This window comes from Rhipicephalus sanguineus, unplaced genomic scaffold, assembly GCF_013339695.2.
Source record: "Rhipicephalus sanguineus isolate Rsan-2018 unplaced genomic scaffold, BIME_Rsan_1.4 Seq630, whole genome shotgun sequence".
Taxonomy (NCBI): domain Eukaryota; kingdom Metazoa; phylum Arthropoda; class Arachnida; order Ixodida; family Ixodidae; genus Rhipicephalus; species Rhipicephalus sanguineus.
In genome coordinates, this window is record NW_023615657.1 from 59054 (window position 1) to 120001 (window position 60948).

General features: G+C 45.7%; 3 protein-coding genes and 1 non-coding gene across 4 annotated transcripts; 1 reads left to right on the top strand and 3 right to left on the bottom strand.

Annotated features, from left to right (window-relative positions):
• Positions 1-8964: 8964 nt before the first annotated feature.
• On the bottom strand, positions 8965-9588 carry LOC119377951 (molybdopterin synthase catalytic subunit). The gene has a single exon (XM_037647229.2). The coding sequence runs from the start codon at positions 9489-9491 to the stop codon at positions 9051-9053; it is 441 nt and encodes a 146-aa protein (XP_037503157.1). The 5' UTR covers positions 9492-9588; the 3' UTR covers positions 8965-9050.
• A 21208-nt stretch (positions 9589-30796) lies between these two features.
• On the bottom strand, positions 30797-53729 carry LOC119377952 (E3 ubiquitin-protein ligase RNF123). The gene is made up of 20 exons (XM_037647231.2): positions 53448-53729; positions 53156-53240; positions 52850-52904; positions 51973-52052; positions 51795-51883; positions 51274-51328; positions 49987-50072; positions 49811-49897; positions 49240-49307; positions 45987-46230; positions 44654-44767; positions 44472-44588; positions 41091-41257; positions 40117-40219; positions 38302-38358; positions 37785-37874; positions 36263-36334; positions 34637-34760; positions 33159-33311; positions 30797-31008 (listed from the first exon to the last, which is right to left on the bottom strand). The coding sequence occupies exons 2-20, from the start codon at positions 53208-53210 to the stop codon at positions 30797-30799; spliced, it is 2028 nt and encodes a 675-aa protein (XP_037503159.2). The 5' UTR covers positions 53211-53240; positions 53448-53729.
• Positions 46577-46648, bottom strand: Trnam-cau (transfer RNA methionine (anticodon CAU)). Its single transcript has one exon. It is a non-coding gene; the product is annotated as a tRNA-Met (tRNA).
• A 407-nt stretch (positions 53730-54136) lies between the features above and the next one.
• Positions 54137-59909, top strand: LOC119377953 (uncharacterized; the record flags this gene model as incomplete). The annotated part of the gene is made up of 7 exons (XM_049411679.1): positions 54137-54171; positions 54334-54434; positions 54522-54601; positions 55564-55801; positions 56549-56805; positions 59107-59169; positions 59736-59909. Coding segments are annotated over exons 4-7 (616 nt in total), but the record flags the coding sequence as incomplete, so codon positions are not given.
• Positions 59910-60948: the final 1039 nt, after the last annotated feature.

Sequence of the window (60948 nt, forward strand, 5' to 3'; positions counted from 1 at the left end):
TTGAAGTGAGGGAAGCGCAGAGCAAAATGAGATTCGAAGAGAGGCTGAGGAAAATGAAGAAGAGTAGATGGGCAGAGAAGGTTTTCAGGTATTTGTATAGAAAAAGCGTTGACACGCAGTGGAGAAAAAGAACTAGGAGGCTCACCACTAAATATACGGCTGGCAGTGCGGGCGATATGGCAACAAGGAGCATTAAGCGGAAGGTCAGAGAGGCGGAGAAGACTTATTGGATGACAGCGATGGAAAAGAAGCCGGCTCTGAGTAACTACCGAAAAGGAAAAAACGAAATAAGGAGGGAAAGGTTTTATGATAATTCAAGGGGAAGCGCTTTACTGTTTGAAGCAAGGTCGGGCTGCCTGAGAACGCGTAGTTATAAAGCGAGATTCAGTAACGAAGAAGAACTATGTACATGCTGCGGGGGAACTAAGGAAACGATGGAACATGTACTGATAGAATGTGGCGATATTCACCCAGGTATACGTGTGGGCACGAGTCTACATGAAGCCTTGGGTTTTAGGGACAACAATGGAAAGCTGAACACGCCCGCGATAGAAATAAGTAAGAGACGGTTAGAGTATTGGTGGCAGAAAAGTAGAGATAAAGTACAAAAATAAATAATTTGGGGAAAAAAGGTTATTCTGCCTTAAGAGGCAGAGAGATGGACTGTGAATTTATATTTTTTTGTTATAATAACATAGATTTAATCAATGTAGATAAGGCATTAGGACAACATGAAACAAGGAAGTTTTTTTTTCTTTTTTTTTTCTTTTTTTATCCTTCGAGCCTGGTGGCAGACATGTCACCGCCCCGTTATAAAGGGGACGCTCATAGCATCCATCCTCCGCCGCTCCGTGCAGCGCGCGCAACGCCGGCACATGAGTTCAGGCGCGCTTCTTCACTCACCGCGCGTTGAAAAACAAGTTGCCTAATCGTTGAAGACGCACAAATGGTTTATTCTGACTTCTTATATGCGCAATGTGCATCGAGCTTAAGCTTATCGAAAAAACGTATAAATGCAAGAGCCGGGAGTACAGCGCTCCACCATCAAACGTGCAGACATTCTGAGGTCTGGAAATAAATATTCATTGCTCGTAAGCACTCGCAAATAGTTGAACGCTTTCAAGTGAAAACTTTGCCGGACTTCACAAATGTCTCGTTCACAACCTAAAATGCTTCCTAGTCGGCTTGTGTGCGTAGGTGGAAGGCTTGTCGTTCGCGTCAGTCAGTTGGTTTGTGTGATTGACGAGGAGAATTCTTAGGAATTTTTCGGCTATGAGATCTGCGGATCGTCGGGATTGGATGTCGTCAACGCCTTCAGGGCAACTTAAGATGGGAGCGCGTTGCAAGTAGGGCTGGACTGCTGTTTCCAAAACTCCTAGCACATTCCTGCGTGGCAGGTGTTCAGAGGCTTTATCGAAAAAGACCACTATCCTGTCCAAAAGAGCTAGAAACTCAGGCCTCGGGTTGTGTAGTTCGTTCCTGTCTTGTGCTCCCAGTAGCTTGTACAGCTGATGCTGCCTGTTGTTGGTCGTCAGTAGCGCAGTGCAAGAGTCAAATCCGAGGTCTGTAATAATAATAAGCGACGAGGAGAGTCTGAAAAGTGCGAGAGATTTGAGCGGTTGTGCGTTTGAGCGGTGCGATTAGAGCGGTTGTGCGTTGTTAGCAGTGCGATTTGAGCGAATATGCGTATGCGACTTTGTGTTATGAGTTTGGCGTTGTAACCAAGTTGTTGATAATTAAATGTAAACTTCTTTTTCCCTTTTAACTGTGTGTCGTGCGTTACGTTTTCTATTGTGTCTTATTTTACGGCCCAGCCATCCTGACGCTAACAAAAGGAACGCAAAAGAGCTCGGAGTCCCTGGAATCAGGGACGTAGCCAAGGGGGGGGGGGGGGTTCAACCCCCCCCCCCCCGAAATGTTTCAGTTTTGCTTGCGTATATAGGCACGCACACATACAAACGCACGCACGAACATACATAGAGTATGGCTGAACCCCCCCCCCCCCCGAAAAAAATTTCTGGCTACGCCCCTGCCTGGAATTAATGTTTCCAGGTGGTGTTAACACCAGGTACCACTCTCGGGGCGTGCCGTCCGAAGGGGTTATTCAGCAGCAAGAGTCCTCTCTTGTTTTTTTTTTTACTTTCTTTCTCCCTATACGCAGTTATTTTCAACCATTAGATATACAACTCACGTACGTGTTTCAAAGAGCTGTCAAGCTGCAGACCGCAGCATTTAGCCCTGAAAACCACTCCAAATATATTTGGAAAAATAAAGAAATAGAAAATAGCTAGCAAGGGGAAGGCGTGCTCGTCATTTATGTAAGCGACCTCTCTTAATTGCGGCCTCGTTGTCCAACGAGAGCAAGGGCCAAAGGTATTTGGTGCTCTCTGCTTGCAGAACAGGTGCAGCGTTGTTTATCTCTCTCTCTGATCGTTGCCAGTGCTTCATGCCTCCTGCATTATGCCTCATGATGGTTAGCGCAAACGCAACACGGACGAAAAGAAGAAAAAACGACGACACAAGCGCTATCTAACAACTGAATGTTTATTGGAAAAATCTCAAATATATATGTCTAAGAAAGATAACTGCGTGAGCTGCCCTTCTATCGCTTTGATTGATGAGGAAGTGTCTTTCCTGGAAAGGGCGTAGTTTTGTTAGCATACACGTTTTTATCTGTCAATTATCCTTGGCGCATGTGTGGGTTTGTTGTTTTTTCTCTTTCTTATACATATATATTTGTGATTTTTCCAATAAACATTGAGTTGTTAGATAGCGCTTGTGTCGTCGTTTTTTCTTCTTTTCGTCCGTGTTGCGTTTGCGCTAACCATCGTGAGCAATTTCCAACTCGTCCAATTCGCTACCCTCCTGCATTATCCCTCGTTAGCCGATTCTTCCGCAGTTTTACTGAGTTTAAGCTTGTATTATCCACGAGCACATGCATACCGACATTATGCGGAGAGCCGTCTGATAACATTAGTTTTTTTTAAACGAGACGATCCTCCCTCTACCCCTGACTTCTTGAATAATCCCCCTCCCCTTTCTCCGTCGAGAACCCCCCTTCCGCGGTTTCACATCGAGCAACACTCTTGTGCCGTGTGCGCGGCGCAGCAGATGCACGGTCAGGGTCGCAGCGCCCCTACCGCCGACGGGCGGCGAAACATACTGAGAAACTCTCCCATTGCTTTCGCGACGGGTGAGAAGGCCGTAAGGAAAGGAGCGCGCGTGCGGTCTAGCCCGGCCGTGATTACGGCTGCGTTTCGAAAAATTCCCACGACTACGTGTTCGTTGTAGACTCGTGCACGACGGTCACACCACAACTAAATTTCGATCTCTGGATGGTTTAGGGGCCATTTAAAGGGGTCATGAAGCACCCCTTGGGCTGATTGAAAAAACACATCCTGCGGAAAGCTGACACGGCTATGAACTGCTCTGCCAAATATTACAGTCGTGCGCGCTGCGTAATGGCCACAAGCGGAGCGCGAAGTTGCCGTTTCCCCAGGCACCCTCTTTTCAAACAGAGGCCGGTTCTCACTCTCGTCGGTGGGCGGGGCGTCTGTCCGCTGTACGTCGCAAAGACATAGCATGCTTATTGGCCGATAGCCGACGTAAATCGAGAGCGGCGTTCGGATCAGATGCGCTTCTTGCCGCGGAATGCCGCCACTTGCCGGCGCCGCACTCGCGCAAGCGAATCACAGCGGGAGAGCGATCGCGTTTCATGACGCGCGCTGGCGTAACTTCTTTCCCCCATGCCATCCCTCCCTGTCTAGCTTCCAGTGCGCTCGTCGGCACGAGAAAAGAGAGAAAGCGCTGGGAGCGTGCGCCAAACCCCCGTAACTCCGCTGATTCTTGACGGATTCGAGAAATTTTTGCGGCAATCGATTCGGGAGGCAGTACACTCCGATACTGAGGCCATTAGATCATTACTTGGAAAAGTGGTTCATGAGCCCTTTAAGGCGTAACACTTTGTGTATATGTGTGCATCAGATGTGTGCTGTAAGACATGCGTTGTGCATGAATTGAAGTACTGTCTTGTGGAATCAGTTATCATGTATTCAGTAGTCATAGCTGGTCGTAACACTGTAGCGAAGGCCTGCTTGCAAAAGGAGAGGGGAGCGTTCTGACTGTAACCGTTGACATGCCCATATGAAATGGTGTGGACCTGCTTCCGTCACTGAACATGACGGGTATCGCACGATAACCAAGAGCATTTCGCGTGTACTTACCTTCTCCACCGCTGCTATATATGCCACTGGTCACAATACTACGCGCCGCTGCTGCTTCGACGTTTAGCATGCAGCACACACAGCGCACCCAGAGTTGCAGCAGGAGTTCATCTTGGCAATGAAAGCAACACGTTTTCACAGTCGAGCAGGATCAGAACCGAACCGCTCTCATGAAAGTAAGTTTTAGCTCGGATGATGCGCACACATTGGTTTACATTTATGATATTCCTTCGATAAGCATGAGATCCCGGGTTCGATGCATGTGGCCGCGGATGCCTCATTCCGATGTGAACAGAATGAAATAATGCTGTATATTTAGACATAGTTGCACGTTAGAGAACCCCAAGTCATCAGAACTAGCCCGGAGATCTCTCAGAACAATCGATTTCCTACGTTACATTGCACCCGTCGTTACATATACTAAAATGTAATTTGAAAATGATACTCTCAATCAATCGATAACCGGACAATACTAATAAGTGGCATATCTAGAGAGTCTTTTTGTTTTTATTGGATCAACAGTTTTATACAACCTCGTTAATTGCAACGAAATAAGAATGAATATAAACGGAGATATATAAGCAAATAACAACACTTTTCAGATGGCATAATTACCTTCAGCAATGATGGCAACAAGTTGCAAAAAAAAAAAAAAAAAAAAACATTGAAGACCGTAAGAATAGGGATGAGCTGTAGCGCGTACAGCAGGCACTCCCAAATCATCAAAGGCAGTCTGCAGCCGTCCCTAAACCGAAAAGTGTACACTCGTTGCATAATGTCAATTATAACATATGGAACTGAAACTTGGAAAATAACAAGTAAATTCGAGAAAAAAAAAATAAAAACCATGCAGCGCGCTAAGAAACGGAAAATGATAAGCGTTCTCTGACAGGGTCGTGCAACACTTTTTCAGCATGGTCAGAAAACGCTGCCGATCGGTAGTCGAGCCTTCTGAGAACGTGCGAGCCAAACATTATAGCGCAGCACGCGGCCAGGAATTTACAACTAATTTTCAAAGTCAGCTAAAAATCGTTGCCTCTTCTTTCTACAAATGATGCCATATACCCAAGTGACCGCACCGTATACCCAAATTCACGGCCATTGGCTGAATTGAGCATCGTGAATGCATAGTTACTGAGGCCGCCACATGCGCGCGCTCGCTCGCTATCTCATTGAACGTAAGCCGCACGTTCGAAGAAAAAAAAATGTGCTCAACTGCGCGCGTGACGTAACTTCTTTCCCCCGTGCCATCCCTCCCTGCTTGGCTTCCAGCGCGCTCGTCGGGACGAGAGAAGAGAGAAAGCAATGACAGCGCGCGACACATCTCTGTAACTCCACTCGTACTTCACGGATTGTAAATATTTTTGGCGCTGTCGATTCGTGAGGCAATAAACTCCTTTAATGAAGCCATTCGACGGTTACTTGGAAAGGTTTTGCAGGACCCCATTAAGAGAAAGACGGTAGAATGGGTCAGAGAACAAAGAGGGTAGCCTATATTCTGTAGTTCACATTGCGGAAAGAAACAGACCTGCACCGGCCACGTAATGCGTAGCACAGGCAACCGGCGCTCAGTTAGAATAACCGAATGGATATCAAGCGACGAGAAGTACAGCCGAGCACGGTAGCGACCGAGTTGGAGCAAAGAAATTAAGAAGTTCGCAGGGATAAAGTGGAATCAGCTGGTACAAGGTAAGGTAAATTGGAGATATTTGGAAGATGCGATTGTCCTGCAGTGGGCATCAAATATGCTCAGTATAATGACGTCATGATGACGACGATGATGATTGCCAACATGGACGCACAATTTTCAGGTCCTTTCTCTGCTGCTGCGTTTCAAGGAAGAGACGTTCACCTTCAACGCCTGCGGCTTCTTCAATGTTGAATCACCAATATTCATACCGGTATGACGCAAAATATCTTAAATGCGTTTGAAATAACCGATAAACTCGCCTTCACGCGCACGAGTTTGCAAGTGTTAACGTGCGTGTTTGTGACATGAGATGGCTCGGTCTCGCAATCAATTTAAATTGGGGCACCCACTAAGGTTCACTTAGAAGTACTTGTTGCTGGGCTAGTTGTTTTCGTCAACCAATGAAAACGGATATCGAACTCGATGTTGATGTTCCCAGACAAATTTTGTATAATGTAGCAGTTACATGTATCAGAGTTAATATGATTTCTTTGTCCACATGGCGAAATTTATACAGTGCCAAGGCACGACCTATTATAGAGCCGCTTACACGGAGTTAAATTACAGGCGGATCCTTCCACACCAAATGTCCCTGCCATTTTGGCAACCACCCGAAACATATTCAAAAGAAATCGTGCTGATATGCTTCACTGAAAGCAGTAAATTGCTAGAATATGTCGGAGAGAAGGAATTTTTTGTTCACATGTGAGCCTAGCGAATATTGCAGAATGTCGTCTGTGTGATGTTTGTCAGAACATTTGCTCTGAGAGTATCCGTTCTCGCTTCAATACCCCGTTTGGTTACACATTAAGCAAATGCATTTGTGTGAGGCGTTCGATGCTCAATAATATTACTGCATTTTTTCTATCCTGTACACCTCCAGATATTTTGTCAAAATTATGTATGTTTGCATTTTTCCTTTGTAATATTAGGCTACGTAAGAATAGCTGAGGAATAATTACTTACTATGCGGAACGTACATTCTGTGTCTAAAATTTGTCCCGACCACGCAAGCTTATAGGTTTTACGAGAATAAATCGCATTATTAAGAAAATCTTCATTTTGGTCCATATTGAGACGCGGGTAGCACGGTGCTCCAATAAAAAATCGGATGTAGAACTGAATAGAAAACAAGTAAATAACTCTTTCTATTTGGCACGTTTTACAACTGCACTGTTTGTTTTGAGCAAGAAAATAATTTTTGAAGTTCCCCATTGGCGGGTATAGGGAACTTCAATTAGGATGTTGGCGTATGTACAAATGGGAAGATGAACGTTCGGGCGTCGTTTTTTCCGCACTGTCCTGTTTGATGTTCGCGTTTCTTGAGGAATCTAAGGCTTTCGCCTTAATGAATCCGTGTGGTACACCGCTTCGCTGGTCATCGGCTTTCACGGAGTGGATTGACTGATGAATTTTTTTCTACTATCACTTTTTTTTTGCGTGATTTTTTATGGATTACTAAACCTTTAGGGCAAAGCTTCGTTCTCGTTTGAATTAACACGCATTGCGCTAGAATAGCGGTATGATGCGATTTCCTTCTTCATGCAAATACAGATTTTCCTCTTGCAGATGGTCGGCGTCGTGGTCACTTACACACTCGTGCTCTACCAGACAAAGTTAGCGGCCCTGTCGTGGTCGCCGCCGCCGTGCTCCGTGGACATCAACACTTCATCGGCACCGATTCACCAGACTTTGCATTCGTAGCACCGCGTGCTGGGCACTCACACGAAACAGCGTAAATGAGGTCTTGCAAACTTGAGTCGTCCTGGAGTGGTGTCTTCATAATCAACCTATTCGCCTCGTGCGCCACCGATGGCAGCGCTGCGAACGGCACACCGGTGACGCAGACGGGGGGATTCGGCTTGCTAGGCTCTGGATAGAACAGCATCATCTTCGTAACAGTTCGCTCGCGTCGCACGGCGCTCCTCGACTACTACAGAGCGTTTGCTACAGAGCTTTTACTACTACAGGCTTTTACAGAGCGAGTATAAATATAGATAGTGAAAAAAGGGGCGAGGAACTAATAAGTTATGATAAATCTCCTTACTGCAAAAATATTTAGAAACTACTTACTCCATAAAAATAAGCAAGGAGTCGTGACGAAAACGCCGTGGAAAAAATACGCATGCACGACATATCTATGTATACTAAAAAGACCGGTTTTTTTACCGCACCATTTGGCAGGTATGAAAATAATACAGAAAATATTTACAGAGCTTCAGGAATCGCGCTAAATACCAAAGTGTTAGAGTAATGAAAAATGTAGTAACACGCAACGATGTAGCTTCAGTAGACACTCAGCTCGTGTTCGTGTGGCCAGAACCTGTATGGGGCAGCAAAACACAAGGATAAAGTGAACACTCTTGCTTCGCTTTTATATCAACATTCTTTATTGACGTTATGCGTAGCAGTACTTTCTCTACTCAATAATATCTGAAAACGAAAGTTCTTTCCTGTTGAAAACATATGCGAAAAACTGGAATGAAGGGCATGCACAGTAATATTCATCAAATAACTACGCGTCATAGACACCCCCGTCCAAAGCACCGTACGTTTGACTCGTGAGTATAGGCTTCCAAAGAAAACATACAAAAGGCAAACGTCCGCGTACATTTAAGAACCAGCACTCAATTTATCTGATCCCTCCACCCTTAACTAAAGAACATGACACCCGTGAATCATTGCAACGGTAGCATTCAGTAATTATAACATCGAAACGGCTCAACGAGATCAACAGAACGGGTGAGAATCGAACGAAACACTGGGCGTCTCTTATGGAACCTTCAAACAGCTTACCAGAGACAAGAGGAACGCAGTTGAAATATGAAGTCTGTTAAAACTAAGTCTCAAGAGCACTCAATGAAGACACAGCAAAAGCAGGAATCCTGACATTTTTTAAATGTAGCCTATCGTGGGTTATTTATGCAACATATACGAATAGAAAACAGGCAAGACTAGCTCTAACCAGCTAGGTTAAACAGTGTCATGAAAACACAAACTGTGGCTTAACTAAACTAAACTGTCAGTCCTTCCTTACTAACGCTGCTCGTGCTCTCAAAGGCATGACCCAATAAGACATTCGCCCTTTTATAAAACCCACCTCAGACGCATAACAACAGCTAGAAAAACTTCAAAGTTCAGCGTCCTTCGGTCCAGAAGCACTCCTTGTTCGCTTTCCACTGTTCGTGATCGTCATTGTAGTGCTCCTTCTTCCAAATCGGCACACGTCGCTTGAGCTCGTCGATGGCGTACTTCGACGCGTCCATCGCCTCCTGGCGGTGTTCGGAGGAGACGGCAATGAGCACGCTGGACTCGCCCAGCGGCACGTCTCCCAGCCGGTGAACGATGGCGATGTTCTTCACGGCCCACCGTTCACGAATGGCTTCGCAGATGCGCAGCATTTCGCGCTTCGCCATGGGCGCGTACGCTTCGTAACTCACCCTGTAAACTGGCTTTCCATCGCAGTGATTGCGCGTGGTTCCCAAGAAGACCGATGTTGCGCCGCAGTCATGAGATCCAACCTGTGCGAGAACGGCTCCGACGTCCAGTGCGTCCTCCGATAGCTCTACGTGATTCATGTTGCTTTGATCAATATTGATATGCCTCTAAGTCCCACAGATGGCACGGCCGGGAAGAAAGTGATCCTCTTTGAGGCACTTTCAAGTGAGAAACTCGTATAGGTCTTCTTTGTCGGCTACGATTTGCACAGATATGTTGATTCCTTGATAACCTATAGCTGGATTAAAGGTACGCTTGCTTCAGTGTTTCTTGGCACTACACTGCTGTATAAGTAATTCTCAAAGGTCCCTTCGCTGGATCATTAAATGACCTCACTTTGTTTCTTGTATACAGAAGACTTGCAGGTCACCCACCGCTGATTGCTGGAATGAAGGCGACCTCGTCTCCCTGCCTGAGTGTTACTTCGACGCCAGGCTCAATGTATGACTCGTTTACGGCGATGACTGCACTGTGTTCTAGCGTTGCGAGCTTCGGATGCGCTGCGAAGATAATCTGCTTCAGTTCGTCGACGTCTCGAAGCACGGCAGGTACTATAAGCGAAGCCTCTGAAGTGCCGGCGAGTTCACGGGCGTTGGCGAAGAGTAACAGGCGCACGGAGAGCCACCCAGGCATGATCTACGCGCACATGAACAGCTGCGTTGTGGCGGCGCGATAAAGTGCGCCGGTGTATGGCTGGGACTCGAAGCGTAAATAGACGAGGCACGCATGTCTGTCCTGCATACTTCCGTTCCTATCATGTGCTTTTCTAGTTCAAATGCGATCAGTGTATGCACTGCTGTCTGGGTGCACGCAGCTGGACTGGACACATGTCGTGTAGAGGTACATCTACGGGGTTTCAGTGCGATGCTGCACTGCGCCGAGCTTGGCGAAGCTAAATGAGCCCAAGCAGCTGTTGGCACGAAAGGCAGGCACTGGCTCTCAGCACTGGCGTACACCGCAGTGTTCACGTTAATACGAAAATACGGGGGTTTAAGGCTCCTTAATGCGGCACAAACCTGAAACGCTCTAAGCTATTGCAAAATATGGTAGTTAATCTTGTTTGCTTCGAGTGGTGAAGAAATCCCTGGAGCGTTGGTCCATGGAGTTGATGGTCCATAGTATCGGCTTTTAGTGTACAATATACGATGACAATGCACGCATAGGCATGAAAGGCGCAAGCGTTTGTGCTTGATAGGCCTTGCTTATATTCATCTAATCAACGTTGGTACATATGAATATAAGAGTCCATTTAGGGTAATATTAAATGAGGGCGAATGATATACCGGCAAATTTTTAAAGATAATAGTAACGAAAATAGCGTACCGTAGCTGTTGTTAGCGATATTTTAACCTGCTTTCCAAACAATTATAAACGAATACCAAGTAGCTGGACCCTGACAACTGATATATGCTCAACCGCGGAACCGTATAAAACACGGGATCAGAGAAAACGTTAAATTTGAGACGCAACCGCGCATGACCTTGCAGTGAGAAAGTCTCCCAAAAGAGGACTTATGTCCTTGTTGAGGGAAAGAAGGTATGATGTGTAGTCTCCTTGAATTCAGTTTCAGATAGCGTGATCGTATGCTCCTAATATGTTCTTATTTCAGGTTTTTCAGTAAGATTTCCGATTCAGCAAACGCCAGCTGTTAGCGCTTCACTCACTCAGTCTCGCTTGTATGTGGTTTGTATATATCACTGTCCTTGTCTCCATCTTCTACGCAGCGAGAATCGTGCAACCGCACAAGTCGATTTCAAGGGCTGTTCATTGCAGCTGGAGTTACGTGGAATTTTCGTGTAAAGCTTATTTACGCTTTACTTTGTTCGTGAATGACCGTTTGCTGCAAAACGTCCACCATTCTTAGGCTCTCATTATGCAAAATTCGCATATTTTTGGTGAAAAAGTTAGGCCGCAAAAACAGTACCACTGCCACTCACACGTGTGGCAAGGAGAATCAATTTCCACAACAACTCAGGTTATTGGCTCTTTAGTGCGATTGCATAGTTTTTGTTGCTGTTGTCTTTTTAAACCCTGGCTGACATGTGTGGGGGATCGACATCTAACTTTCACAAGCGCAAGATGTGCCGTGCTGTCTGAAAAAACTTTTGAAGCAAGAATTGTTCCTGTGCCACGCTATGACACACCGCGGTCACTGAAGTTTTCACAGGCTTCGAAGAGCTTCGTTCCCGAAACAGCGAGCCGATATCGACGCTTCGCGACAGGCCTAGAAGCGTCGGCATGGAAGAACTACTTTAAGACCTTCAAGTTCTTTTTTTTTAGACTTTGCTTCCTAAAGGTCACCGTCATTGCATACCTCGTGCTCCAACGCTGAAATTCATTCTTAACCCTTCCTCCATGCTCTTCACATATTTCATCCGGGTTCATGCTAGCTCTTGGAAACTTTTCTGCATTTACTTGCTCACCTTTGGAGCCCTATTTAGACATACGTTCATTCTCATATACGCACCGCCGTGCTCTTTCATCAAAACGTTCTATGACTCAAACATATTTTTTTGTTTTTCTTGAGAGACACAATCTCGTAATTTCTGGCACAATGCGTTCTCCCATGCAATAGGAGGTGCACAAAGGCCGTCCGGAGTCGCAGCGTTAACGCCTTTCGCTCTTGTTGCCCACTTCTCCCAGTTGTCTCTCTCTCGTTCTCTTCCTCACTTCAGTTCCACTTTTCTTTCTACTCTCTTTCCGCCATAAGCAACCCGAAAGAGACACAGCGCCTGACAAGTGCACGCCTGACCTCTCAGCTATGGATCATGTCTTTGCCTTGAAGCGATGCGTCGCGAGACCCAAGAAGACGAAGCGGCGCTATAAAGGATACGAATGAATAAATAATACAAAAAAAGGTAATACTTAAAGTAATCAGTAGCTACGCGATGCGCGAATCGCCGGCGTGCCACTCCGTCGTCGCATGTCGTTCCTCTCGTTTCGTTTTCTTTTCTTTTCTTCTTTATTTTCTTTCCGGCATCTTCCTTTACTATGACGACGCTGTCATTAATTTTATTTTTTTGGCCTGCCTGTGCTTGGCTATTTTTCATGTCGTTGCCAGCTTTCTTATCCTACGTAATACTCGATCGATCACCGGCGGACAACCCAGATACTTCGTCTATAAACGCGGACGTGGACGGATGGAGCGCGAAGCAGACATGCCAAGTCGAGACGATCCGAAGTGCGCGTGTGAGCTCACGGGCATGATAGCGGACGGGAAATAACCGTGAGAGCTTCCGTGTGGCGATACAATTTGTCGAATATTCGTAGGCTGATGGAATACGATGTGGAATCACATTTGCGAACGCTGCAGTAGCGATAGCGACGTCCAAGCCGTAACGTTGTATTTTGCTGTAGTATTCAGTTATCGTCATCAGGTAAGTTAACATCATGACTTGAGCAGTCAGGTTTATGGGCCGGTATGATCTACAGATTACTTTTACTACCCGATCTTATCTCTTTCCCACCATCACCAGCTCATGGGTGTCTGATTCTAGTGATAACGTATATCTGAACGCCAGACAGGTCCACTGATTAGCATTACTACTTGGCAAGTTGGTTCATACTTTTTGCGGTGGAAACGGCGCCAAAACAAGTAAAAAGAGATTAAACAAGAAAGAATGTCGCTCACAACCAACTTTATTCAAAGGAAAGGTAGGCTTTTTCGGCAAATTGCTACCAAGTGCAAATACATTCGCCCAACGATAACAGACTAAATAGGGATAGACCGACATGTGGAAACGTATGCTTATTCTGCACAGGGCCACTGTCGATCAAGGCGTTGATACAAATGTCCTACTTCATTCCGATATAACACGCCTCCAAGAACTTCCTTGTAAAGGCGTTTTTGCAGTTGCTGGCCACGCGAATGTCGGAAAGGCTTTGCTCACACCGGAAGGAACCATTGTATACAAGCAAGCATGCAGAGATGTTGTGCTTTTGCTTTTTTGCAATGAGATAAACTGCCATCTCCTTGCGACAGGTTGTCTAAATTTCTATATTTGCGGATTTCTCTGGGATTTGTTGAACACGAAAAATACAATTCACTCAAAACAGGTTGTGCACAGAGATACGTAATCTCATCTTACCTTGCCTCACCGCATTCACTGACAGGATTTCGATTTCTCTGGCCGGCTACGTTCGACATCGCTGCATCGCGAGAATTCAGCGGTGACTAACGACCCGTGAATGGATTGTGCTTGTCTTCACTGACTCGCTTTGCTCGTCGTTTCGCAGCGACTCGTAACGTGACGCAGCGAGGTTCGTATTTGCGAACGCATTCCGTTCTAAGATTTCAGCCTACTATACTGATGACACTCCCGGAATCAGCGCGAAGATCCCGGAGCACTTCCTGCGAATAGAATACGCACCGGTGCACACATGGCACGACGAGGAACTTGTATTCTTTTCTTTTTGCAAAATTAGGGCGGACAATGAGAGAATGTGGGAAAGAAAGTAAAACACGTCTACCTCTAAGGGTTGAAATGGACGCAGTATATATAGCGGTAGGCACAACTGACCTGCTTTGGAAAACGCGCTCGCCCAATCTCCTGTAGGTTCAATCGCCCGAGCGCTTGTGAGTGTGAGGCTTGAAACAGGTGCTGCTTCTGTGTGCAGGAGCACATGAAACACTGCTAGTAAGGAGAGCTTAAAATATTTAGGAGGAATGTAAAAGTGCTCTCCATAAATGCGCCATCAAGGTAGTCTGACGACGAAGACAATTATGAATCACGATGATGAGCATACTAACGAAGATAGCACCAATGAAAAGCTTTTCGAAATTGGCTACGCGAGTTCACAAAGCATTTCCATTGTAAGTACTTTTTGCCATTGGCTGGCCTCCTTTGTTAGTACTAAGTATGTCATACAATTGGCTTTAATTTGCTTTTGTGACAGAATCTAACACAAGTACTCCTATTCGAGTAAGGGTCGATGGCTGTAGGCGCGGTCAAGCCGCTCGAAGTACAGGTTTGGTGTACCGGGGAATGCTGCAGTATGTTGCAGTCTTATGAGACAAATGGTCCCAATTTCAAAAACGCAGGTTCAGGCCCTTTCTTAAAAGCTGCTCTCCGTAAGCATCAATAAAATAATCTTTTTATTGGAACAACAGAACCATCGTGACGTATCGCAAAATGCAACGATGTAAATACATGACTATATATTCACTTTCGCTACTTAGCAGTCAATTAAGACGTTAGTACGTACCAAGATAACGAAAAGAAAAACACCAACAAAAATATGCGTACGTATGCTTGCGGACGCCTGCGCGCATAATGCGATGAACTGGATAAATTTGAAAGCTTGAAATCAAGCTAACCAAATATTACCATCGTATTAGCGCTGACTTGTAGCGAGCCATACGAAACAGCTGGTCCTGTTGTGGGGCGTGAATTAGGAAAAATAATTTGAGGATATGGATCGAGTTGATGAAACGTTTTTCTTCATAGGCGCTCCTTTGCTTTTCATAGTTGACCTTCACTGATATGTCTGACGTCATGACTGGCTGGAACTAGTTCTGGCGAATAATACTAACCTAAATACTTTCTTTGAATACGTGTATAGGAGAGGCAGTTTAACAGATGGTTTCACGGAGCTTGGAGCTATTTCTTCATAAACTCAAATGTTCTGAATTTTCGTGTTTTTTTTTTTGCCACGTTACAGTATAAACTATAAGTAAAGCGAAACAGATAATGATTACTATTCTCGCGATTCATCTCGATGGTGTGACGCGGCGTGCTATACACTGAATATTGAGAAACCTTCCACACGATGTTCAACGTATCTTCGCAAAGGATACCTGTAACATATGCAGTGAATAAAAGTAGTGATAGGAACTGAGCTTTAAACTTGCTCTAAACATAAGTATCTAGGGGTCATTCTGTCACATGACCTACGATGGGACGCTCATATTCACTACATCACATCATCTGCGCTAAAAAGACTGTTATTTATAAAAAGGCGATTACAGCAAGCACCACCACACACAAAGTTACTGGCGTATAATACACTTATTCGACCCATCCTGGAGTACGGAAAACGCTGCCTGGTTCCCGTACACAAAAAAACTAACCAGCAAGCTCGAAGGTGTCCAACGAAAAGCGCTTAGGGTTATTTTTAACAAATTTAATCGAACAGATTCGCCTACAGAACTGCTTAAGAAGGCTGGACTACTAACCATAAAAAACCGGGCGACATTGGCACGCTTAAAGCTAATGTACCAACTGTTACACAGTCAGCTAAACATAGACAAGTCCCGCTACATCAAGCTATCCGCAGCTAGAACTACCCGCCACAAATACTCTCATACCCTTGCCCCTTACAATATCACACAGATGCTTTCAAATTCTCGTTCTTCCCGCTTGCGATCAGAGAATGGAATAGCCTGTCCCCTTCCATTACCAGTAGCACATCCTTAGCCACTTTCTCAAAACTAGTAGAAGGCGACTTGATAGCCTCGCAAACTTAATATGGTGTTACGTGAACTTTTTTGTTCTTGTTTAAGTAAAGTGCCAATGTGTTTGTACTTTGAAAAAATGTTCTTGTATGTTTTTTTTTGTTTTTTTTAATTTCTTATTATTATTTTTACTTTTATTTTTTTATTGACTGTACTAAATCACTGTCTTTGATTATTCACCTGTTATAATCCCTCTGGGATTGACAGTATGTATAAATAAAATAAATAAATAAATAAACTGCTGCTGCTACCAAAGGGAAGCCTCTCACAAAGACGGCGTTGACTGTTTGGAAAATTAGATGCATATAAACGCGCGAACGAGAAGAACACAAACTACAGCCCTTAACACGGCGACGTCTAAGCCAACCTAACGTTTAAGCCATGAATATTTACCAACTCAGTTTGTTGCTGTACACCTGAAGCTTAACAAAAACAGGCGGTGGCTACAGAGACTATATATATGCGTGACAATACCATCGCCAGTGACCAGAACAGATACATGGTGAATTACGACGACGCTCGCTTTAGTTAATCGCTTAAGGTGAGGCGAATTCACTAGGTACATTATATATAATAGAGCTCTGTTTTAGGACTTTTCAGATTCACTGCCGACTAACGTACTAAACCACTTCCAGACAGTGTGCCTCGTTGAGCACAATCGAATTCCGTCTGGACCACTAATTTTGATCATGCGGCCATTGTTCCATGACAGCCTATGGCCGTAACACGAAGCAAGACGCGCGTATATGCACGGAACGTTACGCGCACCCTTATTCATATACACGGTGCGAAAGCGCCCCCCCCCCCCCCTCACCCTCCCAACAACCTAGTACATTTGCAGCAGTAAACTCCCCACGTGCTTAGAGAAGTCTGCCCATCTTGAATTGCTTGTTGCACTATACAGAAGCGCATTGTTTGCCAAGAGCTCTTCCAACGCCTCTTTTATAAAACAGGCTCTTGCGAGCGCCACTTTAAAAAATCTGTGCCGCATTCTCTAAAGGACAAGCTGAGGGGCAATAAAACACTCGTATTAGTGGTAGCTAAACAGCGTTCTATTCTCTCTAAGGATCAGCTGCAGACAAATAGGCGGCACACTTTCAACGCAAGGAAATCTGATCTTCAGAACCTACCAACAGAGCACAGACCGGTTTAATGTAGAACAACAAACAGAGCACAGGTTTAATGTAGAAGGAAAATGGAGGACATCAGAGGAGTTGACTTTCGGAGCGCAACAGGCCGGGGCATCGCACATAAAGACGGCGCCGCTTTATGTTTTGTATACGCCGGCTACAGTACAATGCCCTGTCTGTTGCAGCGCGGTGTAGATTCGACAGTATGAAAGGCGTCGCCGAAGCGTTGCCGGTTATCTAGACTCCAATGGCGTGCAACTGAAAGGGAGGCTTTCGTTGCACGGCGCCCCGATAGGCGCTATTTAAAGCCGCGCAAACGCACAATGACCCTTTCTGCATTGCCCGGCACTGATGCAAGTTTCACGAAGCTCCATCAGATAGCGGCGGGCATGCCTCTTCAAGTGCTGCAGCTTGATGATGATTATCTGCCTAAGCGTTTGTAACAGATGTGTGTATTGACACCCTATAGCACATAAAATGCTAAATGAAAAATAAAGCACATCGAGAACTGAAAACAACATAGCAAAAACAAAAAGCCGGCAGATCCCACGCATTGTGGGAATCGATGTAATGCGAAGCAGCCAGCAAAGAGCTGCATACATCGTCTTGTATGTCATTGGGGAAAATGCGTGACATGGTTTTCATGTTAACTCCTATTATTTATGTTCGTCACACAGTAACGTCGCGCAATACCAACTTCGGGGTTGATCAAGCTAGAGAAACGGCCGCCAGCGCCCCATGAGCGTGGCACGTAAGTCATGCTGTACATGACATGCGTGTCATGATTTTCAAGTTAACTCGTGTTATTTATGTTCGTCACACAGTCACGTCACAAGATACCAATTTTGGTGTATATCAAGCTAGCGAAACTGGCCAGCGCCCCATGAGCGTGCCACATGTCATGCTGTACATGACATGCGTGTCATGATTTTCATGTTATCTCGTGTTATTTATGTTCGTTACACGGTCACGTCGCAAGATACCAATTTTGGTGTATATAAAGCTAGCGAAACGGCCGCCAGCGCACCATGAGCGTGGCACGTAAGTCATGCTGTGCATAACATGCGTGTCATGATTTTCAAGTTAACTCGTGTTATTTATGTTCGTCACACAGTCACGTCGCAAGATACCAATTTTGGTGTATATCAAACTAGCGAAACGGTTGCCAGCGCACCATCAGCGTAGCATGTAAATCATGCTGTACATGGCATGCGTGTCATGATTTTCATGTTATGACTTGTCATTTATGTTCGTCATACAGTCATGTTACGCCATACCAATTTTGGTGAACATTCGATGAACCAAGCGACCTTGAGAGCACAAAGTCGAAGGCGGCTAGATAGATAGATAGATAGATAGATAGATAGATAGATAGATAGATAGATAGATAGATAGATAGATAGACAGATAGATAGATAGATAGATAGATAGATAGATAGATAGATAGATAGATAGATAGATAGATAGATAGATAGATAGATAGATAGATAGATAGATACGCTCAAAGTCGCAGAAGTTCGCTAAGAAATGCTTCGCATTTAAAAAACAATGCGCATACGAGCACGTACGATAGTTTAGTCAGCAGGCCGTAAGTGGGACAGGATAGGAACAGCGTGTGCATTTTTCTTTCACTGAGCCATGATGCGCTGAGCTTTACTAGAGCCCCATCTCGCAGCGAAGGTTTTCTTGAGTGCAGTTCTAGTGGCTTCTGATGAGCTCACATGTGCATGGGCATGCCAATGCGCCCGCCGCTTCCCGCGTTCTTATTTTAGAGGCCAAAGTGTGCCCACAAAGAGCACCCGTGTATACTCACACGACACGTTTTCTTCGTACCGTATAGTAAAATCATTCTAGATAATAGCTTCTCGATGTAATCTCGCGCTAGCATTAACGCTTCTCACTGAAGACAGAAGCACTGCCAAAGCCACAACTTTAATATAATACTAGCCTCACAGTCCCCCCTTTTTCTTGTGTGCGGCTGAAATCATTAAATCAATGCCTACGAGTGAAAAACAGCGCTAAAAAGACGGGACAAGAAAGGACACGAGACCACGGCGCTGTGGTCTCGTGTCCTTTCTTGTCCCGTCTTTTTAGCGCTGTTTTTCACTCGTAATGATGAACCAACCAGCCCAAAAGCGTACCTTACTACATCAATGATGTTTTAAACTATGCTTTCAGTCATATCTTTAGTTTCTGATATTAAAATCTGCTAATTTTCCCGTCGCGTTGCTAAAGGACACGAGCTTGCATGAAGCGACAGCGTCGGCAAGGGACCACTTCGCGTGGCTCGAACTGAGTGATGAACGATGCGTCAACGGTGGTTTATGAGCTCAGCGCGAGCGACCACGACTTGGCCGAGTCGGAAGACGCTTCAGAGTCTCCATTCTCTCGCACTTTCCTTCTCGTCTTAAAGAATAATCCTGGTTGCTCAAATTAAGAACGTAGGACGAACGCTCCCTGTTGTTCTTCATTGATATCGTCACTAACGACCAATGGTGAAGAGAGGCAAACGTGCCAATGCGTCAATTTAATCAACAGCAATCTTGACAAATGGCTAGCTTCTATCATCACCAGTTTTTGGGAGCCGATACCGAACAGCGCAGAGTCCGTGGCGCGGCTAAATTATGATGCGTCTGAGTGGACGGGGCAGCAGTCATAATTCACAGGAGATGAATGGCAACCAGCAGTCTTACATCCGCGCACTCGGAATTATGTCAGGTTCATGCTGTGTCATTATTGCGAATGTGTGTCATTATTTCGTGGCTCGCTTTATTTTGGGCTCATGAAGTTGTACTTCAAGATGAATAAGAATGAAATAAGCATTTGTATACATTGAGGAACAGACCCATGGCGTGCAGAAGGCCTGGTTTTTTAAAATTTACTTTCTACTGCACTTCAGCCGCCTATCATCTTTTTCTTTAAGACCTTGCTTTTAGGCATAATACAATAGGGTGTCAAAGGCACATTAATAACTTTGATTTGTGCACAAAGTCTAGAAGCGAACGATGAAATGGCGCATGAACCCAACGACAAAGGTCAGATGGCTGCCTTGGCCTGAGGACTGTTGCTCGAAGGTAGTGATGATGGCTTAAATGTCAGACCCATCAACTAACAATAACTCAGTCATTGTTGGTTCACGGGTCTAACAATTTATGCCTAAAATCCAATCCGGCACCGAATCTGCAAAACTTTTCTTCCATAAGGGCTCTTTAAGAGGCCATAGGCGTGCGAACGGGGCGGCGCCTCCCCCCTCCCCTAGTCACCTAAGAAGACGGGGGCGCAAAGTCTGCCCCATACATTGAATTAATAGGGAGGGTGGGGGCGCCGCGATGAACCTTCGCCCCCATCCCCACCCTTGAAGGGGAGCCCTGCGCTCGCCTATGAAAGGGGCCCTGCAACACTTTTTCAGCATGGTCAGAAAACGCTGCCGATCGGTAGTCAAAGCTCCTGACAACACGCGAGCCAAACATTGTGGAGCACGCGGCCTGGCATTTACAACTGACTCTCAAAGTCAGCTAGAAGTCGTTCCCTCTTTTCTCGACAAATGATGCCATAAACCCAAATGACCGCGCAATAAACACGAAGTCCACGGCAAGTGGCTGATTTGAGCATCGTTAGCTGCATAGTTACCTTGGCCGCCGAGGGATGCCGCCACATGCCCACGCGCGCGCTCGCGGCCACATTGAAAGCAAGCCGCGCGTTCGCCGAAAAAAGAAAGTGAATTTATACGGCTCTCTAAGCCTGAGAGAGCAATTAGCCTCTCAAGCGCTCAGCGTTACTGTTATGCTGCAGCTAATTATGCTGGACGGCAGGTCTCATGCACTTGGAGACACTGGTTGTGCTGGCGTCCGGCTAATTGCCTCATTAGCTGTGCACACATGGAGTTACCCTGGAAGTTAGGGCGTGACGTCAGATACGTTGATCCCTCACTAATCGCGCTAATTGAGTCATGCGTACATGGCGCATTTATAGTGATGTGCCCTTTTTTCTCCTTGTTTTTACCCTGAGTGGTTACGTACATGCGTAAAAAATATGTAGGTTACGACAAGTGCATTGCAAATGAACAGGCTTCGAATTCAGCGCGTAAGTTTTTATTCTGCAGCAATGTGCTTGACTAGGCTGGTTGGGGCATTATGAAGGGAAAAATAAACAGCGCTTAGGACAGGTCGAAGTGAAGACGACAGACACGGCACCGCGTTTGTCTTCTTCCCTTCGTCCTTACCAAAGCGCTGTTTATTTTCTTTTTCATATTTTTTTATTCGTAAGAGTCCTTTGCCATTGGTCGATCGGGTTTGCTAATTATAGGTCAAGCATTAGAAGTGGCTGTATTTTCTTAAGCAACTTTTCTAGCGTAAGATTTTTGATGAGTATGGGCCCATTTGCTGAAGGTAGGAAGGGGACCTCAGGCAAGAGTGATTCGTGATATAGATGAGCGCCACCGTAGTCACAATGACGGCAATAGCGCCTGCTTAGTGCAGTAGCATCACCATTGACTAAGCAAATGTAAAGCAGCTCTCCTAACTTTGCTCGGATTGGCTACTCGATCTGCAGCTTGCACATAGCTGCACTGCGAGGAAGAACAGCCAGACGTAAGTAGCACTGGAAGCTGCAATGGGCACGTCCTCAATGACCGTGCTGTTTCTCTCTGAAATGATGCTCACTGCTATGAAAAACGAAAGTAGATAACACCCAGTCAAAGATGCTAGCAATTGTAGGATATGAAGAAACAAAGCTGTAGCGGCGAGAAGACATTGCTGCGATAACGTAGAACACTGCCGTGGCATGCAGAGCACGTCGGCATTGCATCCACACTATTCTGCCGGTTTCAGCGGTGTGCGGGGACGTTCTCGACACGGCGTAAAGAAAGGGCGCGAGCGGGAGAAGAGACGGCATTCGGAGCACGGCCATGGCTTCCTTGAAATCTCCGTCGGTCATTTGAAAGACTTACGGAACTGACGTTGAGAGTGCCCGAGGGAAGGCGAAGAAGAAGACCTGATGTGTCCTGCTCAAACCAACACAGTGTTGCCAAATTACCGACGTGAGGACCCACAACGGAGTGCCGCAATAAGGCTGCGTCGTATTGCTGCTGGCGGAACATCGAAAATGAAATCAACACAAAGTGCAAGATAAGGCCCGCTACGAGCGCCGTTAAAGTGAGGTATACAGTCTTGCTGTGTGACTGCTTCGTGAAAGCAAGTTTTTGAACATTCATGTTCGTGTGCTTTAAGATATGGCGAGCACCGGACAAAGCCAAGAAATGTGGTTTATCGCCGGAAGAGCGATTTCCAAATGCTGCTGATGTGGCAGATCGAAAATAATCAGAAAACAGGGGCCAGTGTGTTTTTCCTTTCCTTAATTTATATCTGTTTTTTCGTTAATTCATTATCTTTTGTTGCTGTTTAACGTTTAGTCAGCATAGACCCAGACTCAATTAATACCTTCGACAGAAAAAAATATCTATTACTACGATGGTTGTGAAGAAAGCCAGAATAAGCAAAAGGTGAAGCGCAGTGAGGTTACGCAGGATAGAACCCGGCTGGCTAGTCTACACTAAAGTTATGGTTAACGGTCAAAGGCACATACGTTCGTACTAGGATTCCAAGGCTTGACCGCCTTCCGGCAAGGCTAGGACACCTGTAGCCAGCTATGCGCTGTCTGCGCACGCGCCCAAGTCTGACCACCGCCGCGAGCCGCCCTCGGTGGTACCTGCGTCAACCGCCAAAGAAACGGAATAAGGAGGTTGAGAAGATCAGTCTTGCTTTTTCTCACGCAAATCTCTAGCAACCCGTTTCACCATGCCTCCATGTCTAGGTAATTTCGGTGGACGGAGTTCATCCGCTGATTAGGGACATCGGTACAGAGTTCCCGCTTTCGTGCTAACTTATTGCTTGCTGTTTTGCTCAGTAGCTTAGGTTTGAAGATAGAATCTAGGATCTTCCAATCTTACGATCCCGTTAGACGGTATTGGAGTGCGCATACCGCGTCTTCTGCGACTTCAAGAGGTTTTAAACTATATGTGGGTTGTCCAGAACGTCGTAGGCCCTGTCTTTCGCAGACACATAGTCATTCATCGATGCATGAATTGTTTCGCACATGTAGTACAACGATGACAAATCTTAAAGAGAAGGCGATTAATACTCTCACACTGTTTCGTTCATTTTGAGCAGAAAAGTTAACGAGGCACACAAATAGCCGGCAGAAATCTATTATAGCCAGTACTATTTGATTCGTTGTAATGCTTGCAGTGCAGGCTAAAACACGCGATATAAACATAGTGCTCAGCATATTCTCTTAATGACGTGCCAAAAATGTAGACGCATCCTTACGCATCTTCTCGTGAAAGTTTCAATACTAATGAATTATGTTTCATTTCGTAGTATTTCACCACTACTCGGCAGTCGTTCATTCTACTTTAACACTAATTAAAGCGTAGTACGTTGCATTAGTTAGCAGGACAGCTAATTATGAGAAGCTTAACTTAATGTACTCTCCTATTCTCTCGTGGCTCCAACGCCATTCAGGAGCGTTAAATTGAACTGGAAGCCATATTTAAGCTGGCCGAACATAAGCTGGTGCGTGCAACTGGCTTCAATAGGATAGCTAACTGCGCCTTCGGTTAACGTTCGCTCGGCCCGGGAATGAGCGTCCGTAAATAATTCATAATCCGATTTCATCATCTCAGCAACGAATAACTTAATAATCGAGACTTCAGATGCGTTACCCAAGGATCCAAGAGCGCGAGCTATGCACAGTGCGCCGACCCAAATTTGCTCGCGGCAGCACGACGGAATTAGCGATGGTCAACCCATCAGAGTCGTCGACGCTGACCCCTTCGGCGTTGTGCGCACGGCCCTCTGGCAAGCTAAGCTCGCCAGCGGCGGAGTACATAGTGAGCGGCGAATATTGGCCAGCCAGCAGACTCATCTCCGCTGCCTTTCATTCATACCGCCGCCGCCGCCGGCGGCGGCAGGTTAAAGGGACCGAGTTAAAGCCGCCGCATGAGCCGGGGGTTTCTCCATTCTTTCCCGCTCGAATGACGACGAATTACGCGGCGGCTGTGCTGCGACGGGGGAGCGTGCGTCTCCCTAAGTGCTTCCTAATTTTCTCGGCGAACGAGCGCTGCCGCAGGGAAGCGGTATTAATCAGAAGACCGATCGGCAAAAGTAGTTGGCTCACGAAAAAAGAAAAAAGAAACGAAAAAAAACGACGGGCAGGTTAAGTATACGCCACGAAATAAAGAAGCTTTAAACTCAGCCTGCTCTAAGGTACACGTTTCGGGGTTCTATCGGAGACGCAGCGAATGTTTCTGACAACTTTTCGATCACCTAAACATTCTTTTTTCTAAGGTACCTGCATGTGTAGTAATAGACACGGGCTTTAGAGCGATCATGGTACCAGTTCTCGTAACTCCGCGAATTTCGACAGAGTTTTTCAAAAACAAACGTTTTCCGCTCTGTTTACAACCTCGCCATGTTCACTGCTTCGCTGTTTACTGCTCAAACGCGCGTGCCTGATTTAAAAAAAAAAAAACGACAAGGAAGATGACTTTTTAGGTAAATGTGTTTAGGGAAGGGTTGATGCCTATGCTCTATCTTTACAAGGTAGTAAAGTTGACTCAATTATCCCCGCTCTCCTCGCGACCCGGCGGGTGGTATCAACAAAAACTTGGTAAGCTAAGATGGTATCAAAAAGACGCCCCCAGCAGTCATTGAAGTCTTGCGCACTTAAGCCATGGCGTGTCGAGTCATTCACACGTAATTTGGAACATTGAAGCCTGTCAACCGCAGCGCTAAACAATAAACGATCAGAAAGATAATAAACGAAGACAGATTTTTACGCTGTCGCCTTGTAAAGTCACAGGGGCCACTGTAAGTCAGTCCCAAACGGCTGTGTTTGCAGCAATCGGTAAGGATTAACCCAACCTATCTATGATACAACCACAAAAGGAAGAAAAGGAAGGTGAAGGTGCCAAATAAGTACAGTAAATTCTACACTTAAACTTTATCGCACAAGGTCAATATGCTCTGCGTTTTCACGCACGCAGACGCAGAAACTAAAGGTCGCCACGTTAAACTTTCAGAGCAAGTAACGAATTTTCTAGTGTATATTTATTAAGATCATCTATTTTTAAGAGGTGTGGTGAGGATAGTCGTTCTCTTCATGGGCTTAAATTAAGAACGCAAGAGCTTATACCTTGATGTTGGTTTTGATGAAATGTCGGCCGGTTAAGGTTTGTGCGCTGTAAATCAGGTAGCCATTGTACCGCAGCCATCGGCATTTAAAAATTTAAACGAACTTGTGCGGGGGTCATTATCAGTCATGTATTTCCCGTCATTTCCAGGACAGTCCCTTTAATTTTGCCAAAAAAAAAGCCACACTGCATATGATATGCTGCTTTCAAAATGGCGTAATGTAAAAAAAAGAGATGGAAACCCTGCTTTTATAAAGAGTACTAAAAGTGATTTACTACGTGCAGCTGATGCGTCGCAGTGTCTTAACTTCACATTATTGTACAGAGTCGTCCACAATTAAGCTGAACACCTCATTAGTATTCAAGACCTCATTGAAGCTGTTGTTTAATACATAATTCGGGAAATCATTACTGTGTTTGTCGACACCATGATTAGACGTTCTATAACGTGCGTTGCACTCGTGAAGTATAAGAAACGTTCTAGTTTTACCGGTTTGAATACTAATGAGGTGTTCAGATTAGATGTAGTCGACCCTGCACATTGAAAAAAGCATAAAAAGATGATATGGTTTTACGTGTACTGACAGTATTATAATTTCGAACTAGGTTTCAAAAAAAAAAAAAAACTCTGAACAAAAGGCGTATTGAAACTGGTAATTTTAACGCACAAAGCGCGAGCACGGACACACTATTTCCCGCTACACGTGAAGTTCGCAGATAATCAATCAGGCCAAGCGTTTCCCTTTATCATTGACAGTGCGATGCAAAAATGCTAAGGCGAATGGCGCGGAGTATTGGCTTTTGGACAAATCGAACCGTATTCGTCCCACAGCTGTCCAGCTTTCCGTGAACGACAAAAGGGGAATTACGAAGAACGGGGCAGTAGTTGGCTGTTGGCCTAGTGGTCGGAGAACGCCATTCAAAGCCAAAATAAAGGCTATAAAAGAGCGAGTGTTTGCTTCACATGGTACGTGGTAGTACGCACACCATTAAAAAAAAAAGGGAGTAACGCTGAATGATCTTTATCGCATTGAAAGTGCCAATTTCTCGCTTGAGAGGCTGTGTGACAGGATGTCGGTAATCACAAAGCGTTTTTATTTATTTACAGTTTAATCTTTGATTTTTATTCATAAAATAGTTATCTTGATGTGGCGACATCGACGACGGGCAGAGGTGATAACAACTGTCTTTATAGGAAAGCATCGGGCCTTAAGAACTTTTAGGTGTACTTCTTTTCCCGCGCATATATAAAGAGAAAAGATGCCGAAAAGGCATAGTCTTTGTACGAGTAGAGCGTCAGAGAAAAAAGGGAATTCAACACATTTTTGGATTATTTCTTGGACTATATTTGATACGCATGGAATTAACGATAATGTTCTGTATAGAGCTTAGCGGGAACATTTTATGCAGCAGATAAATTATTACACTGGAATACGAAGGTGTTATGTTACAGACAACCAGCAGTTTATAGAGCTTTTCACAAGAGGAGAGAATGGTTGCATTCAGATAAAACACAAACAGGTAATCAGGCTTCTAGAACTTCTTCTAAACCGGAAACGCTTGCCCAGAAAATAAACATAATGTGTTCAACTAAAGCGGGCTTCTGTCACAACTACAAAAAATAAGTACAGTGCCATGAAAATATTTACCTTCAACAAAGAGAACGAAGGACATATGTCAACCAAATGTGAAATACTGACGTGCATCGGCTCAAAACAAAAATCCTCCAGCACCATCTGTCGTGGCACGAGGCGGAGGAAATAACGTTTGTTGCAATATATATATATATATATATATATATATATATATATATATATATATATATATATATATATATATATATATATATTATATATATATATATATATATAATAATCTCGCGCGCACGGCGTCTTATCCTCGTATTGAGTCTATCCGAACTTGCACAGCCACGTTCTCGAACGAGAGGTGCCCCGGGCGCAAGTTCAGGCACTTGCGAGAACCGAGAATGCGTCGTGGAACATGTCTGTTTTCTCGCCAGGTTTTATATGCTTTGAACACTATTTACATGTTTTTTAAACGTTAGCGCCCCCCTACAACATAGCGCCGTACGCTTTCGAACCAGCCGTCAGTCTATATATATACGGCGTGTACACAAACATACAAAAGCGTGCGCAATATAGTCGCTTCCAAAACTTTCAACGCACCTATATTCCTGCTTATGTGTGTACACGTGCGAGAGACGGGAGAGGGTTTCGCAGCGCGCACGAACTCCCATCTTCAGCAAGTTTCCTTAGCGCTTGTTTTTCGAGCGGCTTTCAACAACCAAGCCAGGGCAGTCTCTCGCCGTGAATAAAATTCTCCAAGAAACTCGGTGCTATGGAGAAGGTGCGCTACGCCACATGGATCTTCCTTCGGGACGAGGGCGCTTGGCTGGGCTGCGCGCAATCTCCCTGTCCGCGTACAGGCTTGCGTATATTGGCGCTGCGTACTATACAGCGCGACAGCGATGTACGATGTCGAGACACTGAAGGAACTAAATCTTGAATGCTCTAGCGAAGGCGAAGTTTAGGAGAGAGAGAGAGAGAGAAAACATTTGCAACAACTCGAGACGCTAGTGGTTGTACTTCCAATTCCGGAAGACCATTGGCTCTTGCCGCCGTCCAGGCTCGGTCGACCAGGGCTTGTTGCTGCTGCACTGGGTCAGAGCTGGACAGTGTCGCCTCCCACTCGACTGTTGTAGGATTATGGTTGACCGATAAATTGGGATTGTCTTGCCACTCCCATGGACAATATGGAATAAGGTGGCCTTCTGGGCGCAGAATTTACATTGCGGTTTGTACGCCGAAGGATCTATATTGGACAAGACAGAATAATTTGGAAAGGATAATGATTGTAATCGTCGCCATGTGACCTGCGTTGCCTTATCTAATTTAGGATCAGGTGGGGGTAGAGTGCGTCTACTCAGCCTAATGTGTTGCGGGATATCGGTATGGGAGACCAGCGCTGGATAGGTGGCGCGCCGAAAAAGGGCGCCTGGCGGCGAGTCGCGACATAACTCAGCCGCTCGCATGGCCTCCGCGCCGCCGGCTAATCTCGAAGGCCATGCCGCTCGCACTCAAACGACCGGCCGCACTGCACCGCGGTGAGCGCACGCGCGTGTGCCGTTCCCGTGCTTCATTTTGGCGCGAACAGCTCAAGCAGCCATTGCGCCAGTAATACTGCTCTATGGTTTAGAAAAAAATAACTTTGTCTGAAGGCTACTTTCTCAGGAAAGCATTCGAAAACGGAGAGAAGTCCTACAAAGCAGACTACGTCTGTGCATACGGCGTCAAGAGACAGTGCTGTGCCTTGGTGGCGACTCCGTCGTCACCATTTTCTGGTTGCGTCCTGGGATTTGTGTCAAGCTAGTGCAGGCTCACAAGCCTCCATTGATAAGTACGTGCTCTGTCGATACCAGCTGCCCACTACTGCAGTAAAAAAAATAATAATAAGAGGCAAGGGGTATCTGCGTCAACGTTTTTCTGCCGTGGTATGTATGCCCAGCCTGCGGTATGTATGCACGCGTACGTTCAAGCAAAGCACCGTGCTAGCAAAGCATGTACGGTGTCGCGCTGTTATGCTCGAGGGCGCGGGACAGATTACCGGCCACGGTGGCCGCATTTCGATGGGGTTGAAATACAAAGAACACCCGCGTACTGAGACTTATGTGCACAATAAAGAACCCCAGGCTGTCAAAATAAATCCTGATTCCCACACTTTGGCGTGCCTCATAATCATACCTTGTTTGGCACTTAAAACGCTAGCAAGTGTCGATGTTGATCAAACACGTTTATTCTAAGCAGGCATAGGCAAGCGAAAAAACTAACACAGTACGTTAGGCGAATTAAACGGCGAGTAAAAATCCAAGATATTTGACCCTTTTCTAGCGAGGCATAATTGCGATGGCACGTCGCCGCGGCTGCTAATACACAAAGAAGCTTTACCGCATCGGCTGACTCCAGTAAGCTAAGCTTTGAGTAGTCCGCTGATTTGTTCGTGACAACTCTGTCTGTAACACAAGTAAAGTTCAACGGAGGCATCCATCGCGGGCGTATTTCTTATAACTTTGCAGCGTCTTCGGCGAACCTGCCCCCGTACACATCTCGTAGACAGACAGCTTTCCTTCTGCGTAACTGTTTGCAAATGATGCAGACTACCTGCCTATCGTATCATTCATTGCACGCGGTGGCATCAGAAATGAACTTGGTGGTGGTCAGATGAAAAAATTGTTACATATGCTGCATCCTGCATAATATGTACGTTTTTTTACGACAAAACACCGATTAAATTCTTCTCGTTGGCCCCGGTTTCCACTGGTGGCCCTCACTATCGAATAAATCTAGCAGGCACGCGCAATTCGGTTTAGAAACCAGCCCGACGCCACTAGAGCAAGAGCAGAACATACTGTGCTCGCCTGACTGCCGGGATGCAACGCCGCATCCGTTCATATTCATATGTTTTAGAAGGAAAAACATAGAAGGATACGTCCTCCCTCATTTCTACGTATTGTGGCAGTTGAATGCGCAACAGTACCGCCAGCATCCTCTGTTTTGTTTCGGCGATACACGCCCGCATCGCCTCAACCAGTCGCCACTCTCGCCCGCGGGAGCGGCTGGAGTATGCGCGCTTTGACCGCCAGGGCGGCCGCGGAAACTCCAGCGCTGGTTCCCTATATGAGGTTCTGCAAACAAAACAACTATGGCATCTTCAAGCACACAGCTATCGAAGCACTACAGCGGCACACTCTGGCCAACACAGAGCACCTTGTGAAACCGTAGCGCACTTCAGTGTTACCAGTGGCTTGGAAAATGTCATCTAGTGAATGCCTGTTTGCCTAATCCCCACTCAGCGATCCACTCCCCACTCATTGACCTCTGGTCCTCCGACTGTCAATAAAAAGAACTTAGGAATGCCAACGGCACATCTATTAAGAATAATAATAATAATTGTTGGGGTTCTACGCCCCAAAACCACCAAATGATTATGAAAGACGCCACAGTGGAGGGCTCCAGAAATTTCGATCGCCTGGGGTTCCTTAACATACTCCTAAATCTAAGCACATGGGCCTCCAGCATTTTGCCTCCATCGAAATGCGGCCACTGCAGCTGGGATTCGATCCCGCGACATTCGGGTCAGCAGTCGAGCACCCTAACCACTAGACCACCGCAGTGGGTAGTCCACTTCAGTGTAAACATATAGTTTAGACGAACTTCTTAGGCGAGTTGGTTATACTGAACAAAACGTATAAACTGCTCAAACTAACGACCACGTAGACCAGACACAAGGACAAGCACAGACTTGCAACACAAGTTACAAAGGTGTGCTTGTCCTTGTGTCTGGTCTGTGTGGTCGTTAGTTTGCGCAGTTTATACCTTTTGTTCAGTGTAACCAACAGCTTGGAACATGTCATCTAGTGGGTGCCTGTTTACCTAGTCTGTATCCCCCTCCCCAATCAGCAACATCTTGTCCTCCCACTGTCAATACGAACAAAATTAAGAATTCTAACAGTACAATTATTGTTCAGTTAATCCTACAGTTAATGTCTGGGATACTCATTGTCATGCATATCTATGACTTACATGAAAGTGATCAACGTGCCATGATAAGTTTATACACCCCCCGAGATGCCTCGGAATCGATTCTTTCAACAGCACTTGCCTTGACGAACTGAGCGTGCCCGCAGAGGCAGTACAATCGCACGATTCCGTCGAGAAGTTGCAGAATCTTGACGCTCTTGTCTTCCTCCTTGGCTTCCTGGGCCGTAGCCGACGTTTCGGTCTCCGCGCGAGCCGGGCTGCCACCTGAAAGATGCAACGGTTACAAGCAGGCAGTGCAACTACAGTGCGAATGCAGTGCGAGTGCAGTGCGAGTGCAGTGCGAGTGCAGTGCAGCTGCAGTGTGCGAGAGCAGTGCTGCGCACTCACTCGTGCCAGGCGTATTGACAAACGCTGACCAAGATGCAGCATGCGTCTGTACGTAAGCGATGAGATCACCTTTTTATCATTTAACTTCAGCTTAATTCACTTTTATCCATACCAGCTGCAAGCTGTTTTTTAAATACGAATGCATTTCTTAGTCGGTTATTCGGGCTATGTGAGGCATCCGGCGTTGTCCGCGGCGCCCTCTCCCATAGCAACAGCTGCGGGCGCGCGCGCTTATCCTCGCCCCTAGCAACCGGAGCATGTGGTGCGAGAGAGTGTAGGAGAGGGTAGGTGCAGTGCTTCGCCGCTCCTTCTCTCGCCGTTCGCTCTCTCTCCTCCCTGCCCCCCACTCTCCCGTCCGCTCGCGCCTCACTCTCGACCGTTCGCTGGCTGGGGGCCTCTCAAGAACATCCGGAAATGTGTGCTCGAGACGCCGCTGTGAAACGCCAACGACGAGCCGAGAACGCTGGCGCCCCACTCTCCCGTCCACTCGCACCTCACTCTCGACCGTTCGCTGGCTGGGCGCCTCTCAAGAACATCCGGAAATGTGTGCTCGAGACGCCGCTGTGAAACGCCAACGACGAGCCGAGAACGCTGGCGCCCCACTCTCCCGTCCACTCGCGCCTCACTCTCGACCGTTCGCTGGCTGGGGGCCTCTCAAGAACATCCGGAAATGTGTGCTCGAGACGCCGCTGTGAAACGCCAACGACGAGCCGAGAACGCTGGCGCCCCACTCTCCCGTCCACTCGCGCCTCACTCTCGACCGTTCGCTGGCTGGGGGCCTCTCAAGAACATCCGGAAATGTGTGCTCGAGACGCCGCTGTGAAACGCCAACGACGAGCCGAGAACGCTGGCGCCCCACTCTCCCGTCCACTCGCACCTCACTCTCGACCGTTCGCTGGCTGGGCGCCTCTCAAGAACATCCGGAAATGTGTGCTCGAGACGCCGCTGTGAAACGCCAACGACGAGCCGAGAACGCTGGCGCCCCACTCTCCCGTCCACTCGCACCTCACTCTCGACCGTTCGCTGGCTGGGGGCCTCTCAAGAACATCCGGAAATGTGTGCTCGAGACGCCGCTGTGAAACGCCAACGACGAGCCGAGAACGCTGGCGCCCCACTCTCCCGTCCACTCGCACCTCACTCTCGACCGTTCGCTGGCTGGGGGCCTCTCAAGAACATCCGGAAATGTGTGCTCGAGACGCCGCTGTGAAACGCCAACGACGAGCCGAGAACGCTGGCGCCCCACTCTCCCGTCCACTCGCACCTCACTCTCGACCGTTCGCTGGCTGGGGGCCTCTCAAGAACATCCGGAAATATGTGTGCTCGAGACGCCCCTGTGAAACGCCAACGACGAGCCGAGAACGCTGGCGCCCCACTCTCCCGTCCACTCGCACCTCACTCTCGACCGTTCGCTGGCTGGGGGCCTCTCAAGAACATCCGGAAATGTGTGCTCGAGACGCCGCTGTGAAACGCCAACGACGAGCCGAGAACGCTGGCGCCCCACTCTCCCGTCCACTCGCACCTCACTCTCGACCGTTCGCTGGCTGGGCGCCTCTCAAGGTGATGGCAGAAGTCGGTGAAGGCGAATGTCTGACGGCAACGGTACCCTCTCTGGGCGCAAGAAATGCATTCGCATTTCCTCACGATTCCCTTCGGGGAGGTGGGGGCATTTTTTTTTGTTGACTTTCTTTTTCTCTTTATCTCATAATACTGTTAAGAATTGAAAATAGTAATGCCCCATATGCTTTCCTTAGCTACTTTATCTTTTGGCTTCATATGGTTCCACAGTTGACAGTAGGATATAAAAGCGTATGTTGTACGTGTAGGAGCGTGCACGCCAAAGGAATACTGACACACGTAATTAACGATTTTTAAAAACGACCACGCACTTCTTGTACTTACGTAAGAAGAATGCCTGTAAGATATACCTTATAAGTCTTCACCGAAAAAGAAATGAAGCTTTTCGTGAGAGCAAACAATTGAGAAGACCAAATGAGCGCAAGAAGAACAATGAGCTTATGGATGCCTACCGACATTCTGCTGCGTTGTCCTCATCATCCGATTGGACGTTGAGGTCGGTATTTCCGACGCCACCATCCTCTGATCCGGTGTGTCGCCGACGTGGGACACCTCGGGGCCCGTTCCGATTGTAGTCACAAACAAGGATGCCGGAATGTACAAGTCTGAAGGAGGACAACAGTTCGTGTTAAGATCCCGTCGAATAGCGCAACATATTCAATTGTTAGTGAGTAGTCTGCACTGCCAAAGCTGTATTATAGTTAACGAATGATCTGGTCACCCTGACGCAATGACATGACCGCAATCAGAGTCATTGTCATAATCATTATGTTATACACCGGGCATTACTCCCTATCACAAGAGTCATGACTGAGAGACTTTATTATTTTTAGCGTATCTTCGTGTGCTGTCTTGCACGGCCTACAGTTTTTCAACACAAGACGCGATGACATCAGCAAACATTTTCAAATATTTACATCAGCGTTTGTGGGGGTGCTATCACCCCCTGTAATGTTGTTCACCCCCTGGATGCTGTGCACCTCCGTGGTGCACAGCATCCAGGGGGTGTCAATACTGGAGGGGAGCTGTTAATTTCTTTAATAGCAAACTGACAAAAACGAGCTGTATTATCATAAGAGATCAAAGATGAACATAGATATGTCTCCCATGTTTAATGTTTAACCCTTTCGCGACCGTTGACTAGTATAATCATCACGAGATTTTCTCACAAAATGACCGATGGCGACTACGTATACTCGTCATCAACAGAAATTGGTCCCACATGGAACCAATGAAAACTACACTAGTCATACTTGTGTTTCTTGACACTACATGGCCACACTTGTCCATGTCGGGACATTTGTGAGTTGGCTTTCATTTTATTGCTATTTTTCATAGTATTGCCGTGCGGTGCAGCCACCTTCGAGTTATCTTTTTCTACGCGATTAGTGAAATAAAGGAACTCCATTGAATTGAAACAATGGTACCATTTTATTCAGAAAGAAATGCTCTACAAGTTGAGCGGAAAAAATGTTTCGGTAATTTTAACACGTTTTTCTTTTTTTTCAGTCTCAAAAGGGTTAAACCACACCGCTATAACCTACTAGAAAACATACATGTAGTAATTAAACTTGTATTTACCGATTATAAAGAACAAGGAGATAAACCGCAGTTTTGCTTATGTAAAATAATTTTACATCACACTGTCCATTTCCAAAGTCACTTCTTGCACGAAAATCATAAAAATGCACGATTTTATAATGAAAAACAAAACCTTGAATGGCCTTGGGAAAAGAACCGGGATTTGCAATGTAGAACAGAGGAAATTAGGTGCCATGATGTCGATGATGCAAGTTATTTCACAAGATTCGTCTGAGCTGAGCAAGTCAGCTCATTTTACTAAACATTCACTAGACTAAATGTTTGTTAGCGCTTCGGACAAACACCGAAAAACAGGCGGAAGACACACAGAAGACGTGAAAGATCATACTGTGTTCTTGAAGCAGCTGACCGGTGCCGGTGTGAAATACGGGAAGGCACCGACGGACCAGGGCCAGAAGTCGGTGGAAGAACGCCAAGGCAACCGCATTCGGACACAGGTCGAGGGTCAAGGTCTGCAAAGAGTTGCCGCATGACCAGGCCAGAACGAATAAAAGATAAGGGAATGTTCAAATATAAAGAAAGAAATGCACTATGTTCCTTCGTTAAGCTATTCAGTGACAACCTATGAAAAAATGTAAGCACCATCCTCAGAACCACGGTGCGCCTGCCCTTCACCTGTGAAAGACAGTCATGCTAGCTGGTTTCCGCTCGAACCGTAATTACTTTTTCTCACTCAGTGTAAATACTACGTGTATTAAGAGGCAAAGGTTTGTCGTTAGTATCTAAGACATTATGTTTGGCTGTGCAGCGATGTCATAATCTACGACGAAATTTACCAGGACGTTCAAGTTTCCGTCCTAAGACAAGGGGCCGCAAACGTGTGTCTGTATGGGAAAGACAAGTATCTGAAACACTCAAGAAGTGCTTGAATTCACGAAAAAGAGTAAGCGCTATTGGATTGACCATTTTTGTGAACTTTCTGTGGGAGAGAGAACGATAGCTGTAGGTGGAGCTGACGTTTTTTTTATGTTGTAATCGAGTGTAATTAACACAGAACACTGCGGCTTAAGCAAACTCGAGTTTGGATGCTTCCCGGAACCAATGGAAACTATCTGCGATGCCAATAATCAGGAAAATCAGTTACAGGTTGGAGGAAAGCTCGTGAAAGAAGAACATTACCATCCACCCGTTTCGTAGCATGAAACTATGAAGCTAACCCATACAGAAAGTTTTTAAAAAAGAAAGCTTCCTGGTTCACTGAAAAAACCATACACATTTTCTTAGTAGCTTTGAGCTAGAAAGCAGGTGGATGGTACTTTTCCTTTCACGAACCTTTGTATATCTTGTGGGTTTTTGCAGAACCAATTTGGTTGGTTGGTTGATTGATTCATTGAGTGATTGATTGATTGATTTTCACATAATCAATGTCCCTGCTTCAAGTCATCGATTAAATTGCCCCCTCACTGCAATCTGCTAGACTCTTGGCTAGCCCAGAAGTACAGGTGCAGCCCGGAAAAGCGTTGGTCTTGAGTTCGAATCCCGTGCCAGGCTAAATTTTTCGTCAACTGCAAAACCTCCCGAGAAACCCTTATTGGTTTCCATTGTAGCTTCATGCTACGAGACAAGTGGACAACAAATTTCTTCCTTTTCGTATCGCTAACAAACTAGCCTAACTGGCCCAATTCTATTAAGCTAAGTTATTTACTATGGCCAACTACTGTTTATTTCACATCATGGGATGTCACAGTAGGAACATATAACACCGGCGCTGCATTTTGTCTCACTTGTCTGTTGTAAAATGCGGTGTTCATGTTCTCTCCTCCTTCGCTTAAATAAAGCGAATGAGCGCGTGAGACTCTCTTTTTCAGGGGTGGTTGTAAGTGCATAAAGCCTGCCTTGGTAGCCTTACCGTCAGTGCTCTAGAAAGATGTTCATGAGTAAAAACAACAATACTGAGCTGTCAATGTAATGTTTCACGAACAACTAAACAAGACTGGGATGTGGCAACACATACCCTGCTTCCTGGAGTATTTTCCTTGACGAAGGCCTCGAATTTCGCGAGAAACAGATCGCGGCTGGTTTGACCCTAAGCAAGAAGGGAAAAAAAAAAGGAGATACGATGAACACATTGACGAGTGAAGAAGCACCTTTAAAACGCATCTAACATGTTTAAAAAAATCACCTTTCTTACTTTATCGGTCCTAATTCTAAGGGCATTTTCCATGCGTGTACAGCACTCACAGATTGAAACGTGAAAATTTAGGGCTAAGTAATGCTCACACTTTCGTTTCAGCGTTCACAGGTCATGTCATATCGGCACAATTTTGACTTCAACACTTGCATCAGAGCCATCATTACCTTTAGCGGCCATACTTGCAGCAACGCGCAGTTATCAGGAGCAATTGCTCATAGAAATCATTAATACTACAAAAATGATGTTGTGTTTCAATACAAAGTACTGTACATTGTACTCTGAAGTGCTGTTAGGGAATAACTATTCAGAAAATATGGATGGGCATCACAGTAATAAATTGGCCTAATAAACCTTCAGTACTTCAAAGAAAAGAATGTCCATCACAGCTGTACAGCTCCGTACAATCGCACCCATTTTCCCAATACTTAGTCGCGCCCTCGGTGTTCGAAAACCCCACGCTCTTTCCACCGAAAAGTTGGCTTTCTAGCAAGGCTTATCTGTCTGACAGCTGAGCTTGCCTTAACCACTAAATTGTGCCTTGACAAGGGCATGCGAAGTAGTATGAAATAAAGCACATAATCTCGGTTTGGATATGAATGCATGCAAATAAATGCATCCATGCAGTGAGCAATAGATTTGGTTAGTTTTGAATGCTTGTCCTTGAAAATTTTGGACTGTTTGGTTCTCGATTTGAGTAAAAATGATTAAAGATGGAACATCTGAGCGGCATTCATAATTTTCAAATATTCACATGGTCCCACCAACTAGGTGTTCCGTTTAGCCATGAATACTACAGTACATAATGATAAGAGTGTTCAATTACAAGCTGGAACATCAAAATTTCTTTTCTGTCAGATAGCATGGTGCAAATAGATCGCAAGATTACGAGGGAACCATGCGTGTTAACTTGTTCTTTCAGCATTGCTTTGTAATGTATAAGCTAAACTTCCGGTACAGTTATGTTCTGATAGCGAATGCAAAGGTACGTATGTGAAGGTACTTACTACATACAGACTAAACATGTCCTACATGGGCAAGATGCCAATAGACTGTCACTGACACATACTTTCCTTCATTTTTAGAAACTTTACTTGCTCCTCACACGCAAACTGACAGCATTTCAACGCGTACGAAGACCGAAAAAAACAAGATTTTAATTGGGTACTAATGTCGGTCTCGAAATGTCAAACCATGTGTCATCGACGTTATTACAGCGACAGAACACACAGCAGGACTTCACAAATTAACATGAACATATGGCGTCAAGTAGCTGATGTAACTTTTGTACCCTTCCTCCGCCCACCATGCGGCCACGAGCGTGAAACACTAAACGATGTCGTACCGGTGGTGCGTCGTTGCCCACAGTCAGTTGTTCAAGTATCCTCAGCTGGATGTTCTCAATGTCTGAATAGAACAAAAAAAAAAATTTAAGCTCGCAAATAGTTCAGTGCACTGTGTGAATTACACGTCTTCATACGAAATTGTCACTACAAGGCTAATTATAATGGGTTGAAAAAACAAGTGAAGTCAGTTCCGAACAGCAGACGCTCAAAAAGAAATCGTCTGGATTTTGGCTACAAAATGACTCAGTGCTTTTTTAAATACTGATATGAAATATAACTGAAGATGTATTGAAAGCTAGAGCTTCAAGAAAAGGCAAATTATTATACATTAAGAAAGACTTCATTAATGCTTCTACAACACAAACAACAATTAAATGAAAATTAAAACAACAATGCATGCCAATGTATCTGCGCCCCTGTGTGATTTTCAGACAAAATTGCTTTCTTAAACAGTAAGTACACCGGAAACAATCAGACTATTCCAAACTAATCTCACCTGTGGTCATAACCTTCAGCCTCTGCTTGAGCAGCTGCGTACAAATTCTTTCTGTAAGTTTCTTCAGTGGGATGTACCTGTAAAACAAGTTGTGAGAATAAACGGACATGGCAATTTCGATGTGCGTGTATGGCAAAAGCAGCACTGCGAGACAGAAAACTGCGAGCACAAGCGGAACTCTTTGAATGTGGTAAAATTTTCCGCTACTAAGCACCAAAGTGCGCAGCACTCTAGAGGCCCGGCTCGTCGTCCATCCATATATCTCATGTGGCGTGATCACGCTCGCAATCAAACGCTCAATACAGGTCTAAATCAAGGCTAGCAATGCTCAAAACCGGGTTCAAATAAACGAACAAGGTTTAAAATAATATAATTTTTAACTCAGAATAGCTAAAAACATTTCGAAAGCATGCGGCTGACTCCGGTGCCGTGCGAGAGAGGGCACCACCATCTCGTCAAGTGCATGATTGTTCCTCCCACCGGCACTGCATTTGAAGGGGGAAACAACCAGACGGAACTCACTGCAGACAAGACGTATCTCAACTGCTGTAACAAGCATGGAATCGATAAAATGCAGCAAAAAGAGCACATATGTCGTACACCGTGTTTGAGAACCTCCTTAACAAGATTCTACTCGTGCCATCGAAACCCTACATCCTTACCTCAAACATTGGCGTCATCGATGGTTTAGTACACGGAGCAGTGGGAACTCTACGAACAGGAATCGCTAGGTGCCCGTGCTACGCACTTCCTTAGGTTTCACAGTATAGAGCTGCATTTAGCGCAGGATTTAAAACAACTCCAATCTATATACAAATTATTCTTTTCAGGATAAGCTTCTGGCTACATTATAATGCAATGAAGTTTTTCTTATATTGATAACGATTAGCTCGATCCTATTAAAGACCACCGAAATCGAGGGCACCAAGGCGAGCTGGCATGTGAACAAGCTCTCGTGGCCTGCACCCATGTGATCTGACATCGAACCTTACACAGGCATCTCATAAGAAGCAATATTGAAATTGAACTGCGGAAAAGCTATTACACTAAAATATTCAGGGCACTTTAATCCTTGCAGTACATAATTCACAGCAGAGCTGTTATGCTCAAGGTTAGTCCTTGTGGTGTGCACTTTGATGAGCCAAGCTTACATGAGCCAAGTTGAGCCAAAGTATTTTATAGTCAAGCCTAATTAAGCATAAATGAGCACGGTAACACCTAATTAGCTAAGCATATTTAAGCTAATTAAGTCAATACCTAATTAGCCACAATGAAGCCAAGATGAATTCTTAGTGTGGCAAGTGAGCTCAAGCTCGGGAAATATTATTGAGCCACTCCTAATTAAAACTAATTGGTGCGAATTAAGAGTAAACCTAATTTGCATTAATTTAAATAATTTGCTAGATAAGCCCAGGTTGGGCTTCGAAATGCGAGTTGCTTCAGACTAAGCCCATTAAGCTATTAGAATCGCGTTGATTCGGTGCTGCTACGTGATGGCTAATCGATACCCAATTGATACCATTCTATAAGCTAGCGGCGAAAACTTTGTTTAAGAGAGAGAGATCATGTGAACACTTCGTGCAGCGTGTGTGGATGCTCACTTCGCTCACTTGTTTCGCAACACTTCGCAAAACTTTGAAAAGCCTAGCCAAGCCAGGGTCAGCTAGGTGCCCACCAGCTCTGCTGTGAGACCAAGCCTTGCAACTTAGTGCAAGCTGCGCTAATTTTCTTGTGGTGTTTCAAGCTCCCCAACCTTCATATAAGGCAAGAAATGAAGATCTGAAGACTTCACGTCAGTAGGACCCCTTCAAAAAGATCCAGAATTGTGACCTCACCTCGTCCATGAGCTCGAACCACACGTCGGGTACAAGCGTGGCCAGGGTTTCGTTGTCCGGAGGCTTGACCTCCATGAACATGGCGAACTTGATTTTGTCAAATGTGCAAGCGCATTGTCAAGGATGCAACAATTAGAGGATCAGAGACAGAGAGAGGGAAAGGTCAACGACACGTATGCACGTGATACAACCGCATACTCTTCACGAACTGTACCTCCACATTACAGCACGTTGTGATGTGTTTTTCATCTGCTCCCACACCCTGGCAAAACTGGAAAGTGCCGTGCACTGGCCTGCTCGAACCAAGCCTTTTGTTTTTAAACCTGGCCTGTAAGCAGTCCAGTCAGGTTCAGACCACTCTGGGCTGGCCCAGTTTAGCCTTTTAGCCCTTGGGTCTAGACAAAGCACGGCCAAGTTCCCAGTTACTGCGAAGACACTAGCCAAGCACATATTCTTTGCTAGAGGCAGATATGAGTTTGAATGCCAAGTTTTCTATTGGAATTGTTGCAGAAACAAGCGAACCAAGAAAAGATCTCGACGTCCCGTCGTGGGAGACCTGAGATCAGGTCTTCAAAACCTGCGGGACCTCTGAATAGAGTTATTTCCATCCATTCGTTTGTTCCTTAAGCTTATGCGTTACTGAGTCATTTCAGCACCTGCACTCACACAAGTAATATTTGCCCTACAGATTTATTAGAGCTATACAGCTGAATGCTTCTACAGAAAAAAGCCCCGCGTACAAAAGATTCCTTACATCCCAGCAATATAGCAAGCATTAAAATGCACGATTTTTCCAGCCAAGTGGCCTATACAACAAAGCATTTTGAAAGAGCTGAGCACTTATTCATAGAGGCATTTCACTGCCCACAGCCAAGGCGTAGGTACCCCCCCCCCCTGTTAGCCATTTCACCTCACCCTTGAATTATTAAAGAAAGAAAAAGCTGAACGAGGCGACAGAAAGCCACGAAGGATATATAATACTCTCGAGGAGGTAGCGGCGTGACGAGTCGTGCTGCAAGACGCTCAGCATGAGGCACAGGTGGCGCTTCTGGTGCAAGAAGTCGGGAGTGCACGGAGAAAAACGAAATCCGGTCAGCAACGCGACGGCCACGTTTTCCAGGCATTTCTTGATCTCTTGAGGCTGCACCGAAAGAAACCAAATCACGCACATGACTCAGTCATGCATGCAACTCAGTCACACGTGATTCAATAACCCTGCAGAGAATACGGTAGTACAGTCGAACCCGTTTATAACGAACTCGAAAGTATCGCGAAAAGTGGTCGTTATATCAGTAGTTCGTTGTATATGGACTCGCCCTTAAAAACGTGCGCTTAGCGGCCAAGCCGTTTTTTTTTTTCTTTGCACTTTTATTAAAGTGCTAACAACCCCTTCGGTGACAAAACTAAGCCTTTTCGCGTCGTGAAGCGACGCCCGCTGCGTGCTCACGAGTGAATTAAACGCATTTACAATGAGCTGACACCGTTTCACCGAAGCGCGGTACCGCGATGTGGAGCCGATCGTCCCTGACTAGTTGCGTGCAGCGCGTCACCTACTCGGCTCGCGGAGTCACTGCCGGGCCGCTTGCTGTATGCCGTATGCGCGCGCTTGTACGTTCTTCGTGCTTGCTTCACTCCGGACCGTGCACGGGTGCGGCGACTAGCCTCTTCGTTCAACGCGGCGAAAACAAGCATTTTGCAAGCAACGCGCACTCTACGTCTCCGCGATGCTCTCGCGGCCCTGCACGACGATGCGCGGCGCACTTGATTTGTCACCTAGTCAAACACGCAGTATACGCTCGCTGTCAGTGCATCGACGTTTCTCGGTACCCGCGCCGCTCAACAACAGCGAGCAACTTTCGTTTCTACAAAGCGACGCGCACTTTAAAGCGGTCTCGCACAACGCGGCGAACTTGCGAACGGCAGCATGGCGCGCTCGTACCGCCGTCAATCCGCAGTGTGCGGCGTACGTCACACGCGCAGCCGAGCAGATACCTACAGATGACTGTGATAAGGTTGTCGGCTGTAAGTCATAATGGCACGTTCATCGACGGCTGCCACCTCGCCTTCGCTCTTTTCTGATGCTTATCCGCGAAGGCATCGCCGCAATCGCGCGGCAGTCGTAATTGCCGATCGACCGGTCTCTGCCGTTACCGATAAGACGGACGACCTTTCGCGGCACATTGTGGCGTCAACGAGTTTAGGGACGCAGTGAACCTTTTTGCGATGGAAAGTTATCGCGGTTATCACTCCTTGCATTTATGCCTTCTTGCGTTCCAAGGCATTGTTTGGTTCATCGCAGGCGGTCGTAGCTGCAGAGAACGGCGTCAGGAAAGGTTACCTGCGAAAGTTGACCGCAAGGCTTCATGCTGCCTACTATTTTTTTTTTTCCTCACTGCCATTCTGCCACTGAAGAAACGTCTGGAAAGTGAGCGACCTCGCTCGCAGCGTCCGAAATCTGCGTGCGGTGCTCGCCGATCAGGGATATCTTAGTCACAAGTAAACTGAAGCGGGGCACGCGAGAGCGCGCGCCCCTGTCACGCTTTAGAAGGCATGTTTTAACTTTTTTTCGCTTCGTGTGCGCCATATTTTTACCGCGACCGCGTCTGAAGTGTTCGTTGTAAAAGTAGGAGGCTTTGAAAAATGTTCGCTATATGTGGACGCAGCTTCAATGGTTAGCATAGGAAAATCGTAAGTGCACCGAAATATGGTCGTTATAACCGATAGATCGTTATATCTGGGATCGTTATAAGTGGGTTCGACTGTACACGTTACTTTTTTTTGTACGATAATATATATGTGCAGTGTGTACAGTCACAGCCTTTATGACAGTAAAATCGGGAGCATGTGCAGCATGGTATGTGCAGAACACTGAAGTGAACAGCTGGCACACTGTCACAGTTTGTACATTCTGTGGTGCTTAATCATAGTTTGTACAGTGCGGTAACTATGTTAAGGGGGGGAAGCTGCTTTTTGGGACCGAAAATTGCCCCAAAAAAGGGCTTCTTCGCACATATCATAACCCTCATGCCATTGTTTCGCTTACTGCGAAAACCGTGTGTAAAGCACGATCTCTTGCTTTCTGTGCATGTCACAAGGTCATCCCGTAAGAATTAGTAAGCCTCTCAAGAGGCTTCATTCTGCGACCTGGACACTTGTCTAGGATTTGCAGGATCCTACAATCAGAGCTGTAACAGCAAGTGCGGCTCTACCGGCAGGTTCTGACCACGAATTTGCAGTGCACCAATGATCCTGTGGGTTCAAATTGCAGGATTTGAGTGTTCTCGTGCTTCGTTGACCAGAAGACAGAATAGCTGTGGCAACTTCAACTGAAGCAGCTCTGGAGCCGTCTACCGGGAAAGAGGCCTATACAGAGGAGCCCCATCCATGAGGCTTCGTAGCTGAAGCTTCCAGGTTTCGTCCACGACGCACTCTCGCTGGGACCAAAGCTTGTGGTTTAGTGTCTACCTGTCTCTGCATATGTGTCGTGTTTCTTCCTTATACAATCGAACCTGCTAATAACAGTACTCAAGCGTCAGGAAAAATTCATTGCTATAACCGATAACTGTTATAAACGGGTTGCGCGCCAAAAACAAAATAGGGCGAAGGCAGGCTGTTGCAAGAAAACTTTCGATGGGATATACAAATAGACAAATAGAAAAGGATGACAAAGCTGCCGATTTTTCAGACATGCTTGAAAATTCTGACGCTTTCACGGGATTGCCACAAGCCCCATAGGGCCAATGTATGACAGCATCTGAAGTTTCGGACGCTGAAACTCTTCCAAGTCTCAACTTTTTACTCAAATTGCACGTCCGAAAGTGCATTATCAGAAGCAACCACTGCTCCTCCGCCGTAGTGGATTTCAAAAGTCAGCTTTGCCACAATGCCACATCACTACGCGGTGAAGCATACTGCGAATCTGAAGGGGTGCAGGGGGACGGGGTTGCTGGCGGGGGTTCAGCAGCTTGAATTTCTCATTTTTTTCTTTCTTTTCAAGGATTTTTCTTTTCATAACCTTTTGGAACAGACACACAACAGCCAGAATTCATTGTTATAAACAATACGGCATGCGGGCATTGCTGTAAGCGGATTATTTCACCACAGAAAACATACAAAAGTTGATGGTGCAGAAGCTTCTCATTGTTATCACCGATATATTGTTAAAACCGGTATCATTATAAGTGGGTTCAACAGCATGTGCCGCACTGATACACGCTACGATTATAGATGACCAACTCGCCCAAGAAGCAATCCTTCTGAACATATGGCAGATACATGATCAAAATGACATGCGAAGCATTCGTTGTCTTTCACTGCATGACTGAGCGATGAAAAAAAACTTCGTCTACACTCACTTCCAGCAGAGCCCAGAACAGCTCGAGTAGCGTTGAGATCCGTCTCCCGTCCGGGCTCTCCTCGAAGACTTGGAACAGGAATGGGAGGAATGAGACTTCTGTCACGTGACTAGATGCCTGCAAAGGAAAAGAAGATGTCGACGGCTGCCGAGTTCGTCAATGGTTCGCGACGACAGCCTTACCAACAGCGGGCCGAGCCGCCGGAGCACGGGTGCCGCGATGAGGAGGGCCTGCGTTTTCGTGCCTTGCCGAAAGACGTCCAGGCCATCGGTGAGGTACGCCGACTGGGATGTGCCCTGAGAATGTTTGCCCCACTATACAAGTCATAGGAATTCATTCATTCGTTTCAGGAATGTCAGACAGGCAATACTTGGTTGTTAGGACTGCGGAACATGTTACAAACACATTTTAATGGAACCTAAAGGTATGAAACAAGCACCACAGATGCTCCAGAGAACTTATTTGAATTAATTATCTTAATTCTAAGGGTTTAAATGTTAAACATCAATATGATTACGAGGCACACTGTAAGTATAGACTCTGAAATAATTTTGACAAATTGGGGTTTTTGTGTGAACCTAAGTCTTGGTACACGGGTGTTTTTACACCCCTGTACAGCGCCTGTGTTGTGTACTTTCTTCTGTCTCTTGTCTTGTTTGCGCTGGCCATTAGGAATGTTTTTACATTTCACACCGATTGAAATGCCACCACCAATCGAAACTGCATCAACATGGGCATGCGCAGATAAGTTTTCGTGTCTTCTTTCTTTTCAGCCGTTGTGCGTCTCTTCAGTTGTTAGTCGGCGTTTGTGGTGTCCTGACTTCTTTCTTGTGTCCGTGTTTGCACGCCCTGTCTTTTTAGAATGCATCCTCAAGCTCAGCACTGCAACAATCTAGCTGCTAAGCTTAACAGTGCATTATTCATTCAGATCAAATCATAAACATAGGCAACTTTTGGTTCCACTGGTTTCTTCACACACGAAAAAAGCAAAAAACAAAAAGATATATAGATTATCAAAAGACAATAACATGAGGTGATATGAAAGGTGTTTTTGCAATTAGGCACATTTTGAAAATGTACTTAATAGATAATGTAGAAAGACCACAGGAACAAAATAGCTCATTGTGCAGTTTCTGAAATTAAACACAAGAGAATCAATGAATTCATTTGAATAATATGGTATGCCTTACACAAACACATGTATGCACACTCAAACACATGCGTGCGCACAACCGCCTGCAGCTGGCACGCTCTGCCGGATGAGTTGGTCGCATTATTTATTATTCGCTTTTTTCGGCGTTGCATATAAAAAAAAAGGGACAGGCCGTTACATTTTCATCCTTCCTGAATGTTTTGCCACAAACCGCATTAAAATTGGATAATTTTTAACAAAAGTACAGCCCAATGAAATAGGTCAGTTCTAAAAGAATCACCCTGTACTTTGCAGTGCTGTAGTCTCGTTGTGTAGCTGACAACTAGGCCATCCTGCAGACAGCCCAAGAGAAGCAAACAAACCTTGTGCACTTCTTCATACACGGGCAGCAGCCGCTTCGTCCAAAGCAGCAACAGCCGGGCACGTTCGGCATCACGGAGCGACGTCTTCTCGAGGGGCCGGTAACCCTCGACGGGATGGCGCAAAGGTGTGGCGCCGAAGTTGGCCACTAGATTCTCGCCAAAGGCGAGGCTGACAGCGGGGAAATATGCCAGGCCGGGCCCCAATCGAACGTTGTCAAACGCCTCACCCATGGACCGGCCGTTTCTAAAAGGGAAGAAGAGTGGTAACAGTGAGAGTACTACAGTACACTTTCTTTTCTGTAATTTTAAGGCATAAGCCTTCGATGCCTCATCAAACGCAAAAATTGACTGTCAGCGTCGCCGTCCCACGGCGTCAGGAACAGGAGTGATGCAAAAAATCATCCTCACGTGATGATGTCAGCATGTGATGTCATCATTACGTCACAGATTGGGAAAACTTGTAACGTCATTATGACGTCACAATATTGATGAGACCTTACAGACAATAATGCCGAAGAAAGTATAGCGGGTGCTATTTGTAGCAATTAGGATATAAATGTGAAGAAAGTAAAGTGGACGAAAAGATGACTTGCCGCCGGCAGGGACCGAACCTGCGACCTTCGAATAATGCGTCCGATGCTCTACCACTGAGCTACGGCGGCGGTCATCCTCCCGTCCACTTTGTGGGGTATATATGTGCATTTAAACCTGGGAGTGTTAGCCAGCGCCAATCACAGCCATGGCGGCGAGTGTGGAACACTCTTTTTTCTGCCTGTTGGCGTCACATAGCACGTGATCTTTTTACGAGCTGGCAGCTGACCAATAATCCCTCACATACTACCTGAAGGCATCAAGTCTGCCAGAACGAGACCCTCGCTATGAATGAAGGAAAGAAGAAGACTTTTAAGGGCTCGTTTTTCTTTGTTAGACACAATATTAATGAGATGTTACAGACAATAATGTCAAGCAAAGTGTAGGGGGTGTTATTTGTTATTTGTCCCTGCCGGCGGCAAGTTATCTTTTCGTCCACTTTACTTTCTTCACATTTATATCCTAATTGCTACAAATAACACCCCCTATATTTTCCTTGACATTATTGTCTGTAAGGTCTCATTAATATTGTGTCTAAAAAAGAAAGCGAGCCCTTAAAAGTCTTCTTCTTTGCTTCATTATGACGTCACGTGATATAAAGTCACATGATGATGTCATCACATGACATCGTAGCTTGGTCATAAGTGGGCCGATCACGGAGGCAGTGCAAAACAATGTTGGTGCAGAAAGCTTTCGGAGGGTGGCGGGGCAGGATAAATACATTGACTGAGAAGAAAAAAAAGATGGCTTTCACCTTCGAGTCATCTTAGGTGAATGCATAAGGGATACCCTGTGAGTTTTTTTTTTGTTTCTACATACTGCAGCCCATCATGAGCTGTGGCAAAAGTGGCAACATCACATCTCAATTGTATAGAGGAAATCACTCATTCGCAAAGAGCACACAGTTCCGGGCAATACATTCCAACATTCAGTTGGTGAGGGAATATAGTAGGCTTGTGCGAATATTCGAGCACTTCGAATATTCGAACGAATAATACAGTATTCGAATTCGCTTCGAGTCGAATTTAAATTATTTAAAATTTCGAAGTATTCGAAATGAACGAATAGGTGTATATTAGTCCACTAATAACACCCCTGTAAAGGTGGTTTCACTGCAGTGAAGGGGTGCTATACCGTGAATGCACCTTTCCAAGGAAAATCCGCGCTGTTCGTTTGTAACCTCCTGTAAAGGTAGTTTCACTGCAGTGGAGGGATGCTGTACAGTGAATACATCTTTCCAGGAAAAATCCGCACTGCCGCGAAGCCCCACTTTAAGGTTAAATGAACATATTCCCTCACATCGATTCATCATTTTTTAAGTTTAAAAACTTGTTATACCGGCTTATATGCTCCAAGTATAGTAAATTTTAAAACGTAACATCATTTGCATTCTACCGAAAGCCAAATCCTGCTACTATTAAAAGTTGCTTCCACTTCCTTTGAACCAAAAAGAATGACATTTGCACATGCCTTGTTACAATTTAAAAAAAAATGTTGTGCAGGTTGGTTGGGTCATGACAAATATGCTCACTTTTCTTTATAATATGTGATATATACTATTCGAATTCGATTCGAAATTATTCGACCAAAATCATTATTCGCTTCGAACCTAAAATTTACTATTCGCACAAGCCTAGAATATAGCTATGTTATACAAATCAGATGCATACTTAAGTGGCAAAAGATTAAGATTGTGCGAGCTGTGAATTCAGAAATAGATACTTAAAAGTATCTATTTAACCGGGTACAGCTTGGGGAGTTATTAAAGGCGTGCAGGAACTTTAAGGTTTCGTTGCAGCAACGTGTTGCCAGAGTGGTTAATGTGCAATGTCAAATTAGAGAGATTAGAGGAAAGTGAAAATTTCCTATACCTAGCATTCACTTCCTGAGAAAAAAAGATTTTTAATTGGCTAAGTTGAGTATTTGCAAGTGGAATTTAGGTTGCAGTCAACCATTCCATACTGGGTAGACTGCTATACATTAGCAAAATAAGTTTTTTATTTTTACAGAAAGACACGATATGGTAAACCTAAGGTCATTACAAAAAACAGTGCGGGTACTGTGTTGCAGTTAGTGCACAACATACACATATAAATCAAAGCGTGAACTACAGCAACCAAAACAGCATTTTCATGACCGGATGATGTAATGTCGTGGCTGAATCCACGTAGTTACCGCAACTCTTACTTTAAAAGTGTGCTTACCCAGATGAAAGAAGTTCAATTTCCAGCTGAAGTATTGAACCGGAAATCTTTCCAGCTAGAAAAATTTCAGCTATAGCACTGTAATTCAGATCAAAGTGGATGAATATCCAGGTGGAATATGGCCAAATTCCAGCCGGAAAATGAAAATGTGCCAGCTAGATGTTTAGACACTTTGAGCTGAATTATCGAATTAACAACTATTTCCAGCTGGAAAGACTTTCGGTTAGGTTTTCGGGTAGATAATGCCCTCATATGTTATCATTCCAATGGTTGTGTTATCGACTATGAAAAACATAGCATGAGACTTTTTCTTTTTTTCATTGGTCGTGTTTACATAACATGACTTTTAACTTAACAGGCTGGGGTGGCTCTACTAGCCATACATACTCTAAAAGCTGACCAGAATGCACCACTTCTAGGTGCTTTCAAGTAACAGCGATGAACGTCAATATACACACCTGTAAAAGTGAACTGTGCCATTGTCTAGATCAATGCAGCAGCCGATGACATCCCCAGCCACCCAGGCCTGCAAAAATGAAAAGAAACAAAGTGCTCACCCAGTGCATTTGTTATCCCGTCAACTGCAATTTCAATAGAGTGCTGTCATCATCAGGACTGTTACAGCTGCTCTGTTAGTGACCAAATCTACAGGGTTCTTGTTACTGGACTCCCAAGATACACATAGAGTTACAAAGGTAAGTAGAGTGGGGACTGTTAGTGCCTGGGACTGTAGAAGAAAAGCTCTATAGACTATGCCTTACATGGTCCAAAAACTTTTGACGAAGACTGCATGTGCGTTAAGAGCCAGAGCTTTAAACTGTGGCAATGTTAAGTGACGTCCTGAACTAGGCCTCGTACCCCACCGTACTTGCATGTGGCATTCCATTTTCACACTAAAAATTCTACGGACATCCTACCATGTCTTACATGGCCCAGAAAATTCTGACCAAGACTGTATTCATGCAATAAGAAGCCAGCACTCGAAACTGTGACACGAAAGCCTTACGTCCCCAAAAACAGCTCACTTACTTCCCCATACTTGTACGTGGCAACGTTCCATTTGCGCACCCTGTTCCCATCAAAGGCGTAGGAGTCTGTAGTGTCGCCGACTCCTTTCTGCGAAAGGACATGGGACGAGAGCCAATTAGAATCAAGGCAGCTTCTACAATGAGGAAGCAAATTGCAGGTAGTCCAATCTACATTACCTCTCGCGAAAACTTGCAGCTGTTAGTGACCCAGCCGACTTGCATGACCCCCTTGGAGCCAAGCATGAGTTCGTACTGCCATTTGCCTGGGTAATGCGAAAACGATTGGCATGACAGTGATAAAGAAGTCGGTAGCATGCAAAAGTTCAGTGGTCAGCCACCAGCTCGTGGGAAAGATCACGTGCTATGTGACACCGTCACGGTTACAACCAAGACAAAAATGTCAGCTCCACCCACAGCCATCAATGCCCCTCCCACACAGAATTTGCATAAGTTCTCCATCCAGTGCTTACTCAATTTCTCGACATCAAGCAGTTCTCGAGTGTTTCAGATATAGTTGACTTTCCCATACAGACACACATTTGTGTCGCCGGTTTTAGGTAGCAAACTTGAATATCCTGGTAAACTTCATTAGGGATTCTGACATCACTCCTCAGTCAAACATAAGGTTTAGGTAGTAACGACAAATCTTTAAATCTTTGTATGCGTAGTATTTACATTAGCCGAGAAAAAGTATTAGCGGTTTGAGTGGAAACCAGCTAGCACAACTGTCTTTCCCAGGTGAAGGGCAGGCGTGCTGTGGTTCTGTGGGCAGAGCTGGCATTTTTAGGGGCGAAGCACCTTAGGGTCTTGGCGTGTTGGCGGGCATCGTCTGCTGTCGCGACGTGTATCGTCATGTCCTGTCTATTTGCTTGAGCGCAAGAGAGCGCACACCACCTCAGCGCTCGTAGTGAGGCGAGAGATAGCGAACGGCGCGCGTTGACTTTGGAAATGCTCTTTCTGCGATGAACTCTGAACTACCAGCTCCCAAAGAACGAGAACGTGCCCTCGCCCGCGAGAGACAACGCCGACGCAGGCAGTGTCTGCTAGCAAGTTTCTTGATTGAAAAAACCGACTGCTTGCGCTGCACAACTGTTCACTGGCCACCCCGTATATATAGGCACTGGATCTTGACCTGCAACGTAGTGCCGGTGGGAGATTTCTCTTGTGTGTAGTTGAACAATAAAGATTCGCAGCGTGCACGTTAATTAAAAGCGGACTGCGGGTATCTGTGTTTAATCTTTCTTCTGTCTCTCATTGTCCATTAGCAGTGATATTGCTGTGGGAAACACCGGCGCACACTGCATGCTTCACCCCTCCACAGGTTCCACGTTAGTGGAGCTGAATCACCCTTCCCTACATGCTTCGCCCCTCCCCAAATTTTTTTTCTTAGATTGTAACCTAGTTTAGCAAAAAGAGTGCTCCACGTTCACCACCGTAGTGCTGGATAACACTCCAAGGGCTCACCTTTAAAAACGCAGCAAGAGGCCCGTATCGTATTGAAGTTACCTTGACTTGACACCTGCACGGAAGAAAGATCCTCTCACATTATGTCACCACCATATACATCAACTGCTGCGAAAATGGGAGAAACTATTGATGTGTGGTCTTATTACACCTCTTTAGCCACCAAAGACACACTACTAAATCGCTCCCAGCAGCTAAAGGAAAAGCAAAAAAAAAATGCTAACATCTTCATTCTTTGGGGGCATGTACTAACAAGATTCTAGGTTTGCGTAAATTTTGTGCACACTTCAACCAAGGTCGTTAATTGCTTATGTCACATGAGCTTTTGCACTAACTTATGTCACATGGGCACTAACTTCCTAACGCCTTACGAGTTGATGCCATTTGCATGGTGCTAAATGAAATGGCATTTGCCTTACTGCCAGTCAAATGGTATTCGTAAGTCAAATGGCATTCGCCTTACTGCAATTCATCACCTGATGAGGTTATTAATTCTAAAACAAATGCATGCTAAACCTCACCCCTAGCCTGTCTTGGTTGACGATGAATGTCCCAACATTGGAGCATATGTCAAACGTGACGTGGTTGGGACCGAGTCGGCCATAGTCACCTGAAAGGCCAGTTCAAGTGGAGATCAATGCATTGGCCAGATTCGTCAATGCTAGCACTGATGTTTTTAAAGTGGGGTGGGATACTCACTCTCAACGACCTGTCCTTTAGACAGGTTCTCGAGTTCAAAGTCGATGAAGTCATCCAGGTCTTCTAACTTAAGTGTGGCTCTGTAATGAGTAAAAAAAAAAAAAAGACACTGAACTACACAAACATTCCATGAAGAGAAAACTAGAAATTTAGTTGTAGTTGCAGCATGCCATTACTGCAGAAATAAATCTGATATCTTCAGATCTTTTGCTCCAGAAAGCAGGTCTGCTGATAAAGATCGCAACTGGTCGTTCACATACAGAGTGTATCCCACAATGTGGGGAACGTGACGGACAAATGAAATTCCCCTTCTGTTGTTTCTGCTGATGTTAAACTGTTGTGTTAGGCTCAATATATACCCATGGAGATGTGCGTAAGCTGTGCGGTATTAAGGATACTACCAGGTTAGTTTTTTTTATATACATATATGTGCCAAAGAGACACATATACTTCTAAATATAATATTTGTACAGAAAATAAAACATCCAGGTAGTTCAGGAAGGCCTTTCTATTATAGTGACAGTTTAACGTACAAGCCATTCGTCATGAGAAATACGTTGGGAAGACACCTCTGTTCTAGAGTAAGAAACTAAAGAAGCTTTTGAAGGTGCACGTAAGGCTAACCCAAGAACTAGATTCGTTGGCTTATGTTAGCAAACCTGGACGGTTTTAAAGAATGAAAGATTGGAAAATAAGTCAGCACCAGTCCTGTTCACGTGCAAATGTCAGTGTTCTGGTCTGGCCTGTGCTCAATTCTTTACAGGCTAGATGATCTTCGAAGATATTACTTGACATTGCTGCATACATGGAATATACTAGTCCATACATACAAATTAATGAACCAACACATCATTGAAATATGACGTCATATACTTACTTGTCTTGTGCATCTGATGACACGGACCTCCTAAACACGTATTCCAGCATCGCCTCTGTTCAAACGAAGTAAGGAGGAATAGCACAGAGCTGACAACGAATCATAAAACATAAAAAAAAACGTACAGATACATTCTTGTAAATGTATTCAATAACATACTGAGAAGCAAGCTCTCAATGTTATTTCATCAACTAACCTATACATGCATTTTAGTTGACAGTTCACACACACGAAACCTTGGAGGAAAAAAAAAAAAGCACGTGATCATGCTACGATAAATATAAACCGACCGTACATTGCACTTACCTAGCCAAGCGTTCCTACGACCTACTGTAGCAAAGTTCTGGGGCCACACATCCATTACTCGGTGGCTTCAACGAAAGGATGACACCTGCAAAACAAATCCGATATCAGTGCACGAAAAGAAACAGCTTCCTCGCAGGAAGTGCTGCGACAACTGGCATCCTGATCGCGTCGCAACGCGATCCTAGCATCGTATGTTGCAAACCGATCTGATCGCACGGACTACTCCGCGTAACGCACGCAAAATGATCCGGTGACACTGAAAACCAGGCGAACGCGCGCACAATCTGCGTACCAGCACTGCACGAAATGTAAACCGTAGCAGCTCAGAAAGGAGGTGCCCAGCTGAGGTTTCGGCAGCTGCAGGCACGTCGTATCAACGTGCTTTCCGTCATACGGTCGCCCGCTTCGGTTTTCCGTCATGTGTGGTCACCGCTGGCCATGGCTGCTTGCTGTGCACCTGGCGTATTGTCTTCTCCCACCCGTGATCGCAAAGAGCGAAGCGTAATCTCCGTAGCAGCGCAAACGGAAACAAGACAAGCGCTACCCAGCCGACGCTCGCCTATTTTGTTGTTTCTTGTTGCATGCTTGCGTGCGACGCAAAGCGCGCCACTTTCGAAAGCGCTTTCGGTGAGCGACGCGAAGAAACCACGAAATCTTCGCACTGAAGGTGCACTACTACACTGACACGACATATTGGGAAAGTCCCCACTGTAATACACGCCAAAAACGTGCCTTTACGCCCCTAAACTCATATTTTTGCAATCCTGCGAGAAAAAGAGGAAAGGCGCACTGTTGTGCTGCTTTAGCGGGTAACGAAACCGAAACCTGCACAAAGGATGTCAGAATATATCCATGTAGCTTGATATTTCCGTGATGCAAGGTCTTTTCCTGGTGCGTTTCTGCGAATTTTACTTGTGACGTCGATCAACAGTGTAATCTTGCAATGATAACACCGGTGTCGTTTCTCTAAAACAGTGCAATGAAGAAGACTGCGCGCGCGCTGCACCGATGTGCAGGTCAGGCCTAACTGACCTTGCAAGAATGTTTTGTACAAAATTGTGTCTTAGCGCTATGTGACATCAAAATTCCGCGTAAACTGCACACGAGTATTTAACGTTAATTGGTATTTTACTGTATCGAAACACTCCAGGCGCATCCATGGCGGCGTTTTTTCCCAGTGACCACATGCCGACCGTCGAGGTTCTTACAAGCATCATGGGAGTCACTGTGATCGTAATGAACCTTTACAGGCTTGCTGTGTCCATCACTGGATTCGAAGGTGAGCTGCGTATACCTCATTCGTCGTGCTTCCCTCGCAACCATGTTGGAAATATTTCTTTAATTTTCCTTTAATCTTTACCTGCAGAAGTTGGAGACTGGCCTCTGTGGCACCACATATCTGGGCTTACGGAAGCATTCAACTACCTCGCCTTGGGCGTTTGCATGGTAAGCGTTAGATATTGCTATGCCATCTTAATTTTCTAGGCTGTAGGGTCGCACACATTTCTCGGCTGACGGCAAATGTGTCATGTATGAGCTGAAGAAGGCTGCGGTGCTATCACGAGTGAAAAAGCGGGAAAAAGAAATGGACTGAAGCCTGACTGATATCGCAGTAGGACGCAGCAATGTTTCAATCTTGTCTGATACCGGTTGCGTCAATTGCTTCTCTGCGCTGTTCTAAACGGGAAGACGCAATGAGACTGCAGCCCCAGTTATATGTGCATGAGACACACAAATCTGTGCCAATTTCCCAATTAGCATAACTTAAATTTTACCAAGAAACAGTGAAACAAAGTACAAACTAATATCGTGCATTGAGCGACAGGCCTAATTGTTGGGTCAAGAGTTCATTCCCGGTTCGTGTCCGATTACATCTCCAGTCTTTCTGGACCTTGAGATCGCTGGACATGAAGTCCAGCTACATGAATATTCTTTTTTAAAATTACAGTCTGGAACGGCCGGTGTAGCATTATCAACCAGCATGGGATGTTTACTGGTCGCTCCTGTGAACACGGGACATATAGAAAGAACACTAATGCATCCAATTCTGTGCCTGCCCCTCCACGGTGGTCTAGTGGTTATGGCGCTCGACTGGTGACCCGAAGGTCGCGGGATCGAATCCCGGCCACGGCGGCTGCATTTTCGATGGAGGAGAGAATGTATGAAGGCCGTGCACTTAGATTTAGGTGCACGTTAAAGAACCCCAGGTGGTCGAAATTTTCGGAGCCCTCCACTACGGCGTCCCTCATAATCGTATCGTGGTTTTGGGACGTTAAACCCCAGATATTATTATCGAACTCTGTGCAGTGTTGAACCCGCGCTGTCCAGTATTTCAGATTATGCAGATTTGACACAGCGGTATATCACGCGCTCATTATATATGCATGTGTGCCGCCACGTGCATGCAGCTGCTGCTGTTCGCGGAAGTGAACGACCACTCGAAGATCATCATGACCAGCCTCGAGCAAGCGGTCTAGGGACGAGGGTCTCATCCTGGGTCCGAGCCAGCTGGGAAGACCGCCATATGGCGCTACCTGGACCCACATCGTTGCAGTTCATCCTCATCAGCGTGAGCGGCATTGCGAACGCTGCTCGTCTGTTCGCGGCCGAGTACGGCACCCATGTCAGGTTGCCTTGCGACGAAAAGTGAGTAAACAAGCCGACAAGGTGGCGTTTTTTTATACATTTTTTTACCTTAAATTCGGCTGGTTCAGATGGGCACTTTACCTGAATAAGCGGAGATTGCACTTGCACGAGAAATCTGTTCAGGTATCAAACTAAAGTAGATTCACTCCCCTGCATATGGTGCATGAAGCGGACAAGACCGATATATCCAGTTGTGAAAGGGGGGGGGGGGGGCGTATAAGCGCGTCAGGGGCGGCACTCGCCAGCCCCCCTTTGCTCACCAAAGAGCAAACATAGTCAAAACAAAACGCATTGTACCATGTTCTGATCGTGGGCCTCAGTGGGAGGAGGAGGGGGGGGGGTCCTGCGGTGAAACCCCTTCCCTAATGAAGCACCCTGCGCAAGCCTATGCCCCTAACCCCTCTACCCTTTTTTGTTGCCCGAGGATCTTTGCTAACCGTGGCAGTGACCTTTAGGTTGGAGTGCAAGCCGTCGGATGTAGAAGAGTACGAGAGCTCAAAGGGTCCGCCGTAGTTAGCGCTCGTGAACAGTCTGTTAGCGTGTACTCGTGTTAGCTGCAAGCTTCCGTTTATGCTTGAATTAGCACAAGGACCTAGCGTGTGGTATGACTACGTTTGGTATCAATACGGCATCGGTGGCGGGGCAGGTTCAATACCTCGACTGAGGAGAAAAGGATGGCTTTCGCCTTCGAGTCGTCTAAGGTGAATGCATATGTTAGCATGTGATTTTTTTTTGTCTCTGACGTAGCGTCGAGGCAACTGACGAGTTGAGCGGTCTCTCGACGTTCGACGCCGTCTGGACGGATCCCCGGGGCGTCACGCTAGCGGGCGACGACGACCAGGGTGCCGCCGAGCTCCGAGGCGAACCGTGGGTGGACGCCTTCAGCGGCGACCTGTCTCTGGCAGCCGTGGATTTTGCGGACGCCGGCGAGTACACGTGCAGCGCGCGCTACGCCGACGGCGAGGCTCTCTCGGAGCCGCGGGCGTCCAAGCACGTCTTGCAAGGTGCGCGCGCGCATGCGCAGATGGCGGAGCCGCGAAGGAAAGCACGTTTAGTGCAGCGCGAAAAGACGGAGGCAGCAGAACACAATGCACATGACGAGTGCCTTCGATCTCTGAAAGTTTTCTTCGATCGAAAAAGGCGGGACAAGGAAAAAAACCGACTTATTTGAAACCGCGCTACATACTGCACTGATGTCGTTCTTGCGTAAGTCCTGGTGTAGTTCTATATCCCACCCTAAATCATACGCTAATGTCGTTCTTGTGTAGGTATTAGTGTATATAGTTCTAAACAGCTCCACTACCGTGATACCCAGGGGCGTAGCCAAGGGGGGGGGTTGGGGGGGTTCAAACCCCCCCCCCCGAAATTTTTCAGTTTTGCTTGCGTATATAGGCAGGCACACATACAAACGCACGCACGAACATACATAAAGTATGGTTGAACCCCCCCCGAAAAAAATTTCTGGCTACGCCCCTGTCGTGCAGATATGTATATTGTTTGTCTGTTAACCATGCATGAGTTTCGCTTACGTCCCCCATTCTTCTGATGTGGAAAGCTTTGATTACTTCTTGGGTTGTTTGACGCCTACGTCTTGATAGGATTTCTGTATCTAACACGGACCAGCAGTCGCACTACATATACATACATGTTGATGCAACGTGACGCAAGATGCGATGCGTTAGGTGTCTTGGTTCCTGCCCCCTATCCTCGCTGGGATCACGTTGTCAGTGCTGAATTTATTCTTATTTTACCTAAACCAACTAGCTCAGTAACAAGTATTTCTAAAAATTTTGCGGCGATTTGCATTCTTGAATTTCGCGCTCAAAACTCTCACCGCCATTGCGTCATCGTGACGTCACAATCTTTTAACGCATAAATAAAAAAAGAAGCCGTAAAATACAAAAATAGTCGAAAAAATTTCACTTCAAAGTTTTATTACGTTAAAATTTTATAAAATTGCTAAATAAGCGTCGTCAAAAGTTCATGACGTCGGTTGTGGCGGCGGGAAATTCAAAGTGGCAGTTGCGTGCACCTTTCTCGTGTTCACATCTTTTGCTCGCTTACCAAGCACCCGTCTTAGGCATAATATTTGTCTAGACGTGTAATTTACCGACGTACTTCACTCATGCTCATGTTTATCGCATCTCTTGAAGATAGCGTGAACCGTGTCCGCAGATAAAAAAAGCCTACAAGTGTCGAGAACACTCCATGCAAATGCCACGCGAACGGGCATTCACCTTGAGTTCAGCTATCGGATAAGACGATTTCGGTGTCTACAGAGAGCCTGAAAAGCTTCTTGTTTTGCGAACAGAAATAGTCCGCTGGCGAGAAAGACAATGACGAAGTTGGTCGTCGAAACAGTATCACACTTGCAGGGGCGTAGCCAGAAACATTTTTCGGGAGGGGGTTCAACCACCCCTTGTGTTTGTGCTTGTTGTTTGTATGTGTGTTTGTATATATACAGATGCAAAATATAAATATTAAGGGGGATTGAGTCCTCGCAGTACCCCCCTCCCCACCGCTGGGCTATGCCAATGTGCACTTGCAGATTCTCAATAGTTTTCCTTACTGTGAACAACTCGCATATTGCATCCCTCGCGAGTTGGCAAACGAACTGTACGTATTTGCTGTTGCGCATATGACAATTTACTTATGTCAAAATGTAAAATGCCTTGCGGAAGAAGTGTGTTATAAACATCTCGTAAATGCATTCTTTCTTTCTTTCTTTCTTTCTTTCTTTCTTTCTTTCTTTCTTTCTTTCTTTCTTTCTTTCTTTCTTTCTTTCTTTCTTTCTTTCTTTCTTTCTTTCTTTCTTTCTTTCTTTCTTTCTTTCTTTCTTTCTTTCTTTCTTTCTTTCTTTCTTTCCCGACATTTACAAAAATAAGACACGCACGTGAAGATAAGATGTGGTATAGCATGAAAAATATATATTCAAAACAGGGTACAGTAACAGTGCAAGTGAACTTTTTGAAATTCGATGATGAATATCTCGAGGCACGTGCAACTTTCGTGATTTCTAAAAAATGGGTGTGCCGTAAACTGGCACATTCTACAACTTTCTAATATAAACACCTGCCCTCAAGTTAATTAACGAGTTTTTGTTAATTATTGGCAACAGTGTTATTTTAACTGCGGCAAAGTTTTTCCGCCTCGACGTAGAGTTCATGTGCGAAAACGGCAAGAGGCTTACTGTCATAGAATTTTTATAAAAAACCTGTTTTAGAAAAAACACCTTGTATATTTTCTGGCTTTGTTTCTTTCTTTTTTTTTCAATGATTATCGACTCGCGCAATTGTTCTTTGCAGTGTACGAAACGCCTGCGGCGGGAGTCTGCGAGTGCGGATGCGAGCTGGTTGCGAACGTGTGCCGTGAGTGTTGTTCTTGCGTCGTGTGCAAGCTTAGTTACGCTTGAAGCTTGCTTAACAGTTGGAGAACATACATACGTACATGCATGCATACATACATACATACATACATACATACATACATACATACATACATACATACATACATACATACATACATACATACATACATACATACATACATACATACATACATACATACATACATACATACCGCGGTGGTACAGAGGTTACGGTGCTCGGCTGCTTACTCGAAGCTCGCGGGTTAGATTCCGGCCGCGGCGGTCGTGTATCGATGGAGGCGAGAATGCTAGATGTCCTTGTACTTATAAATTGAGATGTATGTACGTTAAAAACCTCAGGTGGTAGAAATTTCCGGAGCCCTCCTCTACGGTGTGCCTCATTATCATATCAAGGCTTTGACAGGCGCACGCACACACACACACGCGCGCACACACACCGATATTCCCATTTTTGTACACGTACCGGGTTCTTTTTTTTCGGCGGAAGCTACTTTTCTGCTGACTACTGGGCTTGTAAACCTTGGTGGTGTTCTTATATAAACGCAGTCGCCTGCGGCCCGGGTCAGTATGGAAAGGACGGTGCCTGCCACCTCTGTTCCATAGGCAGCTTCAACGATCGCCACGGCGCCCTCTGCTGCCAGCGCTGTCCCTTTCTCTACGTCACATGGGGCCGTGGTGCCACTTCGAGGCGGGAGTGTTCCGGTGCGTTTAATAACAACTGTGCAGTTTCCCATTGCGATATCAGTTACGGGGATGCCGCAAGCGAAAATTCGCCGTCGCCGTGATGTTCCGCGTTACCATTTAAATGGACAGACAACTAGCCATAACGTGGGATTAGATCCAGGTAGAAATGAAAAGACCGCGAAATATAGTGACAGGATCTAGCATCTTTTTCGCGTTGTGAGTAGGATTTATATTTTTAAATTGCGTTTAAAAGTAACAAAAAAAAACGGTATGCCGCGCAGCCTAGCGAAAGAGCCTCGAGCTGAGTTATGGAGTCGATCACTTTGCTGTACGTATTCACGTAGTCTGATTCTGTCATGCGCGCCATAATTAGTCCTCAAAATTAGACTATTTATCCATCCCCGCTCTATTCTGTGCTGCTTACAAGGTAAAATTAGTTGCGCGGCAGCCATAACCATGTCGAGCCACGGCGCATGCGCGCGGGTGCAGGCATGCGCAGTAAACAGCCGCGCTCGAACACGAACCGCTCTCGCGCCCAGTGTTTGCAGCATGTGCTGTCCCGCGTATACGATTTCATATTCGCCGCAGATACAAAAATTCTGATTACAAATGTTTCGCGGTGTTTTCCACCTTACCGTTAACGTGATTAGACCATCTGGACGGTAAGCTTTCCGTTGCGCTTAAGAAAATAGGTACCATAAAAAATGGTTGTCGGTCCCTTTTCAGGACCCCCAAAACACCCATAGGTCGAAATTTAGTTGTGGTGTTGCAGTTGTGCACGATGTCTACAACGAACACGTAGCCGCGAGAATTTTTCGAAATGGTGCCGCAGTAGCTGTGTAAACGCAGCCATCGCTTGTTTCTATTTCCTTCGCTACCCTTCGCTGCGCTCCGTTCGTTAGCTTGCCGAGGAAGACCGTGCAGGGAGCGCGCACACCTAAAGTCCCTAGATTTAAAGAACAGGAAAAAATCTAGGGACTTTACGCACACCTGTTAGCAGGCAAACGGGTTCTTGTTTGTCTGCTAGCACGGTATGTTCGTGCTTGCGTTTGTACAGTTTGGCTGGAAACTGTAC

What these genes read in the sequence shown, in the direction of transcription:
- LOC119377951 (XM_037647229.2), bottom strand. Translation starts at nt 9,491, where the DNA reads ATGAATCACGTAGAGCTATCGGAGGACGCACTGGACGTCGGAGCCGTT.
- LOC119377952 (XM_037647231.2), bottom strand. Translation starts at nt 53,210, where the DNA reads ATGGATGTGTGGCCCCAGAACTTTGCTACAGTAGGTCGTAGGAACGCT. An exon ending in GGCACAGTTCACTTTTACAG is followed by an intron (nt 46,231 to 49,239) that starts GTGTGTATATTG and finishes CTTCCCTTTTAG; the next exon opens with AAACGGCCGGTCCATGGGTG. An exon ending in GACAACGCAGCAGAATGTCG is followed by an intron (nt 31,009 to 33,158) that starts GTAGGCATCCAT and finishes TGCATCTTTCAG; the next exon opens with GTGGCAGCCCGGCTCGCGCG.